This window comes from Lolium perenne, chromosome 5, assembly GCF_019359855.2.
Source record: "Lolium perenne isolate Kyuss_39 chromosome 5, Kyuss_2.0, whole genome shotgun sequence".
Taxonomy (NCBI): Eukaryota; Viridiplantae; Streptophyta; class Magnoliopsida; order Poales; family Poaceae; genus Lolium; species Lolium perenne.
In genome coordinates, this window is record NC_067248.2 from 267,247,929 (window position 1) to 267,318,620 (window position 70,692).

Here is a 70,692-nt window from a genome sequence, read left to right on the forward strand (position 1 = left end):
TTGGAATCGGAAAATGATACATGCTGCAATTGCTAAAATGTCTTGGATAATGTGATACTTGGCAATTGTTGTGCTCATGTTTAAGCTCTTGCATCATATACTTTGCACCTATTAATGAAGAAATACATAGAGCTTGCTAAAATTTGGTTTGCATAATTGGTCTCTCTAAGGTCTAGATAATTTCTAGTATTGAGTTTGAACAACAAGGAGGACGGTGTAAAGTCTTATAATGTTTACAATATGTCTTTTATGTGAGTTTTGCTGTACCGGTTCATCCTTGTGTTTGTTTCAAATAACCTTGCTAGCCTAAACCTTGTATCGAGAGGGAATACTTCTCATGCATCCAAAATCCTTGAGCCAACCACTATGCCATTTGTGTTCACCATACCTACCTACTACATGGTATTTTCTGCCATTCCAAGTAAATACTTCATGTACTACCTTTAAACCTTCAAAATGCTTCTCAATTTGTGTTAATGTTTTATAGCTCATGAGGAAGTATGTGGTGTTTTATCTTTCGATCTTGTCATTTACTTTTGACAGACTTTCACAATGGACTAGTGGATTCATCCGCTTATCCAATAATTTTGCAAAAAGAGCTGGCAATGGGGTTCCCAGCCCCAATTAATTACAACTTGCATTAATAATTCTCTTCACATGTTTTGCTCTGATTCATCAGTAAGCAACTTAATTTTGCAAATAGACACTCCTTCATGGTATGTGAATGTTGGAAGGCACCCGAGAATTCGGTTAGCCATGGCTTGTGTAAGCAAAAGGTTGGGAGGAGTGTCATCAATAATGAAGCTAAAATACATGTGTAAACAAAAGAGAAGAGGGATGATCTACCTTGCTGGTAGAGATAACGTCCTTCATGGGAGCCGCTCTTGAAAGTCTGGTTGATAAGGTAGTTAGAGTACCCATTACCATTCGTTGACAACAACAAACACCTCTCAAAATTTTACTTTTATGCTCTCTATATGATTTCAAAACTTGAAAAGTTCTAGCACATGATTTATCCCTGCTTCCCTCTGCGAAGGGCCTTTCTTTTACTTTTATGTTGAGTCAGTTCACCTATTTCTCTCCACCTCAAGAAGCAAACACTTGTGTGAACTGTGCATTGATTCCTACATACTTGCATATTGCACTTGTTATATTACTTTGCATTGACAACTATCCGTGAGATATACATGTTACAAGTTGAAAGCAACCGCTGAAACTTCATCTTCCTTTATGTTGCTTCAATGCCTTTACTTTGAATTATTGCTTTATGAGTTAACTCTTATGCAAGACTTATTGATGCTTGTCTTGAAGTACTATTCATGAAAAGTCTTTGTTTTATGATTCAGTTGTTTACTCATGTCATTACCATTGTTTTGATCGCTGCATTCATTACATATGCTTACAATAGTATGATCAAGGTTATGATGGCATGTCACTCCAGAAATTATCTTTGTTATCGTTTACCTGCTCGGGACGAGCAGGAACTAAGCTTGGGGATGCTGATACGTCTCCGACGTATCGATAATTTCTTATGTTCCATGCCGCATTATTGATGATATCTACATGTTTTATGCATACTTTATGTCATATTTATGTGTTTTCCGGAACTAACCTATTGACGAGATGCCGAAGGGCCAGTTGCTGTTTTCTGCTGTTTTTGGTTTCAGAAATCCTAGTAAGGAAATATTCTCGGAATCGGACGAAATCAACGCCCAGCATCTTAGAATCTCCGGAAGCATCCAGAACACCCGAGAGTCGCCAGAGTGGACCCACATGGGGCCCACACATGGTGGCGGCGCGGCCAAGAAGCTAGGCGCGCCGCCCTATGGTGTGGTGGCCCCAGGCCCCCTCCGAGGCTGCCCTTCCGCCTATTTAAAGCCTCCGTCGCGAAAACCCTATAACGATCGACGAAACCCGCAAAAACCTTCCAGAGCCGCCGCCATCGCGAAGCCAAGATCTGGGGGACAGGAGTCTCTGTTCCGGCACGCCGCCAGGACGGGGAAGTGCCCCCGGAAGGCTTCTCCATCGACACCACCGCCATCTTCATCAACGCTGCCGTCTCCCATGAGGAGGGAGTAGTTCTCCATCGAGGCTCGGGGCTGTACCGGTAGCTATGTGGTTAATCTCTCTCCTATGTACTTCAATACAATAATCTCATGAGTTGCCTTACATGATTGAGATTCATATGATGATGCTTGTAATCTAGATGTCATTATGCTAGTCAAGTGGATTTTACTTATGTGATCTCCGGAGACTCCTTGTCCCACGTGTGTAAAGGTGACAGTGTGTGCACCATGTGGGTCTCTTAGGCTATATTTCACAGAATACTTATTCACTGTTATGAATGGCATAGTGAAGTGCTTATTTATATCTCTTTATGACTGCAATGTGTTTTGTATCACAATTTATCTGTGTGCTACTCTAGTGATGTTATTAAAGTAGTTTATTCCTCCTGCACGGTGTAATGGTGACAGTGTGTGCATCGTGTAGTACTTGGCGTAGGCTATGATTGTGATCTCTTGTAGATTATGAAGTTAACTATTGCTATGATGGTATTGATGTGATCTGATACGTCCAATTTGCATCACTATTTTATATCATAATTTGCTGTTATTCATTGATATATTTCATATTGGGGCACAATACTTATGTTATTTCATCTATTTTGCATGTTTCATCATTATTGGAGGATCAAGCACCGGAGCCGTGGATTCCCGCTGGAAAAAGCACCGTCAGAATGCAATATTTCGGAAGATCAACTGTGGGAGGAAATTATACCAAAAATCCTATTTTTCAAGATGACGGAGGAAGCCAGAAGGAGGGACCAGGTGGACCCAGGGTGGGCCCACACCCTAGGGCGGCGCGGCCCATGCCCTGGCCGCGCCGCCATGTGGTCTGGGGGGCCCACGACCCCTTTCGCCTCCTTTTCTTCGCGAAACCCTTCGTCCCGAAGACCTAAGCCACAGAGGGTTCCTCACGAAGAGTTACAGCCGCCTCTGCGGGGCGGAGAACACCAGAGAGAAAAGAGCTCTCCGGCGGGCAGGAATCCGCCGGGGAAATTCCCTCCGGGAGGGGGAAATCGAAGCCATCGTCACCGTGATCGAGCTGGACATCATCGCCATCACCATCATCATCATCTCCACCATCATCACCGACATCTCCTCCGCAGCACCTCGTCACCGCCGTAGCAATTTGGGTTTGATCTTGATTGTTTGATAGGGGAAACTCTCCCGGTATCGATTTCTACTTGTTGTTGATGCTATTGAGTGAAACCATTGAACCAAGTTTATGTTCAGATTGTTATTCATCATCATATCACCTCTGATCATGTTCCGTATGATGTCTCGTGAGTAGTTCGTTTAGTTCTTGAGGACATGGGTGAAGTCTAAATGTTAGTAGTGAACTATGGATGAGTAATATTCAATGGTGTGATATTTAAGTTGTGGTGTTATTCTTCTAGTGGTGTCATGTGAACGTCGACTACATGACACTTCACCATTTATGGGCCTAGGGGAATGCATCTTGTATTCGTTTGCTAATTGCGGGGTTGCCGGAGTGACAGAAACCTGAACCCCCGTTGGTATATCGATGCAGGAGGGATAGCAGGATCTCAGAGTTTAAGGCTGTGGTTAGATTTATTCTTAATTACTTTCTTGTAGTTGCGGATGCTTGCAAGGGGTATAATCACAAGTATGTATTAGTCCTAGGAAGGGCGGTACATTAGCATAGGTTCACCCACACAACACTTATCATAACAATGAAGATTATTTAGCCGTATGTAGCGAAAGCACTAGACTAAAATCCCGTGTGTCCTCGAGAACGCTTGGTCATTATAAGTAAACAAACCGGCTTGTCCTTTGAGCTAAAAAGGATTGGGCCACTCGCTGCAATTATTACTCTCGCACTTTACTTACTTGTACTTTATTCAACTGTTACATCAAAACCCCCTGAATACTTGTCTGTGAGCATTTACAGTGAATCCTTCATCGAAACTGCTTATCAACACCTTCTGCTCCTCGTTGGGATCGACATTCTTACTTATCGAAGATACTACGATACACCCCCTATACTTGTGGGTCATCAAGACTATTTTCTGGCGCCGTTGCCGGGGAGTGAAGCGCTATTGGTAAGTGGAATTGGTAAGGAAAACCTTTACTGTTGTGCTGATTTTATTTCTGCCTGCTGCTATAAGTCATTATGGAGAGATCTTCTCTTCAATTTTTATTTGGGAAATCTACTACTACTGCAACGGTAGTGGATGAGGCGCCAGGTGAGGAAGTGATACCATATAAAATACCTACGAAAATTATTGAACGTGTTATGGATAACCGCTATGAAGGGGATGGAACTGTCCATCCCGGTGATCATTTACTGTTTTTGCATGAATTATGTGGGTTATTCAAATGTGCAGGTATTGCTATGGATGAAGTGAGGAAGAAACTATTCTCTTTATCGCTGTCCGGTAAGGCGGCGCATTGGTATAGATTACTGGATAATGGGGATTCTCTTGAATGGAATGATATTGTGCCCCGGTTTTATTCTAAGTTCTATCCTCCAAGTGAAATTCACAAGGATCGGAATCGCATATATAATTTTTGGCCTCATGATGGAGAGAGTATTGCCCAAGCTTGGGGGAGATTGAAGTCTTTAATGCTCGAATGCCCCATTCATGAGCTTCCTGGTAATGTTATTATTGATAATTTCTATGCAAGACTTTCTTTTCAAGACAAGACCTTGCTGGATACTTCTTGTTCTGGATCATTTACACGCAACAAAGAAGAGTTTAAAAGGGACCTTCTTGATCGGATCCAAGAAAATACTGAAGGATGGGAGAACGACAAGGATAGAGAATCAGGTATAATTTATGATTATAAATGCATTGAAGCTTTTATGGATACTGATAAATTTCGTGATATGAGTGCTACATATGGTCTTGATTCTCAAGTTGCTGCAAATCTTTATAAAGCTTTTGCCTCTCATTATGAATTGCCAAAGAGGAATTTTGATAAGTATCATGAACCGTATAAAGATAAAATTGATTCATCTATTAATAAATGTGTTGTAGTTGAAACTGCTGATCATGTTATTCCTGAAGCTTATATTGAAAAAACTCCTTTCCCTGCTAAAATGAAGGAGTACTCTGTTATAAATAGTGCGGTTCATAAAAGTGAAAAGAAACCTGTAGAACCTGAAGAACAAATAAAAGTTGAACCTGCTGTTGCAATAATTAAAGATCTTGTGACTGAAAATGTGGAGGATGGTCATATTATTTTTTGTGAAGATGCTTCTAATATTGTTTCACATCCTAATAAACCCAAACAAGCTAGTGTTCCTATGCTATCTGTTAGAATTGGTGATCATTGCTATTATGGATTATGTGATATTGGTGCAAGTGTTAGTGCTATTCCGTATGAGCTTTACACGGAGATTATGCACGAAATTGATTCTTGTGAACTTGAAGATATTGATGTGGTTATTCAGCTGGCTAATAGAGAAACTATTTCTCCAATTGGTATTGTTCGAGATGTGGAAGTTTTATGCGGTAAGATTAAATATCCTGCTGACTTTTTGGTACTTGGTTCTGCTGCTAGTGATTATTGTCCTATTATTTTCGGTAGACCTTTTCTAAATACTTGTGGAGCTATTATAGATTGCAAGAAAGAGAAAATTTTGACTAAATTTGCTGGTGAATCTTATGAGTTTAACTTCTCTAAATTTACTAAAACTCCTTATAAAGCTGACTTGCCTAGTAATGACCTTAAAATGGAGCAATGTGCATCTATTGTTCTTGTTCCTAATAATCCTTTGCAGCAACATTTGGAGGATAGCGAGAGTGAAGTTTTTAGGAAAGAAAGAGATGAGCTTGAGGAAATTTTTCTTCGCCAACCTATTCTCAAGCATGATTTACCGGTGGAAGATTTGGGTACAACACCTCCACCAAAGGAAGATCCTGTTTTTGATTTAAAGCCTTTGCCTGATAATCTTAAATATGCTCATATTGATGATAAGAAAATATATCCTGTTATTATTAGTTCTAAGCTTTCAGAGATTGAGGAAGAAAGGTTATTGGAAATATTGAAGAAGCACCGAGGAACTATTGGCTACACTCTTGATGATTTGAAGGGGATTTCTCCTTCTATTTGCCAACATGCTATTAATATGGAAGATGATGCAAAGCCTATTTTTGAACATCAGCGTCGTCTAATTCCGAAGATGAAGGAAGTGGTAAGAAATGAGGTATTACGACTTCTTGAAGCTGGTATTATATATCCTATTGCTGATAGTAGATGGGTTAGTCCTGTACATTGCGTTCCCAAGAAAGGAGGAATGACTGTTGTGCCTAATGATAATGATGAGCTCATCCCTCAAAGAGTAGGTGTAGGGTATAGAATGTGCATTGATTTTCGAAAAGTTACTAAGAAAGATCATTACCCTTTACCATTTATTGATCAAATGTTAGAAAGATTGTCTAAAAATACTCATTTTTGTTTTCTTGATGGTTATTCTGGGTTTTCACAAATTGCTGTTAAAGCTAAAGATCAAGAGAAAACCACTTTTACTTGTCCCTATGGAACTTATGCTTATAGACGCATGCCTTTTGGTTTATGTAATGCTCCTGCTACTTTTCAAAGATGCATGTCTGCTATTTTTCATGGTTTTTGTGAAAGTATTGTAGAGGTATTCATGGATGATTTTTCCGTCTATGGGAATTCATTTGATAGTTGCTTGCGAAACCTTGATAAAGTTTTGCAGAGATGTGAAGAAACTAACCTTGTTCTTAATTGGGAGAAATGCCACTTTATGGTTAATGAAGGAATTGTATTGGGACATAAAATTTCTGAGAGAGGTATTGAAGTTGATAGAGCTAAAGTTGAAGCAATTGAGAAGATGCCCTATCCGAGGGATGTTAAAGGTATTCGTAGTGTTCTTGGTCATGCTGGGTTTTATAGGAGATTTATTAAAGATTTCTCCAAGATTTCAAAGCCTCTTACTAATCTTCTTCAAAAAGATGTACCATTTGTTTTTGATGATGATTGTAAGGAAGCTTTTGAAACTCTTAAGAAAGCCTTAACAACTGCTCCTATAGTTGAACCTCCTGATTGGAACTTACCCTTTGAAATTATGTGTGATGCTAGTGATTTTGCTGTAGGCGCTGTTCTTGGACAGCGAGTAGATAAAAAGCTGAATGTTATTCATTATGCTAGTAAAACTCTTGATGCTGCTCAAAGAAATTATGCTACGACTGAAAAAGAATTATTAGCTGTAGTCTTTGCTTGTGATAAATTTAGATCTTATATTGTTGATTCAAAAGTTACTATTCATACTGATCATGCTGCAATTAGATACCTAATGACAAAGAAAGATGCTAAGCCGAGGCTTATTAGATGGGTACTTCTTTTGCAAGAATTTGATTTACATATTGTAGATAGGAAAGGTGCTGATAATCCTGTTGCTGATAATTTGTCTAGATTGGAAAATATTGCTTATGATCCTGTTCCTGTTAATGATAGTTTTCCAAATGAACAATTGGCTGTAATAAAGGTGAGCTCGCGAGACAGTCCTTGGTATGCTGATTATGCTAACTTTATTGTTTCCAAGTACTTGCCTCCAACCTTTTCAGCTCAAAGAAAGGAGGAAGTTCTTTTATGACTTGAGGCATTATTTCTGGGATGACCCACACTTATATAAAGAAGGAGTGGATGGTATTATGCGAAGATGTGTTCCCGAATATGAACAACAGGAGATATTGAGTAAATGTCATGGTAGTGCTTATGGAGGACATCACGCCGGAGAAAGAACCGCGCAAAAGGTTCTACAATCAGGTTTTTATTGGCCAACTCTCTTCAAAGATGCGAGAAAGTTTATTTTATCTTGTGATGAATGCCAAAGGGTTGGTAATATCTCCAGACGTAATGAAATGCCAATGAATTATACTCTTGTTATTGAACCGTTTGATTGTTGGGGATTTGACTTCATGGGACCTTTTCCGTCTTCAGAAGGTAACACTCATATACTTGTTGCTGTTGATTATGTTACTAAATGGGTGGAAGCCATACCTACAAAAAGTGCTGATGGTGAGACCTCTTTAAGAATGCTTTTAGATATTATTTTTCCTAGATTTGGAGTGCCTAGATATATTATGACTGATGGAGGTTCTCATTTTATTCATGGAGGTTTTAGAAAAACTCTTGCTAAGTATGGTATTAATCATAGAATTGCTTCCGCTTATCATCCTCAAACTAGTGGTCAAGTAGAACTATCAAATAGAGAGATTAAATCTATTTTGGGAAAGACCGTTAATAAAACTAGAAAGAATTGGGCTAGTAAATTGAAGGATGCACTTTGGGCTTATAGAACTGCTTACAAAAATCCCATGGGAATGTCACCTTATAAAATGGTTTATGGGAAAGCTTGTCATTTACCTTTAGAACTAGAGCACAAAGCTTATTGGGCTGTTAGAGAATTAAATAAAGATCCTAAACTTGCCGGTGATAAGAGGTTGTTGCAATTAAGTTCTCTAGATGAATGGAGAAGCAAAGCTTATGAAAATGCTAAACTCTTTAAAGATAAAGTTAAAAAATGGCATGATAGAAGGATTATCAAAAGAGAATTTAATATTGGGGATAAAGTCCTATTGTATCGGTCTCGTCTCAGATTCTTTGCAGGGAAATTACTCTCGAAATGGGAAGGACCATATATTGTCGAGGAGGTGTATCGTTCAGGAGCAATCAAAATTAGCTCTCTCCAAGGCAATGCCACGCAAGTGGTGAATGGACAAAGACTCAAGCATTATATCTCAGGTGATTCTTATAATGTTGATGTTGATATTATTCAAGTGGAAACACCGGAAGCCTTCATTAAAGGGCAAGTTAACAGTCCACCAGAACTCGACTTTGAATAGGTAACAGTACTGGTAATGAAAAGTTCGCAATTTACTTTCCGAACAATATTTTCGCTGTTTTTGGAAAATATGAAAAATTACGAGTTCGAAACGGAGTGGAAAGGACGCACGAGGGTGTGACACCACAGGCCGGCGCGGCCTGACCTGGGCCCGCGCCGCCCTATGGTGGCACCGCCTCGTCACCCCTTTCCGACTCTGGTTCGATCTGGTACTTTCCATTTGTTGTAAAAATTTATTCTATATAATCCCCCGGGCCCCTGGAGGTCCGTATATCGTGTTCTCGACGTGTTTTGTTTCGAGTTGTTTCTGCCAGGATCTGTTTTCAGTCTAGAAGCACCATGGCCACCAACAACAAGGGCAAGGGGCTTTCGGAGGAAGAAGTGAAGAAGATGCCATCAAGACAAGAGCAGCAAGCCGGAGGGAGCAAGCAAATCTTGGTGGGATCTGTTGATACTCGACGTTCTTTTTCTCATAACCTGCAGGGACCTATACCACCCGCTCTTAGCCTCGACTCCTTCCCCATGATGGAAGAAGTGCTACGGATTACCGATGAGTTTTGTGATCAATATCGGGCTCTAAGAAGAGAAGTAGAGATACTCCAGGAGGAGAATTGCCGTCTCAGAAGGATGATTGAATACCACTCGATTCGCATCACAAGGTCGTCGTCGCCAACTTCAGATAACAATGAATCTCTCCGAATCTTAGTGCAGAATTGTCAAGCTGAGAAACTGAAGATGAAGGAGCTTATTAAGAAGCGCGGGAGGAGTTCATCACCACCATCGCCGCAGGAGTAATTCATCATCGGTATTGGCATCCCCTTGGTCTGTTCCAAGCTTGGGGGAGTGCCGCGGTATCACATTATCACTACCTTTTACTTTTAATTGTCAAGTAGTGTCATATCATGAGTAGGGAAGTTATCATATAAGATGGGTTGCAGTTTGGAAGTATCTCTTCTTTAGTTGGTTGTCTATGTATCCTTTGGTGTGAGTTATCGTTATGAAATATTAATGAGAAGTCTTATCATTTACATATTGCACATCTTATTTTAGTTTGCAATCTCTACTATATGATTTACCTTGTTGTTAGTATTGGTATCACTTTGGGAGCATTGAATAAATCTATTTGGTTTTGGCAAACTTAGCATTGGTCAATAGCAACAACACTTTGAGGTTTAGTTAGAAAAGAGAAATACATATAGATGTTTCATTGTCTTTCTTTCTTGTTAGCTCATAGCTTATTATTCTGAAGTTAAGATTGTTTGTGCTTACAAGGAAGATGCATGATTGTTTCTATCATATGTATATTTGTTTGTTTCCCTCGACTCTTATGCTTGCTGATTAACCTTGCTAGCCAAAGACCTGTACTGAGAGGGATTACTTCTCGTGCATCCAAACCTTAACCCAAACCTATGTCATTTGTGTCCACCATACCTACCTACTACATGGTATTTTCTGCCATTCCAAGTAAATACTTCATGTGCTACCTTTAAATAATTCAAAACTTAGTATCTCTTATTTGTGTCAATGTTTCATAGCTCATGAGGAAGTATGTGGTGTTTTATCTTTCAATCTTGTTGGGCAACTTTCACCCATGGACTAGTGGCTTCATCCGCTTATCCAATAATTTTTGCAAAAAGAGCTGGCAATGGGATTCCCAGTCCCAAATTAATTAAACTAAATAGACACTCCTCCATGGTATGTGATTGATGGACTATGACCCGAAGGATTCGGTTAGCCATGGCTTGTGTAAGCAAAGGTTGGGGGGAGTGTCATCATCATCATAAAGCTAAAATAAAAAGGCACTCCTTCATGGTATGAGATTGTTGGCAGGCACCCGAGGATTCGGTTAGCCATGGTTTGTGAAAGAAAGGTTGGAAGGAGTGCCACACAAAATGAAAATAATATGGGAGCCGCTCTTTGAAGGTTTGTCTGGCAAGGGGGTTAGAGTACCCGCTACCAGTCGTTGACAACAACAAACACCCCTCAAAATGTTACTTTTATTCTCTTTATATGATTGCAAAACTGAAAAAGCTCTAGCACATGATTTAATCCCTGCTTCCTCTCTGCGAAGGGCCTGTCTTTTACTTTATGTTGAGTCGCAAACCTATTTCCCTCCATCTTGAGCAAGCATTTGAGTTGTTGTGATCAAACCATTATATTGTGATTCACTTCATCATGTCTTTTATTCTTCCTTGTTTAGTACAAGTTTTATCTGAATGAATATAGCTTTGCAAGTTATCAATAATCATGAAAGGACCGTTATGATTGAGTATGCAAGTGTGCCTTATAAACTTTAACATGAGAGTGCTGCTCAATGAGATAAATATAATCTGTTAATTGTTCTCTGACCAGGAACGAAGTTTGCCATCACCAATTATGATTTCTTATGCACTTTTACTTGTGATTACCTTATACTTGTCTCAAGTTGAGTTATGAGAGGTTGTTTACTATAATGTTTTGTGTGAATGAATATGATGCTTCTTGTCCGTATTTTATTTATCGACTCTTCACTCCATAAACATGTGGTCCTCGTCTATCGAGCTCGCTCGCTTGGGGACAAGCGAAGTCTAAGCTTGGGGGGAGTTGATACGTCCAATTTGCATCACTATTTTATATCATAATTTGCTGTTATTCATTGATATATTTCATATTGGGGCACAATACTTATGTTATTTCATCTATTTTGCATGTTTCATCATTATTGGAGGATCAAGCACCGGAGCCAGTGGATTCTCACTGGAAAAAGCACCGTCAGAATGCAATATTTCGGAAGATCAACTGTGGGAGGAAATTATACCAAAAATCCTATTTTTCAAGATGACGGAGGAAGCCAGAAGGAGGGACCAGGTGGACCCAGGGTGGGCCCACACCCTAGGGCGGCGCGGCCCATGCCCTGGCCGCGCCGCCATGTGGTCTGGGGGGCCCACGACCCCTTTCGCCTCCTTTTCTTCGCGAAACCCTTCGTCCCGAAGACCTAAGCCACAGAGGGTTCCTCACGAAGAGTTACAGCCGCCTCTGCGGGGCGGAGAACACCAGAGAGAAAAGAGCTCTCCGGCGGCAGAATCCGCCGGGGAAATTCCCCTCCGGGAGGGGAAATCGAAGCCATCGTCACCGTGATCGAGCTGGACATCATCGCCATCACCATCATCATCATCTCCACCATCATCACCGCCATCTCCTCCGCAGCACCTCGTCACCGCCGTAGCAATTTGGGTTTGATCTTGATTGTTTGATAGGGGAAACTCTCCCGGTATCGATTTCTACTTGTTGTTGATGCTATTGAGTGAAACCATTGAACCAAGTTTATGTTCAGATTGTTATTCATCATCATATCACCTCTGATCATGTTCCGTATGATGTCTCGTGAGTAGTTCGTTTAGTTCTTGAGGACATGGGTGAAGTCTAAATGTTAGTAGTGAACTATGGATGAGTAATATTCAATGGTGTGATATTTAAGTTGTGGTGTTATTCTTCTAGTGGTGTCATGTGAACGTCGACTACATGACACTTCACCATTTATGGGCCTAGGGGAATGCATCTTGTATTCGTTTGCTAATTGCGGGGTTGCCGGAGTGACAGAAACCTGAACCCCCGTTGGTATATCGATGCAGGAGGGATAGCAGGATCTCAGAGTTTAAGGCTGTGGTTAGATTTATTCTTAATTACTTTCTTGTAGTTGCGGATGCTTGCAAGGGGTATAATCACAAGTATGTATTAGTCCTAGGAAGGGCGGTACATTAGCATAGGTTCACCCACACAACACTTATCATAACAATGAAGATTATTTAGCCGTATGTAGCGAAAGCACTAGACTAAAATCCCGTGTGTCCTCGAGAACGCTTGGTCATTATAAGTAAACAAACCGGCTTGTCCTTTGAGCTAAAAAGGATTGGGCCACTCGCTGCAATTATTACTCTCGCACTTTACTTACTTGTACTTTATTCAACTGTTACATCAAAACCCCCTGAATACTTGTCTGTGAGCATTTACAGTGAATCCTTCATCGAAACTGCTTATCAACACCTTCTGCTCCTCGTTGGGATCGACATTCTTACTTATCGAAGATACTACGATACACCCCCTATACTTGTGGGTCATCATGATCTATGCCTCCTTTCGTAGTGTGATGGTGACAGTGTGCATGCTATGTTAGTACTTGGTTTGGTTATGTTGATCTGTCATGCACTCTAAGGTTATTTAAATATGAACATCGAATATTGTGGAGCTTGTTAACTCCGGCATTGAGGGTTCGTGTAATCCTACACAGTTAGTGGTGTTCATCATCCAACAAGAGGGTGTAGAGTCTAGCATCTATCTATTTATTCTGTTATGTGATCAATGTTGAGAGTGTCCACTAGTGAAAGTATGATCCCTAGGCCTTGTTCCTAAATACTGCTATCGCTGCTTGTTTACTGTTTTACTGCGTTACTACTGCTTGTTTACTGTCCTGGGCAAAGCACTTTTCTGGTGCCGTTGCTACTGCTTATTTACACCACCTGTATTTCACTATCTCTTCGCCGAACTAGTGCACCTATTAGGTGTGTTGGGGACACAAGAGACTTCTTGCTTTGTGGTTGCAGGGTTGCATGAGAGGGATATCTTTGACCTCTTCCTCCCTGAGTTCGATAAACCTTGGGTGATCCACTTAAGGGAAAACTTGCTGCTGTTCTACAAACCTCTGCTCTTGGAGGCCCAACACTGTCTACAGGAAAAGGAGGGGGCGTAGACATCATGTTGCCGCGATGTCAGTAAGATTGCAATGGAAAACATGTAATGAAGCGTAGAGGATCGACGAAGAACTTACCCGTAACTTCTCGACAGCTAGATCCGAAGTCCGTGGGCGGGTCTCTACCCGAGGCTGCTCGCTCGTACGCCCACGACGGATCTGGCGTAGAGATGGAATGGTCCTTGGGTCGACTAACCCGTCAGCAATCCATAGGCGGCCACCCTTCTTGCCTTGTCCCGCAAGCACCGCAACCTCAACGTCAAAGTCTTCGGTAGTTGGGTCGGCGTCTTCGTCGTGCTTCTCCTTGAACTTCGAGCGGTACGCGCCACACTGGGCCTCCGCTAGCTCGTTGACCCACCAGGACCCCGTTTCAGGATGCTGCTCCCTCCTGGTCTTCGTCTTTTGGAAAAGGCCAAATAAGTTTGGTGTCGCGCCTATCTTCACTTCCTGCAAAAGAGTACATGCAATTAAGTGAAGAGGGACACCCTTGCGGGGCTAACAATAACATGAAATGAAAGAATGAAGAAACCATTTGCTCACCTCTTCCTGCAAGGTAAGTGCCAAGTTCTTGCTGCCCTGGACATGTGATCCACCTCCCATCTCTAAACGCTTCTGCTTGCCCTCCTCGTGCTTCCGGGCGTACTCAGGGGGAATGACCGCTAGAGCACCGGAATGCCACCAAAACTTGCATGTGGACCTAGGATATGTGTGGAAGTGTGGTGGAAGGTATGATTCACCAAATGGTGCAAGGCATAGCTCCCATGTGTGAGTTCCCTCTCTTTCGGGCGATAACACTTGGAAGATTCCTCGACTTGTAGGTTGAACTGTCCCGCTGCGAGAATAACCGGAGGCTATAATGTGCCAAATGGTGCCAAGCCTGGATTTCCATGTGTATATGGCCTAAACAAAACTAAACCTATCAAAAATTATGTTGTTGGAACCTCGCGCGATGAAATCTATGGGGATAGACCCCCCGAGGCACGCAGACCGCCATTTTTGGGGGGAATGACCGTCGGAGCACCGGAATGCCACCAAAACTTGCATGTGGACCTAGGATATGTGTGGAATTGTGGTGGAAGGTGTGATTCACCAAATGGTGCAAGGCATAGCTCCCATGTGTGACTTCCCTCTCTTTCGGGCGATAACACTAGGAAGATTCCTCGACTTGTAGGCTGAAGTGTCCCGCTGCGGGTATACCGGAGGCTATAATGTGCCAAATGGTGCCAAGCCTGGCTTTCCATGTGTATATGGCCTAAAAAACTAAACCTATAAAAAAGTATGTTGGTGGAACCTCGCGCGGTGAAATTTATGGGGGTAGACCCCCCGAGGCACGCAGACCGCCGTTTTTTTGGGGGTGGAATGACCGCCGGAGCACCGGAATGGCACCAAAACTTGCATGTGGACCTAGGATACGTGTGGAAGTGTAGTGTAAGGTGTGATTCCCCAAATGGTGCAAGGCATAGCTCCCATGTGTGACCTTCCTCTCTTTCGGGCGATAACACTTGGAAGATTCCTCGACTTGTAGGCTAAACTGTCCCGCTGCGGGTATACCGGAGGCTATAATATGCCAAATAGTGCCAAACCTGGTTTTGCATGTGTCCATGGACTAAACAAACCTAAACCTATGAAAAAAATACATTGGTGGAACCTTGCACAGAGAAATCTAAGGGCGTAGACCCCCCGAGGCACGCAGACCGCCGTTTTGGGGGGGGGGGGGGGGGGGGTTGACCACCGGAGCACCGGAATGCCACCAAAACTTGCATGTGGACCTAGGGTATGTGTGGAAGTGTGGTGTAAGGTGTGATTCACCAAATGGTGCAAGGAAAAGGTCTCATGTGTGACTTTCCTCTCTTTCGGGCGATAACACTCAAATGATTCGTGGACGTGTAGGGTGAAGTGTCCCGCTGCGGCTATACCGGAGGCTAGAATGTGCCAAAGAGTGCCAAAACTGGTTTTCCATGTGTCCATAGACTAAAAAAACCTAAACCTATCAAAAAGTATATTGGTGGAACCTCGCATGGAGAAATCTAGGGGTAGACCGCCGGGGCTCATAGACCGATGTTTTCGGGGGGAAAAACCTCCGGAGCACTTGAATCCTAGCCAAACTGCATGTGGATCTAGAATATGTTTGAAAGTGTGGTGTAAGGTGTAAGGCTGCAAGAAATTGCACCAAATATGTGGGGGCGATAACACTTAGCAGATTCACCGAACCCCGTTTTGCTTCGAAATCCTGATATATGTTGGGGGGGGGGTCGATGAAGATGTAGATTACTTGTTTTATCGGTATACAAATTGTATTAAGTAACACTGACAAATAGTCTACAAAAAGTAAAAACTAGTTTTAAAACAAATATAAGTATTAATATAAATATAAATACAATAGAAGGAAAAGAAATAAAATTTTCCTCTGTGCCGTGCAAAAAACGCACGGCAAAGGGTTGGCCCGCACGGCAAAGATATCGTTGCCGTGCCCACATCTTTGCCCTGCGCCTTTATCGCCCTTTGTCGTGCGGCATTACTTTGCCGTGCGTCTTGTGGTTACTTTACCGTGAGAAGTTGCCTTTGCCGAGCACCGGACTGGATCTTTGCCGTGAGTCTGTTGTTTGCCGTGCATCGTCCCGCAGCTGCACGGCAAAGAATTCATTGCCGTGCACGAGACACACGGCAAAGGGTGATGACGCGGCACGGCAAAGAGGGCTGGCGGTGAGACTTTTTCCCGTAGTGGATGCAGCTATTACCACGGCACGACGCTCGATCTGTACATAAACCAAGGACTGTCCCGTTAAAAAGTGGTTTGCCTAACATGATTGGAATGGACCAGTAGGACAAAACATAAGACTTTCCAATTTTGTGCTTATAATCATGCATCATATGAAGTTAACAACGACCCCGTCTAATGTTATGCAGGAATGATGCCTAATATTCATGGCCAACCGTATTCGGTTGAACAAGAACGTGTCCGGTCCATCCTCTCTTGTGGTACCGCACGGGCACCGGATGGAGATTCAAAACATACTTTAAATTTGTAAGAAATCCAAAGATATTTTCTGAAGTAGACGTACTATATATGTATCATGTCACGGATTTTAAAATCTAAAATAATAACCATGGCTTGGGAAATAAATAAAAAATTAATTAGGGGGTTCATTGGTTTGCATAATTTTTGAAAAACATGGATAAACGAAACGATTGGAATGCATGATACAAACATAACTAATTCTGAACACACAAAACAAAACATTGGGCCTATATGTTTGAAAATTAATACACCCAAATGGCTAGTTGATTGCTTTTTTGCACGTACAAACTACTTTTTTTGTACCCATCTCAACCAAAATAATGGGCGTTGTATTGTTTAGATCCTTAGTTAACCTTGACACTGCAAAAAAAACTTTACTCTTGAACTTGCCACGCTGTTGTGTCCTTATTTTTTACCGTGGGCGTGGGATCGTATGATATCTTATTTGTATCGAGATAGTAAAGATACCATGATACATATCAAAATATGACAAAGACACTGCTAGATTAAGATACATCACAATACGTATATTGCCGCACGCGGTAGTATCGTAAAATCGTAAGGTACTACGATATATATAAGGAAATGGGAGAGTTCTGGTGGTGGTAGTTTTTTTTTTTGCACAACGAAGGGGTCTAGAAGACCCCTGAAGAACCTCAATTACCACGAGTGACAGGTACAATTTTATAGACATACCCTTTTACAACACTCCTCCTAAAGAACCAGTAATTTGAGGATAAGGCCCGCCTTCTTACAAAAAACACCCTAGAACTTAAGATAGGAACACAATCAAGTCCCTAGGTGCCTCCACCACAAGCCGCCGGTGTCCTCCAGGCGTTGCCGCCGAGGAATAGGGTGCAGATGCTCGAACACCCACTTCTGACGAAGATCCGTCGCTGCTAGACGCCTTGAAGCCACCGGGGATGCACCACTTGGTAGCAGCAACACGCCGAGCTCCAGCAGGAAGGATGATGCAGGGCCTCCGATCTGGAGGTTGACAAAGCAAGGCCGCCATGCCAGCCATAGATAGCAGAGGCAGAGATACCTCTAGCTTTGATGCTCAAGTCGAAGCAAAACCATCGCCACCGGTGAAGACGCCGCCAGAAGAAGCGGGGAACCCCTCTCTGCCATCTCCCTCGCCACCATCAGGGCCGGGCCAGGAAAAACCGGGGCCCTGTGCCAAATTTCAATATGGGCCCCAATATTCCTAGAAAAAAACTAATCAATAATTATATGGTGTGTATATGCCTTTCATGGATGTTATAAATTGAAAAGCCTAATATCTAGATTCTAAACTTATGGTGAGTTCATCTTAATATCTATTTTAAGAGGAACATGTAGTTTCCAAAGCCAGCCAGGACGATGGTCCGACCGAAAATAATACATTTAAACTGTTTTAAATTTGGTTCTAAAAATAGGAAAAAGAAACTTTTAGATTCTCAAAAGCTTATAGCACGTAAGGCGTTTCATTAAGTACATGTACATAGGTAAATATCCCCATAAAATCAGTGAAATAACACTATATATCAAATTTACCTCAATCTCTATAGATTGATGGAAGTTAATATTACTTAATGTGAATATAAGAAATTAAGATATTTCGAAGTGCATTTTTTAGATCACATGCATCAGTCGGAATTAGCAAAAAACTGACGAAAGTAAAAAAAAAAAAACAAGACCAACCCAGGCACTAGCACCCGTTGGCATTTTTTATAGAAGAAAAATACATGAGCCCCCGATTAAACTCAAGACTCGAATCCGGGTGACCGGCGTGCGCTCCCACACACCTAACCAACAGATCGACGATCTGTTCTCCAAACTAACGAAAGTAGAGTACACTACATGCAGCTAGTACAAGTAAGGAATCGAACATGGGACCTCCCAATGAGCTTTCTTTAGGTGGGAACCAACTGGGATGTAATACTTCTGTGTTTAGCTTCCATATTTACACTAATATATAAAGAGAAACTCCAAAATTTGGGGCCCCAAAATTTTTTGGGCCCTGTGCGGCCGCACGGGCCGCACTCCCATGGGCCCGGGCCTGGCCACCACAGCAGGACAGGGACAGCAAGAGATCAGAGCCACCGGAGGAGAGGAGGAGGAGCACCGGGGCGACGAGAAGTGCTCTCAGACGAGAGGGGTGGAGAGAGAGAGGAGGGGGGAATGAGAGCGCCTCATGGTGTTGGTAGTGACATTGTATCATACTCCCTCCATTCCTATGCATATAGCGTCATCATTTTTCATGTTTCTTTTCTTTAAAAAAAGTAATCTAAATATATAAATATAAAAGTAGCATTATTAAAAATTTGTTTTAATATAAATCAATACTAATTACATACTATATAATCAAGATTTTGTTGATCAATTGTTTTGATCAAATTGTGTATTCGAATACGCGTGTACCTTATTCATTAAAACGGGGGTAGCAAGATTCTATATAAGACAACCACTCCCCTATCCAGAATGTACATGATACTAGTTTATGATACCACCTGCACAATACATAGTATCATAAGATAGTATCATAGTTTCTTCATATTTAATAGAATATCAATAAATTTGTGTACATGATGTATTTGTCATTAAATTTTCTAGTTTTACGTGCTATGATACGGTACCATATTGTGATATCACTCTCACCTATCACCTCATTAATTGGTGTGCCATATCAGATTTTTGCCGACATGGCATACATTATATCACTTATAATACTTCCATTCTTGCTAGTCTACTAGAAAAATCCCTTTTTTGAACAAAGGAGTGGTCTAGAGGACCCCGGTGGCACATACATTCATAAACACGTGGCTGGTACAAAGTTATAAGAAGGCCCAAAACAACACTCGCCCTGAAGAACCTAAATTTTGAAGATAAGGCCTCCAGAATTACACAACACACCCTGGAACAAAAGATGAAATGCAATCTGGTCCCTTGGTGCCTCTGCCACCGCTCACCAACGTCCTCAAGGCATCACTGCGGAGGATCAAGTGCAGATTGCTTGATTTCCCCCTTCTGAAGAAGATCCACCGCCACTGGACACCTTCAAGCCACCGGGGACGCACCACGTAGTGACGAAGAAGCGTCGAGCTCCAACATAGAAAATAGAGAACAACCTCCGACATGGAGGTTGAAGAAGCGCCGCATGCCCGCCGAAGATAGCAGAGGCGATGATACCTCTACCTTGGTTGAGCTCATCGAAATAGTACCACCATTGCAAAGGTTGGCGCCATATGGAGAAGACCATAGCTCCACTGCCTCCACTCCCCTCTCCACCACGGCAAGACGGAGAAGAAATCGAATTGGAGTTCCACATCTCCAGATCACACCCATCACCGAACCTGGAGAATTTTATTGATGAGGAGAGGGAGGCGTCACCGGAGGATGCCATCGACTCCAACCTCTAGAGCACTGCATCCGACCGCCACACCACCCGCCACCACCAGAAGCCTCTCTCGAGCTCTGGCGATGTTCTCCTCCATGGCATCACGCTAGACTCCACAAAGGTCAAACCAACAAACTTAGATCTAATCCTAAACCTATCCCTATCATTAGTAGAGGAAAGAACCCAGCTTCCTAATCTATCTCTGCACCAACCAGCGCGAGCACCAGCGGCAAGAGGGGCCGGAGCCAGGGACCGTCGGCCGACTCTCAAAAGGGGAGGAGCTTTCGAGAGGGAAAGAAAGGAGAGGGGAGAGAGGAAAGAGGAGGCCCTCCCAGCTTGCTTAGAGCATCCCCAGCCATCTCCCCGGGAAGCCCCTCACGACCCCCTTTTTTTATCCGGACGGCGAAAAACGGCCCAGTCATGCCCCCGGTTCCTTATTTTTTTTCCGGATTTAGGCCTAAATCCGTTCGGACTCCCCAGGCCATCCTCGGTTTCCGGGGGTGCTGCCGGGGACTCCGGATGGAGCAAATTCTGCGCTCTGGCCCGCGTGTCAGTGAAGATTCTGCGCTCTGGTCCGCGCAAATTCCCCGGGACGGCTGGAAAATTGTTGCTCCCCATGTCAAAAATAGGTCCAATTCAGACGAATTTTTATCCGGATTGTGCCGCGGGGGCCTCCAACGGCTGGAGATGCTCCGGGAGCCTCCACTAGCAAAATCTATGGGATCGATGCAATCCTTGATATGAAGCCTACTTTTTCTCGTTGATTGAGGCAGTTAATTAAGATAGGTTTGCATGTGTATTGCTCAATAACCACGTAATAAATCTGCATGCATTGGTCAAGAATGGAGAAAATGATTCTACTTAAACGAGTAATCAATGCAAAAACAGAATATAGATGATATACTTCATACATACTACTCCCTATCTTAATTAAACTTTGACCATTTTCTTCGTGTTTTAGGTTTAATTTAAGTTTCAATTTCTAAACTTCGATCAAATATTTACGAAAAAAATAGTGACATTGATAATATAAAATTTATTGTATTAGAAGTGTGATAAAATATATTTCCATATTATATGTATTTGGTTTTTTGACTACTGATTTTGTATCGCTCAAACTTTAGAAAATCTGACTTGATTAAATCTAGAATGCGAAGTACGTCGGCATCGACTTGCGGCCCCGCCTGACTTTAGCTGCGGAGGCGGAGCTCTCCATCGCTCTCTGGCTCGCTCATAGCATCACGCTTCGTGACGGCCCGGACTTGCGTCGCATGGATTCTCCCATGGCATCGCGCTTCTGCTCCCGCCAAGCATATCGTATGCTCTCGCCGGTGCACCCGCTGCATTCTTCGTCCAGTATCTCCTGGGCTCTGCGTCTTTCGTCGAAGGTGAAGCTATTCACCTACCTCGCCGACATCGATCACCTGAGTTCTCGCGCCAACCTCTTTACAAAAAATTGTGCGTCTGATGTGTGTGCGGCTTGCCTTTCGGTGGAGACTGCTAGACACTTGTTCTTCGACTGCCAGGTCTCAGCGAGGATTTGGAACCGCTTGATGTCCCAACCCCCTCTAGTTGGATATGTGGCGCGCCGGCGTTGCGGTGATCCTCTGGAGCATATGGAAAGCTTGCAATGACCTGGTTTTCAACGCCAAAACCTCCACCTTGAGCTTTGTGCTTAGACGAGCTTGCGACGACCTCTCCCTATGGCATTGGCGGTACAAGGCGGTGGACCGAGCTCCGCTTGACTTGCTCCGGTCCTTCATCCTCTCCTTGTGCACATACAGACCGGCTCCTTGGCCTTTTCGGGTAATGAAATAACAAACGGTGAGGTTTTCCCCCGTCATCCTCGAAAAAAAAAAGTGAAGTAAATAAAAACTGAGTAAGTAGTATATATAATATTAATCACTATGACCAGACTTAAAATAAAGAAAATTTCGCAACATATGTACGTGTTTCAAGAAATAGGTGCATGTCATAGTTGTCATTAAAAAAGAATAGGTGCATGTCAGATTTATCATTAATGAAAAAGAATACGTAGTAGGTGCATGTCATAGTTGTGACTAAAGCAACGAAAGTTTCAGTCGGATGCACAACAAACGATCTAGTCCAATAATCTTGCACGTTGCAGGTCGGAGCTTAACCTTGGAAACGCCGAGACTCGCAGAATCAATTCACTCCCCTCGTACTCCCCCGCTGCATATATCTTCAATGCATTGCCGGCCACTCGGTAATAACTTGTCTGTATTTTGCACATGTTCAGCACTTGTTCGTTGACCTACTGGACGACTCGCTGTGAGCTCTGAACTGTGCGAAATTACAGTAGCAAATTCTCCTTGTTTATATACGGGGTACTTCTTCACCCATTTGGTAATACTCATACTCCAGTATTACTTCTTCACCCATTTGGTAATACTCCAGTATTTTTTTTATCTGAACAAACGTTTCCCATCAGAGAGAGCATGCTTCTTAGGTACTCCTGACTAACGGTGCATGCAGGGGTAGGAAAGGAAGCCTCCCTATTTTTTCTCTCCTGACTAACGGTGCCTCAAGCCTCCTTAATAAGCGTGCAAAAAAATATACGCCCTATGCCCTGGTAAGGAGGGAGTAGTATTCTACACTTTGCAATTTCTCTGTCACAAAAGAAATGCTAATACTCCAGTGTTTAGAGCACGTGGCAAGTAGGGCACAAATATCCAGATAGGCTCGTGATAATTTATTATCATAAATATATTAGCTTTAGGTAAGGTCTACTCCTGCGTGCCGCCTTATTAATTTTGACCCTCTCTGACGATGGTATCACCGCGTCGTTGTGGTTGGAAAGCACACAGATATGAATGTTGCCGTTGCTAATTTCGTGCACTCAAGTCGCTCGGAGACTTGTGCAGCAGCCCCCTTGATTTGCCTCGGCCAGTTGGCCCTGTGTATAAATATTGGGTGCAGGAGCCTCTCTTGAGTCACACAAACCTCACCACACCAAGCACCTCTGCCTTCCTTCGTTTCTCCCTGCTCTCTCGTCTCCCACTCACTGCCTGCACCTCCAACACATACACACGCAAAGCCAGACAGACTCAAGATCAGAGCAAGATGGTCGGCTCATTGGACGAAGGCAAGATCAAGGAGTACTTCAGGAACAAGAGCGTGCTCATCACCGGATCCACCGGCTTCCTCGGAAAGAGTATGAACACCTCTTGTTTCTGAACATCACGCACCACATTCTTGTTTCTGAAGAACAGGTCGCCCTAGCTGCATTGCGTTCTCATCTGTGTTTTTCTTGATTACAGTACTGGTGGAGAAGATACTCAGGGTGCAGCCGGACGTGAAGAAGATCTACCTCCCGGTGCGGGCGGCCGATGCGGCGGCGGCCAAGCGGAGGGTGGAGACCGAGGTGTGTATCTTTCTGTCCATTCTCTCGCCAGTTAAGCATGCACGCCGGCCGGCAGCATGGTTCTTGGTGGGATCATGCTGCAAGGAACCTGCAAGTTTTTCTCCCCCTTGCTTTTGAGACAGAGAAACCTCCAAGTTGCTCTCATTGCTGTGTCTGTTCCTTCAGTTTCATACTCAATATACTATTTTCCCCAAAACTAATTCACTACTTGTTTATGTGAGGTCACACCCGTAGTATCATACTATCAACTGTGAGGACTAAACAAGGATGTTCAGACTGAACATCTTGCAATTTTGAGGTAAATTTATGTGCTGCGAAAACACAGAGTGCTACTACAGGCATTCCTGATGGCAACAGCCGAACATTCAGATCACTCACATGCCATACATGCGTGTACCCGTGAAAGGCATGGCCGTAAATAAATAAGCAAACAAATAATCCCAACTGGTGTATCCACCGCTCGATCTATTAACTCAGGGTAATACCAGTATATTCTTCCACCAGCTTTTGGTGCAGCCAGATATTGCACGGATCAAAGCAATAAGCTACTAGTAGATCAGTACAAACTTGAAACTATGCATAGACCAAAGTTTCTACCAGTAGACACTGTACGGTAATATTAATTTCCATGCATGTTCATTTCCTGAAAACCACCATGGAAAATAAACCAGCCAGAGATGAAACAGGGGGCAAAGTTCTGTGGTACTACCAATACCCATGACTTTCCACTTGTTTCATGGGGTAGAGACTCAGAATGTCAGAGCCAATTGGACCTCTGTGCTACCACGTTACTAGGTGTTAGGGCAATGAGGTATCTGAAGTTATTGTGTGAGTAGCTCGGTAGGTTTGGTCAGGTCGACTATGCTCACTGGGGAGTAAATGGCCTCTGCATGGATGCAGTGCACACTAGCCTCCTATGATATGTTGGGAAATGATGAGGACATCATTTGGTACAAGTTCATGGACATCAGATTTATTTATTTTTTCAAGGGATAGACTTCAAAATCCAGAACTAACTAGGTTTAATGACATTTGTAAAGTCTTTGAGTTGCTTGTTAAATTAGTGGTATCATGGAATCTGAAGCTTATGAGTGTTCACTGGGATGAAAGTTAATTTTCTTTGGTGCTTCTTTCAGACTACAAGTTTTTTCCTTGGTTACATGGCTGCATAAGTGTGCTAAACCCTGCCGATCAATCAACATAATTGCATAGTACTAGTGTGCAAGAAAACAGTGTGCTCTAGGTGGTGTAGTTATTTGTACCAGAAGAAACACAGCAAAGTCGCAGGCAGTTCAATGGGCCACCGTACCCTAGCGAGCAGGAAAAAAATCCATGCCAGTAGTACGTACACATGGCCCCTCCTCTTCATTGTAGCTTGGCATGGCCAATTTACACTTGCGCAGAATGTCCTGCCCATGCTGAACCAATTTATAGTTTTTGCCAAAAGTTGCCGAGGCACCCTGTGGATCCAGAACGCATCGTGGATCCTTGCACATGAACCACATTAAACTGTCTTGCATCCAACTCCATCCAAGATTAATGAAAAGAAGACAACAATAAAACACAAGTGGCATATCTTCTAATGAATTCTTGGACCAGTATGCACATTAATGGTAGATAAAAGAAGAATTGCATAGGAGTATCTCGGCCTGTGTGTATACAGTTGTTGTGTGAATTATTCTTTGTTATTAAACACTTGTGGTCAATTGGTATGATGCAGGTGGTGGGGAAGGAGCTGTTCGGGCTCCTCAGGGAGAAGCATGGTGATGGGTTCGACTTGTTCATTGAGGAGAAGGTCGTCCCATTGGCGGGCGACGTGATGCGTGAGGGCTTCGGCGTCGACCGCGAGACCCTCAGGGAGCTCCGGGTCGTGGAGGAGCTCAACATCATCGTGAACGGCGCCGCCACCACTAACTTCTACGAGCGGTACGACGTGGCCTTGGACGTGAACGTGGCGGGCGTGAGGCACATGTGCGACTTCGCCCGGCGGTGCCCCAACCTCGAGGTGCTCCTCCACGTGTCCACCGGTACGTGCGTCACCATCGATTAGCCGCAAAACCCATTTCGTCTTTTCGAAGCAAACCTATAATAATTCCCAATTGATTTTGCAGATTATTTTTTAAAGTGACATTGTGATCTTTTTGCAGCCTATGTGGCGGGGGAGAAGCAGGGGCTGGTGCAGGAGAGGCCGTTCAGGCACGGCGAGACGCTGAAGGAGGGGACCCACCTGGACATCGACGTGGAGCTGCGGCTGGCCAAGGACCTGAAGAAGCAGATGCAGGCCGACGGCGTCGACGATGCCAAGGCAGAGAGGAAGGCCTTGAAGGAACTGGGCCTCTCCCGGGCCCGGCACTTTGGGTGGCCCAACACGTACGTGTTCACCAAGTCCATGGGCGAGATGATGCTGGGCCAGATGATGCAAGGTGGGGAGGTGCCGGTCGTCATCGTCCGGCCCAGTATCATCACCAGCGTGCAGAACGACCCTCTCCCCGGCTGGATCGAAGGCACCAGGTACAGCTTGTTCTGTCTCTGCGTTTCAGTTCAGATATCCAAATTCAGAATGCAAAATTCACATTGCCTGTTAACCTAAAATACTTACAATTTTGATGCTCGAAACTATTGCAGGACGATCGACGCGATCCTGATTGGGTATGCGAAGCAGAACCTGTCGTGCTTCCTGGCGGACCTGGACCTCACCATGGACGTGGTAACAGCTCATTCATGGCCTTGATGGTTTTTTGTTGAATGTATCGTGCAACGTAGGAGAATGCTGCAGTAGTAAGTTGCATTTGAGAGAGTTGAAGGCACCACATACATCTAAGTCTCTGACAGCAAGGCCAAGGGTCGCTGCGGTAGTACTGCAGGTGTAATGTAGGCAGGCCAGACCATGGTTTAGTGTATATAGTACGTGCTTGGCTGCATGTATAATGATACAATGCCATGTTGGTGGCAGGAATGTAGTTTACATACTGATACTGTCCATGAATCTTACCTGCTACAGCAAGATCATGTTGCTAATTACAGCCCTGAATTATAAAATGCCAATTTAAATAACTAATCTTTGACACATTTTGGCAGATGCCCGGCGACATGGTGGTGAACGCGATGATGGCGGCGACGGTAGCACACGCCTCCTCCTCCCCGTCAGCAACGGTGAAGAAGACGAAGCCGCAATATGAGGAGCCGCCCGAGACACCGCCATCGGTGTACCACGTGAGCTCGTCGCTGCGGCACCCGGCTCCATACGCGGTGCTGTACCGGACGGGGATCCGGTACTTTGAGGAGAACCCCCGGGTTGGCGCCGACGGCCGCCCCGTGCGCACGCGCAAGGTCCGGTTCCTGAGCACCATCGCGTCGTTCCACCTCTTCATGGTGCTCAAGTACCGCCTACCCCTCGAGCTCCTCCATCTGCTCTCCATCCTCTGCTGCGGCCTCTTCGGCCTCGCCGCCCTTTACCATGATCTCGCCCGCAAGTACAGGTTAGCGCGTTAAACCCTTGTGCTTTTTGTTGTATCACCTTGATGCGACAACCACCAAGATGACACTGACTTTTACTGTTCTTGTTGCTCTTGTTGGTGTACAAAGATTTGTGATGCAGCTGGTGGACCTGTACGGGCCATTCTCACTGTTCAAGGGCTGCTTTGACGACGTCAACCTCAACAAGCTCAGGCTCGCCATGGCCGAGGAAGGTGCTGCCGGGGATGCGCTGTTCAACTTCGACCCCAGGACCATCGACTGGGACGAGTACTTCTATAGGGTGCACATCCCCGGGGTCATGAAGTACGTGCTCAAGTGAACAATGCAGCTATCTATGTCACTCTGGTTACGGAGAAGGAAAATTCTATGTATCTGTCGATCAGGAAGAAAGCAAACATCGTTTGCATCTATGTCCCCCCCCCCCCAAAAAAAAAAAACGCTATGCTATGTAATCTAAGTTTTTGGCTCTGGTGTTATTATCGATTGATTGATTGATTGATTGGACTTTGGAGGGTACTTCACGGCAAAATCGGCCGGTGACTAGCTAGTCTATATATTGCTCTTCTCTGTCTCTGTGAAAGATTACAATGACAGTTCGATTAGAGCATCTCACTCGTCCTCCCAAAGAGCCTCTATATGCTTATGGGGAGTGCCGGCGCCAAAAATCGTCTCCAGCCACGGCCCTTAAAATAGATATTCAGCCGGCGTGGCCCAACTATCCATCCGACGCTCTCAGCCTGAACCCAGTAGAAAGTGAGGCTAGCGGGGACGTCGCGTGTTGACGGGGACGCCGCGTGAAGAAGGTGCGGGAAACGCCTGCTAGCTGATGTGGACCCTCCCCGTCAGTGTCGGTGGAGTCGTCCTCCTCCACGCCTTCCGCGTCTGTCAAAAGCTACTCGCCTTCAGCGCTGCTTACCTTCCGTGTCGCGTCGACGTTAATGGTGCTCGTCTTCAGCGGCGGCGTTAATGCTCGACAATGCACCCTCGACGCCATATAAACCCCCGTGCGCTCCCTCGCCGCACATTCCAGCCAGCGCCCTCGCCATCTCCTCCAAACCTTTTCCAACGCCCTAGCCCTAGCCGTGGACCGCCAAGAGAGAGAAGGCGCCGCCGCCAACAGCTTCAAGTCGCTGAGGTGCGCGCCCTCTAGAACGCGCGCTACCCCGTTCCGCCGGACATGCGCTGTCCGGGGGGGGGGGGGGGGGGGAGGGGGGGGCGTTCAGCCATGGCGGCCTGCCGGTCCCGCCGGTGCCAACGGGGACGGAGCGCGCCGTGGCAATCTACGATCATTTTTGGCAGCGCCTAACGCCGGAGGAGCGGAACGACCCGCAGTGGTCGTCGGGCAACGACTAAGCATGAACGACATTCTTCCAACGCGAAGACCACCTCGCTTCCTACGACGGCATCGGCGATCCACCAGCGGACGGCGGCGGTGGTGGAACGACCCGCCGGTGCAGATGCCGCCATGGCAGCTGCAGCTGGCGGCCCCGTGCGGCAACGGCCAGTGGGCGGCGCTAGGCGTCCTCCTCGCGCTCCTCCTCATCCTCGTCGCGTGGGTCCTCGGCCAGGTACTCCCCCTACAACACGTCGTGGCCGCGCTTTTTGGAGACGGTGAAGGACGAGCCGGAGTTCAAGGCGTTGTCATCTGCGAGCGGCACCAGCCATCTCCGCCACGCCAGCGCAAGTGGACGCCGCTTGAGTACAAGGCGGCAGCCTCCATCGTTAGGGAGGAGGACGACCCGGAGGAATTCCCTGGGCTGCGCAAAGCCCAGCTCGAGTCCTTCGCGGCGACGGACGAGTTCGCCGAGGCGTGGAGCGCGGCCGATCACCGCCGCGTGTAGGAGGAGCGCCGCGTAGCATCGGCCTCGTCATCAACCTGCACAGCGACGACCCGCTGGCTAGTCCAGCAGGCTGCGCGGGAGGCGCGGGGATGTCAGCCAAGGCTGCAGCTACCTGCCGCAGCCGAAGAAGGAGGAGCCCAACAACGAGGAGGACTACACGGCGGCCATGTACCGCCGCCTAGGGCAAGGTCGTGGCAGCAACGGCGGCGGTTATTAGTTTTTAAAGATTTTTTATGCCTATGTTTTAAAATTTGTATAAATATTGACCAAGTATGGCCGAACTATATATGAATCTACTATTTCTACGAATTTTGTTATATTTTGAAAATTTAAATTTTTTAGTATATGAGCCCATATGGTTCTTGAGCATCAGTGGAGACACTCTTAGGTTCCGGTATCGCTTCAGTGGTCAAGTTCTTGTGAAATCTATAAAAAAAAAATTCGTTTGCTTTTTCAAATTTCTTGAGCATCATTTTAGCCTCGGAATGTGCAAGTGCAAGATTGACTGAAGATTCCGAATTTCAGACGCTCTATTTGTTACAGAGGAAAAATGTAGGATGGTGTGGTGGATTGGTCCCAGCAAGCCCATGCGTCGCTCATAGATGGGCCAGCCCAGAAATCAAACCATGCAAAATTTAGCCGCGAACACCGTAACAGGCCTGGCCCAGTGGGCCCTCTCGCTAACCTTTGAAAGCCGAGTGAGGAAGGAATCGGAGCTGGCTGTTCGCGTCTTCCGAGGAATCCACTCTTGTTGCCTCGTTTTGGAACAAAATTTAAACATGAATTTGAGCTCTTTGTATGTGTTCCCAAATTGTATTATCTTAGATTGGAAAAAACACCGCAGTTTGAATCAATTTACTTCACAACCGCACTACGCTGATAAACAAGACAAGCAATAGACTTGGTGAATCTCAAACAATCAACTATGCTAGGATATTGATTTTTTTTTGAAATATAGAGTTGTGTTTGTGTTTTGTATTTCACAAATGTGAAATCAATGATTTAAGTTTCACTAGTTTATATCAAAATTTTCAGGACCGCCAAAAGAAAACAAGACTCAGACGAAACGTGTTAATGTTTTGAACAAATGATTATCCCTAGCTTAGATAACTCATTTTAAAACTACCCCTTTTGCAACTTGAATCATGTATAACTCATGCTTATGACAATTCTCCGATAATTTATCCAATATATGCAAACATTGATGATGACTGCGAGGAGGAAGCTTTTAAGTTGTGAATGCATCCATATATCTCCCTGTCAAATTTTGACAATGCTCTAGAACCTTCCAAGCCACAATGTACACATCCACAACCACCAATGCACCTTGCACATCGATTGGATGCTTGCAAATAAATGAATGAAAAACCTAAAGGAACCATCACCAATCTCAAAGCACCCTCTGCCTTCCATCGCACGGATGGAAAATCTGCCGCTCAAGTCGCTCTGCTTTTTGGCCTCTCGAGTTTCCAAATTTAAATTCGATTCAGATTTGGTTTCTGTTTTTTTCAATTCAATTTTTTCTCCTCTCACGACGAACACGAGAGCGGTTCGTTCCGCCGCCGTGTTCTTCGCTCCGCCGCCGCGCCGCCCTCCGCCTCGCCGCCGTTCCCGATTCCGGCCGCCTCCCAAGCCCAAATCCCACGGCGCGGATCTTCTGGAACCTTGCCCCTCCTCCCCTTCGCCGGCTGCCTGGTTCTCCCACCTAGGAGCCGAGTTAGGGTTTTCGTCGCGGATTTCTAGGGTTTGGGATCGCGTTCGGTGGCGGGTGGGAACGCATGGGCGTCTCGGCTTGACGTGCGGGAGGTAGAAGAGGGGAGCGGAGATGCTGACGGAGAAGCCGAGCTGGGTTCGCCATGAGGGGCTGCAGATCTTCTCCATCGACATCCAGCCCAGCGGCCTCCGCTTCGCCACGGGCGGCGGCGACCAGAAAGTTGGTTTTTTTTCTTATGCTCGATTTTTTTTACAGTGCCATTTGAGTTCCAGCCACTACAGTTTCAGGTTTGGTGTGCCAAGATTATGTATTTTTTTCAACACTAAATCGGCGTCAGGGTTCGGTGTCGTGGTTCGAGTGTGGATGGAACCATAGTGTGTGCTGTAGCGGTAGCCATTGCTCGTCATTTGTGTCGTCGTCTGCGTGAGCTTGCGAGTTTCAGTGTTGTCGTTTCCGGCGTAGGGGAACCTGCATTCCCATGCGTGGTTGTGCCGTCTCGAGTGGCGCTGCTTCATTGTTGTCGTCGACTGGAGTTTGTTTTGTAAGTTTGGGAAATTGTTGTTATTCCGCGTCCGAGCTTGAAAAATGTTAGGCTGAAGTCTACCATCTGTATGGTGAATGTAGCCATTTTTCTTACTAGTGGGAGATAGTTAAGAGAAGTGTATGGTGCATGATTTGGTTTCTGAAATAGTAGAGTAATAATAGTCAAAATTTTCAGTACAAAGTTTGTCCATCGTTGGTGATACATTTGTTGGATTATGCAGTGTGGATGTTGGTGACTTGTTGTCCAGTCACGTCTGAAGAATTTTGTATCAGTTCTTGTACATTTTTTGTGTTTTAACTGATTTGTGCTATACTAGTTGCTAATCTCCATTTGCGTGCTTTTGTTAAAATAGGTTCGCATATGGAACATGAAGTCAGTAAGTAAAGACGGTCAAAACGACGATGCCAACCAGAGATTGCTGGCAACAGTACGAGACCATTTTGGATCGGTAAACTGTGTGAGATGGGCCAAGCATGGCCGGTTTCTTGCTTCAGGATCCGACGATCAAGCTATCCTAATTCATGAAAGGAAAGCTGGTTCTGGTACATCTGAGTTTGGAAGCGGAGAACCTGCAGATATAGAAAATTGGAAGGTTGTAATGACATTAAGAGGGCATACTGCGGATGTGGTAATTATCTGCTAAAATTTCACTCTCGCCATTTTTCTTTCCTATATTTTAAAGCAGTATCATATTCTCAACATTTACCTACGATCCTTAGCTTTCCACTATTAAACATGTTTCTGTTTCTTATGCTTAAATAGGTAGATTTGAATTGGTCCCCTGATGACTCGACGCTGGCTAGCGGCAGCTTGGACAACACAGTTCACATCTGGAGCATGACCAATGGTATTTGTACTGCTGTCCTGCGAGGGCATTCCAGCTTAGTTAAAGGAGTTACTTGGGATCCTATTGGATCTTTTATTGCAAGCCAGTCAGATGACAAGACGGTTATCATATGGCGTACAAGTGACTGGAGTCTTGCTCACAAGACTGAAGGCCATTGGTCAAAATCTGTATGTTATGTTTCATATCATTTTTATTAATTTACTGTTTCTGCATCAGACATCTCTTTGCAGAAAAGCCTTTCTTACTGAATAGTATTCCTTCTCTGTGTTTCCCAGCTTGGTTCGACATTTTTTAGGCGGCTTGCTTGGTCACCCTGTGGCCACTTCATAACCACGACTCATGGTTTCCAGAAACCTAGGCACTCAGCCCCGGTGCTTGAACGGGGCGAATGGTCTGCAACATTTGACTTTCTTGGACATAACGCTCCTGTGGTTGTGGTGAAGTTTAATCATTCGATGTTCCGTAAGCATTTAGCTACTGGTCAAGATGCAAAGGCTGCACCAGCTGGGTGGGCCAATGGAGCATCAAAAACATCAGCAAAAGAACAGCAACCATACAATATTATTGCTATCGGAAGTCAAGACCGGACAATTACTGTTTGGACGACAGCAGGTGCCCGGCCATTGTTTGTTGCTAAACATTTCTTCTCTCAAAGTGTGGTTGATTTATCTTGGTAAGTCACTTAAAGCGTGTATATATAACCACTGTCGACATGTATTTGGCTCACGGTGGAACCTTCTTTATTGCTGACAGGAGTCCGGATGGTTATTCACTTTTTGCCTGCTCTCTGGATGGATCAGTTGCCACCTTTCACTTCGAAGCAAAGGAGCTCGGGTACAGGCTAAGTGATTCTGAACTGGATGAACTGAAGAGGAGTAGATATGGTGATGTTAGAGGGAGGCAATCAAATCTAGCTGAAAGCCCTGCACAACTGCTGCTAGAAGAAGCATCGGTGAAGCAATTGGCTGGCAAGAAGGGAACACCCGCCGCTGTCCAGCAATTTCAAATGCCCCCAAAAGTTCCTGCAGACGTACCCAAACCACCAACTCCAGCTGTGCAAATTCAGAAAGCTCCTGAACCTCTACCTGAAGAAGAGAAGAAAACAGCGGCTGAGGACACCACCAAAGTTACCCGAATATCTAGTCCAGTGAAACAAAGGGAGTACCGGCGTCCTGATGGTCGGAAAAGAATAATACCTGAGGCAGTTGGGTTTCCTTCTGGCCAGGAAAACATTTCCAACCGTTCTCAGAATCAGGCTGTTGATTTCTCACCCCTAGATCAGCGGATGCGCCCTGGAGAGAACGGAATAAGATCATCCTACAGTACTGCTGGTAATAATTGTAATAACTACGGACGCTCTGGCATCACAGCGAGAGCCAACATTAGCGAGAGTCTTGTCATTCAAAAGGCTTCCGCCAATGCTGGTAGTGATGGAAGGTTGAGTGTTGAACAAACCGGATCTGTAGTACCAGGCTCACTGGCCTCCTCTTCTGTCCTTTCTATTACTGTACACAATAAGAAGGAAAATGAGGGTTCGTTGCCTGTCTGCCTTGAAGCAAAGCCAGTAGAACGCTCTGCAGGTGACATGGTTGGAGTTGGTGGGTCATTCTCAACAAAAGAAACTGAGATTAAATGTTCAAGAGAAAAGGAAACTCTTTGGTCGGACCGCATCGCTGGAAAAGTTACTGTCTTGGCTGGTAATGCAAACTTCTGGGCAGTTGGCTGCGAAGACGGTTGCCTGCAGGTAAAATAATACTATCCTCTAATCTTGTTTCTGATGTACCTTTTGTTGGTTTCATCCATCTGCATGCTTTCGTTTTCCTGACAACAGAGTAGTCCTAAACTATCCTTTCGATTTTTTCCCGGTTTCATTAGGTTTACACAAGATGTGGAATGAGAGCGATGCCAGCGATGATGATGGGCTCATCTGCCATTTTCATAGATTGTGATGACTGCTGGAAACTGCTTCTTGTAACAAGAAGAGGGTTGATGTACATATGGGACCTCTATAACAGGACGTGCATTCTGCAAGATTCTTTGGCATCTCTGGTCGCCTCTCCAGACGACACATCATCAGCAAAAGATGCCGGTAAATAAATATTAACACCAAGTCATCGTTTCACTTTTGTTAGCTGCATCTCATTTATTAGTGGTTTCTGCACATTGGCTCTTTGAATGAATTCGTTCTTGCTTCTGTTACATGATGACAGGTACAGTAAAGATTATATCTGCCTCATTCTCAAGATGTGGTTCACCCTTGGTTGTCCTTGTCAACCGACATGCTTTCCTCTATGACATGAGCATGAAGTGCTGGCTGAGGATCGCCGATGATTGCTTTCCGGGATCGAATTTTTCTAGCTCGTTTAGTTCGACTCAAGGTGGAGAGCTAGGGAAGTTGCAGATCGACATAGGAAAGTTCATGGCTAGAAAGCCTATGTGGAGCAGGTATGGAAACTCCTTTGGGTTGTGAGTCTTGTAGTTGTTTGGAATTAATTTCGATGACAAGCCAGTGCCTATTTCACTACATGATACCAGAGTTTGCCCTAAATAGTGTCACTGTTTCCACCTCAGGGTTACTGATGATGGGGTGCAGACACGAGCCCATCTCGAGACCCAGCTAGCGGCTTCGTTGGCTTTGAAGTCTTCACAAGAATATCGCCAACACCTCCTATCCTACATAAGGTTTTTGGCAAGGTTAGCTCATTACATTATGATCAGCGTCTACTCTAAAGAATCTGCTTCTTATACTTTTCTTAGTGTCTTCTGCAAGCATGCACTTTATCGGCTCAAATTGACTGAGATTTCTGAAGTATGCTTTATTTATGGTTTGCTGAAATGCTTCTTGCACCTGCAGAGAAGCAGACGAATCTCGTCTACGTGAAGTCTGTGAGAGCTTTCTTGGTCCTCCCATTGGCATGGTTGATGCTGCATCTACTGATGCTAAGAATCCATCATGGGATCCTGATGTGCTTGTAAGGCTCTTTGTCTGTTAAATGCTATTGCATAACTATCTTTGCTAAGTTATATCTTAGACGGGTAGTTTACATTAATTGCGATTAGTTCATCCACAGATAAATGAGATCCACAGAAAGCAGATTATTTAACCTTCGCGATTTGATTCATTCTGTCCATAACCCGAAGAGTTAGAAAACCTTGAATTTACGACATAATGGCTATGGTATTCTTTTTAATAATGGTGTTGGTTGCCCACTTCAGTCTGTAAACTTGCTGAATGCCATTCTGCAGGGAATGAAGAAACACAAGCTTCTTAGGGAAGATATACTTCCTTCGATGGCGACGAACCGCAAGGTCCAGCGGCTGCTCAACGAGTTCATGGACCTCCTGTCGGAGTACGAAGGGGCTGATGCAAACGTTGACAAGATGGACGTGACACCTCCAGCAACCGAAGCCAAAGACACTGCTGGCAAGATGGACGTGACACCTCCAGCAACAGAAACCAAGGACGCCGCAGATGTTGACAAGATGGACGTGATACCTCCAGAAGCCAAGGACGCCGCTGCCACATAGCAAAGCCCTTCCTAGTGCGTCTACCATTCTCCGGTCCGGTCGCTGGAGATTTATTTACTGACCCTTGGTAAGCATAGGAGTGAAGCGCATACAGCATGTCTATTTTGAGAACTTCCCGCCCATGGTTGTTTTGATTTTCTGCTTGTAGTTGGTAGTATCCTGCCTTGTTCATCGAGGTGGCCTCGGCGGCACACCGTAACTGGTTCGCTGTAAGCCTGTAACGCGAGTGTAATAGTAGAGAGAAAGCGAGGTCGCCTGATGATCATGTAACCGTACATCTGTAGATGGTCTGATGAACTTAAGCTCATTTTGGTCCTTTCGTGGTGCATTTCCATCGTTTTCGATGCATTCACTAGTGTGTTGGTGGATTGCTAGAACTCAAGAATTCGATGCTGGCTCTGCCTATGCCCATCCATTGCCAGGAAAGAAATGAAAAGTTGCAGGTTTATGCAGCATACCACACGATGGAAAAAAAGAGGAGAAGGTACAAACGTTGCTGGTAAATTGCAAATGAAACAAATCTTGTATTTTGCCAAGATGCTGTTTCAGGTGAAGCAGAGACTACTGGAGAGAAAAGGACATGGGTGTTGGTTAGTTCTAGTGCGTAGCTTTTGTCGTCCAAAACCATGGCCGTGTCAGGTGGACATGAAGCTCTTGACGGTGGCCCTGAAGGTGGCGGCGACGGTGGCCCAGGCGGCCTGCGTCGGGTGAACATCGTCCCAGTAGAAGTAGCGCCGGGGATCGTCGCACAGCGTGTACTGCCGCGTGCCGTTCTCGTCCTGCTCGCCGCAGTAGCCGTCTGGGCTGAAGCTCTCGCAGCACGGCCGCAGCGTGCTCACGAACCCACCGCTGGTGTCCTTCTTGTCATCGCCGTCGAGGAGGATGGCGGCGAAGGGAGTGTGGACGTCGAGGAGGAGGAAGGTGGCGTTGGCGGGGTCGAGAGCGGCGAGCACGAAGGCGAGCGCCGCGTTGTGCTGGGCGGCGCCGGCGTTGGCCAGCGGGTCGCAGCCGCTGTAGTTGAGCGGGCGGGTGAAGACCGGCGTGCACCCCATCGGGTGCAGGTTGGTGACGACGACCCGACGCATCCCGGCCTCGTCGCGCAGCCGCCGGAGCTGGTACCCGAGCTCGCGCACCACCGTCGGGATGTACGCGATCGCAGCCTGCATACACGGAGCACATAGGTGTCATGAATGCAGAAAAGTTTCAGACGTTGAGAGTAGCTAGGATTATTCGTTGGATGCGCGCGTACGCTGGTGCCGTTGTCCTTGTCGGCGGCGTAGGCGTAGTCGTTGCCGGAGACGACCACGAGCGCCGTCCCGGTGTTGTTGTTGTTGCCGGCGACGCGGGCGCAGCCTCGCCGCCGTTGCTTCTGCATGGCCTGGAAGAGGTCGATCTGGGCGCTGATGTTTCGCTGGAAGTTGCCCGTGTCGAGCACGCCGGCGCCGCCCACGGCGAAGTTCATGCCGCGCGCGAGTTTGTCGCGTGACGCCCGACGCCGCCCCTTGTACGCCACCGGGGTTGGCATCCCCAGCGCCGAGGCTGCAACCAGTGCACCAAACAAGCAAAACAAAACGGAACAGAACAAAGTTAGCCTGTAGAAATATACTTATGGTACCTAGTGTCGGTATGAAATATTAACAAACTGTATAATGTGTATTATATGATGTAGTACTGGCTGATCTAGCTTTGCTCCTTGATGTCTGACTGACATGGAAAAAATGTCAAAGGGTAGGTAGAATATCGATCCGACATACATTCCTCTGTCGGATGTACTTATATTACTAGGAGTAGTTAACAGATTCAGATTTGCCAGCCTTTTGACACTTTCGGTTAATTATAATATGTGGCACACATGCTACCACGATCAGTCAGTACGAGAAAGATCTAGGTCCATGCACATTATTTTCCCAAGGTGGAATAGACGTTTTAGATCACAAATTTCATCAATGTTCATGAAATCGTTTATCGCTAACTGCTTTGTCGGTCTCAGATTTGAGATATATTGCATATCGTCCGATTAAACAATTTTATCGATCGACTAGTTTTTTGTAAATCCCAAGTTTCTGGCACTATTAAAAGTTCTTAAATATGCTATGCAAAAAAAACAGCACTGGATTGTTGGACAGAAGTGTTACCTTGATTCATTGCCTTTGAATCAACAAAAGTGGTAAAATTCAAGCAAATGTACACTTCTACAAGACTATTGGCCGATTTTTTTTGTAAGACCGATAAATTGGCTAGACCGATAGGTGGAGAAATAATCTCGGCTGAAATATCAGCTATCACGTCGGTATATCGGTCTAGGCGAGAAATCAAGCCGATATGTCGTAATCTTCCCTCTCACGTCACGATTCACGACTAATCAGCCCAACTTTTGAACATTGAATTTCATCAATGAATTAACTTGGCACTATGCCATGAATGGACTAACTTGGCACTAGGTGCAAGTCGTTCGAGCAATATGAGATACCAAATGCGAGATTTGATCGATCTGAGATGCATGCGTGCTAGCTAGTGTTTCTGTTTGCAGGAGAGTACCCTGACACTGTCTAGTAGTATCAGATAATTTGCAAGGGATAGTGACTGATTGGAACGCACACCCACCCTAGTCTACTTGGTGTGTTTGCAACAAAAACGTCGGTCTAATTGTGAAAGGCCCTGCCGGCGCCTCAGACAAGTTCTAGCTCATCTGATTGGACTACTACTAGTGTTCAAGGTTCAAGGAGAAAGTAGTAATTTTATTCAATAATTTGTGCCAATGTATTATATACATGTTGGGTCAAGGAGAAGAAAAGTACTAGGTGAAATACACATGTAGAATTAGGCATGCATATGCATGTGTGCCATGTTGGTTTCGCTCGGTACACATGAAAAAGGGCTACATGTGATGTGAGCAGGCCATTTTGCTGGTCTCGGCAATGCGGCATAGGATGAGGTGATCCCGTCGTACTGTCCTGACCAAGCTAGAAACTGTGAAAATAATTGGTTACCGGTCGGCCAATCTTGTTCTTTTTCTTCTACGACATAGTTATAGAAATGCAGTGGTACACTCATTGCGCTTGCTCATCCAGAGAAAGTATCCCATGATAAAACAAAGTTACAATGAAAATCCTGTGAAAACCATAGCGGTTTCGAAATTTGCAGAATTGTTGGCCGAATAAGAGAGAGCTTAAAAGTAAAAAAAAAACATATAGAGAGACGATGTTGTATATAAATGCGAAATTTTGGAGTTCAAACTGCATTCCAATGAATAAGCCTTGCCCGTTTTACAAAGTTTGTCTTTAACCAAAAAATTAAACCATGTATATAAAACATATTTGATATAGAATGAGTACAATTATAAATTGGTTTTCAATAATATCATATATGTGTACCATATAATTGAGATATTGGTGCTCCCTTCTTTCGGTCAAAATTCATCTTCAAACACGTGTACGTCTTAACAAGTCATCCATGAATAGTGATGTTGACACTATCCATTGCTGAATTTGGGGTTTTTCTTGTCTCTTAAACGAATTTGCCACTGAAGTTGAAATTCCACATGGTTAGCTCCGCAACACCATCTCTCCAAAGTAGTTGCATTTAAAAAAAAATATTTTAGAAACTTGAAACTGTAGTCTTTCCTTGGGATATTTTCTGGTGCATCGATCGATGCATGGGTTAACTAACTACATGAGGCAGGCTGCCCCAGTCGGATCGGCTCGCGTATGCACCCAGCGAACTGAATCGGGCAGCCATGAATTAATGCGACCCGTTGCCGTCCCCATCGACCGCTTCAATTCGGCCATTGATCTAGCTGTATGTCGGACTCGCTTGGACGAAGCAACGACCAACTAACACGCTGTACACGAATTTAATCCTACCACCATCGTCAACATCTCCGGCGAGCACCATGTGCCATATGGACGTGTGCCAGTAATATTACCAGCAAAGTAAAGATTTCAGGAGTAAGGCTTATAGTAAAGATTATATGGAGGTAGCAGCTAGCTTACCGACGAAGTCGGTGAGGACGCGGCCGTCGGAGAAGCGGCCGGCGGGGCGGCGCGGGAAGGTCTCGCCGTAGGGGCTGTACCAGGAGTGGGTGAGCTCCCTGCCCAGGTCCCCCAGGTTGCCCGTGTCCGCGTACGAGTCGCCGAACACCCATAGCGGCTCATGCTTCCTCCTCTTCTCGCCGCTGCTCCCCCGCTCGCTCTTGCAGCCATCCGCCGGCGAGGCCGACGCCGACGCCGCAGACGGCAACGCCACCAGTAGCGCAAGACCTTGATGAGTGCACCAGAGCAGAGTTAATGAATGTGTTGCAGAGAGAGACCACAGAGAGGCAGAGTTGAAGAGAGAGCGCGCGTGGTTAGCTGAGCAATAAATGGTAGGTGTGTCCATTGGCTAGCTTACAGAGAAACGCTGCGGCGGCGGCCATGGATGGAAGGCGGTGGCTCCGGCGCCGATGGTTCATGCTGCGCGCGCGCGCACGCTCGAGGTGTGGCCGGCGTCGCTTCGCCTGTCTGTCTCTGCTGCTGCGGGTTTGTGGTGGTGTGACGGGACGGGGAAGCTAGCTCTGTTATTTATATACACGTACGCACCATGTATACCAAAGAAATACTTCAACACAGTTTCGCTAAGTCTCTACCGCCGAATTAAATTAATGCTCAGTCCACCGTGTAGCTATGAGTTACAGGTTAGAGATTTTTTCAGCTGCAACTAGAGTTGTAATTAAAAATATGCGTCAAACCACTAGATTTGCTTTATGATTCGTGCTGTATTTTTTTGCAATTAAATTTTGATTATGTCATTTTAACTAAGAACTATGGATGTGTTCGGTTCCAGAATGATGATGCATGGAACGGAATGGTTCCATTCCAATGTCACGGAATGGTTTCGTACCCATGTTCGATTCGGGGAAAAACGAGGAACGGAATGGTTCCGTGTCCGTGTTCGGTTCGGAGAAAAACGCGGAACATAATGGCATGATTTTGCTTCAGCTACCTCTTTCATGCTTATGGTTAACATACCTCCCCCATGTAACAATATAGTAATAAAAAAAAATGGGAAGCACTTTGTTTGTATTTTCAGCCGTTTGCAATAAAAATATATTCATATAAGCCAAACACATATATAGCAACAAATATAGTACACAATTAGATCCAAACGACCATAATAGACATCGAAACAGTCCAAATTCAACCATGTCAAGTTTAATGTCATAGTAGTGATCCAAAAGCAACTACATAGAGTTCATTACAGTTCATATTACATATTTTGGTCCATGCAACTAAATAGAGTTCATTACGGTCCATATTACATCAACGCACTTGAAGTGAATATCATCACTTCAAATTATAGGGCACTCCAAAGGTCTTGTGCACATACCTACCCAACCAAACCAACTTGTTTTCAAGTTTAAGCGTCATGAACGCTTTTGCAGTCTTTGGATTGTCAACAAGATGAGCATAGTAGTGAGCAATATGATCCTCATCAAATCCCTTGAGTGCAGCCAAAGCATCCCACAAGTTATCAGGTACGACATCATCATGTCGGTCCTCCAAGTTGTCACCTACAACTCCTGTGTCACTCCTAGGGTGGCACCCGACCAACTCTAGCACCGCCACAGAAGCCTTTTCCAGAGGAGTTCCTCGCCACCGCTGCCGCATCTATTATCCATGGCGGCAGGCGCCAACGTCGAAGGTGTTGGGTTTGCAGGTGGCAGCAACGAAGCACAAGCACTGGTTGGCAGCGCTAGTGTCTCTCGTTCACGTGCGACAGCCAGGGCGAAGCTCCCTAGTCGAAGTGCAGCATCGATGTGCTCCCTCGATGATGTACGACTTTTGAGGTGGTGGTGTTGTGGATCTGGGGTCCCACCCACACCCGTCGTCTATGCGGTTTGGGTAGCCCGGTGGAGCATGGCAGAGGTTGTGCCACTACGGCTTGGAGGTGGGTACGGTGCAGGCTCATCTAGTCGTAGCTCCGCAGTTCTGTGTGACTTTCTAGCTCGTGTGGGTTGTGGCCAGAGTGGCGGTGGCTACCTTCTGAATAAAGATGGTTTGGCATTGTTGATCTTCGAGTGCCAAGTCATTGATATGCTTCATGTTGGCCTTCTTGATCTGAATGCCGACGAGTTTCGGTCTTTCTCTCGGAGATTTCCGCCGATTGGCACATGGCGATCTGTATGTGCCTCACCCTTATCTTCATCAAATAAGGCTTCATGAGGGCATGTCATCAAGCTTCGCTTTCTTGTCGGTGCCATGGGACATACGTATTTAAGTATAGATTTTCATGATATTGATAGGGGTGGAGAAAGTCATGGCATAGAGGTATTTTGGATGCGTTGAAGATTTGCTCCATAGGTTCTTCCTATGTGTACGGTGTTCGGTGACTTGCAAACATCGGCCTTGATAAAAGGGGTGGTGGTGCTCCTCGAGTACCGAGTCAAACTTTTCAGGGTGAAAACACAAGGTCTGAACTACATTGGTTGTAGCTGGTAACGGCCTTGTCGAATGCATTGTTTTGTGAACTCGGACTTTTCAGAGTGAAAACTCAAGATCTTCGATCAAGCAATGGCAATTTTTGTGCATCGTTTCTTTTTTGGAGGTGTTGCTTTGGAAAATTTTCTTTTGTAGTCCGGGTGTCGTCTTCGGTGATGGTGTTGTTGTTGTGAGCGTTTCACCACTGCGAGGGGGTCTTTATTTTCTACTTATGTTTATTCGTTATTTTTTCTTGATTGTGTGTATTCTTGGTGTTTTTGGATATTTTGTTGACGCACAGGATATGTATAACTGTTATCTTATATTATAATATAGGAAAGCTGAGAACTAAGTTAATTTCGTGAGTATTAGCCTCACACCCATACGTCAATATACACAAAGGCGTGTGCTCCTGTGCTTTCCGGAAGTTTTTTTGCACGACTTGTAAAGCAAAGTGCAAAGGCTGTGATTAGAAGAACTGATGCACCTGCTTTCGTTAAGAATGGGCCATCCGGTCACTGGACATCCAGGATTGCAGTTACTACTCGTAATTAATATCCTGTGAGAGCGAGACATGAACTGCACCGTGTGCAACTACCCAGGACGCATGATCCACGCACTCGTTCTTATGGTCTGCGGAACAAAGCTTCACGGCCGTTGCCGGCGGCCGGATGCGGTGCTGGTGGAGATGAAGTTTCACGGCTGTTGCCGACCACCGCCTCGGACCAACATTGACATGGCTTCTCCCGCACGACGTATTCCTGTATGTATGAAGACTGCGAATGAATGCTGATCAGCCATCTGCCCATCTTCTCTATGTCCGGCCGCGGCGGGCAACAGCCTTGACTTAATACGGCAGCCATGAGAACAGAACGAGTACGTGGGTCATGGGGTAGTTGCGCACGCTGCAGTTTCAGTCCCGCTGTTAACTAATAGTAGTAATTAAGCGCAGTGACTAAATTGCCCTTTTCCTTAATGAAAGCAGGTTGATTAGCTCTTCTAATCACAGCCTTTGGTTTGCTTTAGAAGTTGTGCAAAAAAATTCTGGAAAGCACAGAAGCACCGTTCTGTTCTCTCGAACTCAAACTCGAACCAGTAGACCCTTCATGCCAGTATAGACACGTACGTGCACATGATGTATATCCGGAGAATATGCATACAAGGTCAATACTCTACGCCATGTCGTTCGATTCCTTTTGCTTTTATTGAATTCGTGTGTATCTACATGGAATGGGCAGGACTCGGAAGCCAGGAGCGTATATACGTACGCTAGTCAGGTCTTTTTTGGCTGTATTTTCGTGTAACAGAGAGGGCCACCTGTCACCTGTGGTATGGTTACGGTATCAATGGCATCCTCTGGACGGCCAACCGCTACCGAAACGGCCGGCCCACTCCCCGTCTCGTCAGCCATCCATGGATGGCCGGCCCACCATATGCATGCCTCGTACATGGGTGGCTGCCGGGTGGGCCACATGCTGCACTGCATTAACTCGACTCCCGCCTCCATACCTTGGCAGGCAGGATCGCACGACTGTTCGTTCGCACTTTCCTATTCTGGTTGCGTGAGGTTTTTTTCTTAAAACAAAACAAACAAAGACAAAATATGAATATACTCCATATAATCTTTTGTGTCAAGTTAAAATTTAGGTTGTTTGACCTAATATGCTGGTAAAATACCAAGATCCATACCAAAATGACGGTACTACTAGAATTACCACGAAACATATTTTCTTATTACATGCATTTGGTATTCCAGAGGTTCACAATTTTTCTACATATTTGGTTAAGTTTTACAAAGTTTAACTTTGACCCAAATCTATACGTAACATATTTTTACGCAAGAGAAGTACGATAGGCTAGTCGGCATGCATATTAGGCCGCGATATGCTCGCTGCGATAGCAATTTGTGTCGGCGCAGGAGTTTGAAAATTTGGGCGGCAGCCCTGGACTTTCAATGGTGGCGGCCTCCATGGTCGTGTGGACAATGCGGGAATGAGTCTCGAGATGGTGATGGCCTTTCGAGGCGAGCTGCAGTATGAGACGTCCCCCTTCGCCTCCGGGTGGGGTTCGATCCGGCTCATCAAGTGCTACGCACCACGACTAGCGCGGATACAGTAATCTGTGCATGCTATCAGTAGGTACTGCGCATGGTGGTCTGTATGGAGGCAAGAGGTCATGCTTGGAGCTGCTGGATCGAAGGTGGAGCAATACTGACGGGAGCCGAGGTGGTAATGGTGGAATCCCGTCTTCCGGTTACTCCTCCAGTGGTATCCGATTTTCAAGGTGTTGATAGCCAGATAAAAGATGATGGTAGATCCGGATTAAATGAAGAGTATGCTTTCCTCGGTGGTAACATAAAATCTTAAGATGTGAGGCCAACTCACTTGGTTAGGAAAGTGAATACACAACCCATCCACCTAGATTCAGGTCCCCATCAATGCAGACTTGGGTTTTTATTATTTAAGAAACTACTTTAGAGGTTTCCCATACCGTATTCCTTTAAAAATACATAAAATCTTTGACCAGTCTTTTTTGACACGCATGGGTTTTGTGTTCTTGCTAAAGGTGGTGGATCTAAGTTCAGTTTTGGGGATGGAAATTCCGTGGTCGAATTATGGTTTGACACGCCAACACGGGCGCACATCCGGCATTTTGTCCTTGAAGGCTTAGCCTACGAAGCTGTGTAATTTACATTTGTTTATATTTTTTACTATAGGGTTAGTGGTTGTGAGTTATTATCGAGAGGCACATGACATCGGGTTTGTTTTCCGGAACAAAATTGTTTGGTTGCTGAATTTTGCAACTTAAATAATAAAATAAATTATATGCATCATTCCATGTAGATGTTGGGGCTCCGTTCCCCTTTTCGAATAAAATGTGCCATCTTGTAATTGGAAAAATATCACCTTATGACAAGTATAAAAAAGGCCTAGTGCCAGATAGACTATTTTTTCTATTAGATATTCGGATATATCACGAGATTAGTGCTCGTTTATATTCGTGTAAACCATAATTCCTGTGCAGCAGAAGCGACCGAGTAGCAGAAACTTCCAAGGGTATGTTCTCCTGACAGCCTGACACGGCGTTTTTCTTCTCTAGGCGGGCTGAACGGAATAAATGTCGGCGGCCGCATAAGCAGGTGTGCCGCAGAATCTTAGCTTTAGGGGACGCATGCTCGGCGTATGCATTTTGCTCATCCCAGTCATCCACAAACCTAATAAAGCTGCTTTCAGTAATCTAAGCTTAATTTAGTACTAGCGCTGTCAGGCGCATGCTTAAGCGGTAGCAGTAGCGTGCCTAAGCATAGCAACGTGCGTGTGCTTCCAAGATTAAGTATGTGATCGTTGTAGAATCCACGTGTCCTGTTTTCAAAGAATTAATAAAAAGATATATTAAAGTCATAAAGATATCATTATACTCAGTCTATGCATCAACAAAATAACCGAAAAATGAGGATCTACACAGCTAAAAATAAAAAAGAAGGGAAACAGATCCTAGGTTTTTATTCTGAAGAAAGTTCGAGGTCCAAAACAATGTCTTCAACAAGGCATTTTCATGTAGAACCAATAAAAATCAGATCTTCGATTTTTACACTAGAAATTCTAGAAGAATCGTTACTCGAATAGCACCACCAAAAATAAATTCCTCGAGTGATGCCACCCCCGCTTTGCTAATGCCGCTACCGCAAATCACCAAATAAGAACATGTGTCCGATATGGATGAGAACTCCAAAAGCCATGGTCGTATAATAGTTTCTGAAGCAACGACTTCATTGCACCCAAGACACCGTTACTTGTAGTCTAAAACTCAATATGAGCAATGAAAACCTTTTGGCCCTCCAATCGCAATCACCATGACATTCTTCTCAAGTACCAACATCATAAAAATCGAGGTGTAGATAGGTCCCATGATGTATGAAGAAAAGAAGAGCGTCATACAACCACCTCTTGAAGCCACACGGGTTGATGGTATGGATGTGCACAATCGAATCCCAAAGATCCAAAGATCATCCGTGAATATGTCCAGAACAAAAATCTGAAACTCATCAGCGGCCAGATCAAGGAGAACCGACATTAGGCGGAGAACCACTTGGTGCGAGAAAGAGCGCTAGGGCCGCCACCATTATTTAATCCAGACTCTGCTCCCACACCGCCAACAGCACGTGCGTCGAGCGCGACGTCATCCGGAGCAAGCAGCCTAGCCTAATTCTGGCGCCGCTCTAGCGGCTAGGGTTTTTCTCCTGTGTCGCTCAAAAGGAGGCGACACGAGGGTCGCGTGCCTGGTCTCCTCTTGTTCTACTAGCTCTTTCTATAAAAGGATGTATTAGATTTATCTAAATTCGGATGAATATATAAATGGGAGTCGTGTATCTGATGTCCTCTTGTTCTACTACCTCTATCCATAATATGATGTCGAAGATTCTTTTGTGGAGAGAGGGAGTACAAAAATAGTGAAGCATTTCTGAACAATATATTCTATTGTCGTCACGATTCACAACCAGTAAATGGAGTGTCACGAGACAATGTGCCTTCGTGTATGCTTGCAGTGCGTCGAATAGAGTACATATGGATCGATCAGTTTTTACATTTCGAATTATCTGAGTTTTCAAATATCAGCGAATCAGATCAGTGCTGAGATCATTTGGTCATTGCTGTTTAGACTGTGAGGAGGTCCTTGACGAAGGCGACGACCTTGGCCTTGTCGACCGTCCAGGCCACCGAGATCGGCGTGTACCCCGACCACGCGTTCTCCGTATTGAACCTGCATATACGCAGACATCGAAGTGTTCAGTACTAACCTCTGAATACCTTAAACAAGCAGATTGCAAAATAGTCAGACAGATGGATTACTTCTTGAGGCCCATGTCCATGGAGGTGTGCCCCCGGCAGATGCCCTGAGTCTCCACCCGCACCACGCCCTTCCGGAACGTGAACAGCTCCGGCCGCACCAGCGCCGCGAAGCTCACCGGGTCGTGCAGGAACACGGCCGGGTCGCCGTACGACTTGAAGTGCCAGTCGCTGTAGAACTTGCAGATGTCGCACAGGAACTGTGCGTGCTTCCCCTTCGAGTTCCTCAGCTCTGCAAGATCATCCACAGTGAAGCTCACCTGGGTGGTGATGTTGAGGCCGACCACGACAATGTCGGACCCGGAGGTGAACACGATGTCCGCCGCTTCCGGGTCGCTGTGGATCTGCAGGCGATAGATACATGTCGTGCACATACTGGTCATTTTCTCGTTCCGAATTTCTTCTAGCAGACTAGCTAGTGACATGTTTAGCACCAGATCAATCTGACAATGCGGTTTTAGCAAGATATGGTTTTTCTTGTGCTGCTCTGTCTATAAGAGTGATCTACGAGCATGGTTATTATGGACGTATGTAAAGATGATCATAAACCACCAAGCATGGTGACTGAAACAGAATTGAATGCAAAATGTAGTGCACTGGATTATGATGTGATTGGGCAAAATTTGAGTGCAGAAATGAGTAAGTTGTGAGTAGTGGCATTAACATTACATTTGCTTCGGCTGAAGGGGTGGCATTCCCTGCGGCGAAGAAAGCTCCACCTAGTACAACGATCTTCTTCACCTTGCTCACGAAGGAGGGGTCCATCTTGATGGCCTAGCCAAGAACCAGAGAATGTCGAATTGTCAATCACCAGCACAACTCACACAACCTGAAGCTGAATTTTGTTAAGAGGTGTTCAGGAGGAAACAAAGAACAGTTGGATACCAAGGCAACATTCGTAAGAGGGCCCAAGGCGAGCACTGAGACCTCTCCTGGGAACCGCGACACCTTGTCGACCAGGAACTCCGCGGCGGTTTGCTCTGCTTTCTTGGTGGTGGGATCAGGGACAGGTATGTTTCCAATGCCGTCAGACCCGTGAACAAAGTCGGCAACTTGCGGTTTCCCTCCCTGATATTCAGATAAATATATGAGCATTTCCAGTTTCCATCTCGAATACATACCTCAAGAGATTATCTATATCTTCAAGTTCAGATCATGATGCACTCTGAAGACTGAAGAGTGAAGATAAAGAGTACATGTAGAATAAGCATGTATTGCATGTTTACATTATGCACACCAAAGTTTCAGGCTTGACAGTCAGTCGTGGTGACATATACTACCCTTAGAAAAAGTTTGCGTCCTAAATAATTGAGGTGCTACAACATTGTCTGGTCTCTCTGAAATACTTCCTGCGGAATGTTCTGCAAGTGTTACCTTGAGAGGCTCAGCGCTGCCCTCTGCTACCGGCACATCAGAACGTCCTGCCTTCTCACACTGCCAAACAGGTCAATTTTCAGCAGAGTTTTTTCAGTAAAGACCAGAGATGAAGAGCAGCATGCAATTTGACAATAAATAAACGGCATGAAGGACTGATGGTACTTGCCAGTATCAAGGCGTTGCGGGTGGCGTAGGCAGTGGTGCAGTTGCCGAAGATGGTGGTGAGACCTATGACCTCGACGCCCGGTGCCTGGAATGCCATCATGATCGCCACGCTGTCGTCTGGAAACGGTGGTCAGGTCATCAACCAGGTGCAAGTTAACTAGGACAAGGAGATGAAGAAAAATACTAGCAGTTATTCGTTTTCCCCTTCTGAAGATGAAGATACAGAGTCCCCCACAAGCAGTACAGAACAAGAAAAGAAAAGAAATAAGTGGATCATAAGCACCATATCTATGTTTTTTCCCCGCTGGTTGATATTTATGTACACTCTTATGTGATTTTTGAGACGTAAAACTACTGAATTCTGAAACTTTGCAATAAAACGGCTGTGTGCATCAACTGATGCGGAGACCAGGGCCAAGGTCCACATTTTTTAAAAAATAAAAGTGGATTCTGCAACACTGGTAAGCGAGTGTTGATCAGATGCAGCATTCGCCAGCTTAAGCAAAGGCCCCAGGAATCAAGTATCTTCTTGTGCTACTTTTTTCGTTTCAAACTTTTGACGAGAGGAGGATCGTCAGACTGACTAACAGAAGCAGAGTGTATGTCACAAGGTACAGCCACATGAAAAAGGAAATGGGGATCATCTCGGATCGTGGAATGCCCAGCAGGATCCAATGCCCACGCGTAAGTAAAATCGTACTAGTGGCGTTTGCAGCAAGCAAGTAAGGTTAGGATTGGATCATCAATGGAGGATCGAGGGAACAGTCGGTGGACAAGTTAGGTACCTATGCCCGGATCGGTGTCGATAATGACCTTCTCCTTCTCCGCCGCCGTGGGCTGGATCTGATGCCGGTTCGCCTCCACCGATCGCTGCCCCATCGATCGGCGATCTAAACCTCCCTCTCTATCTTCTTCCTCGGTTGCTCCTGCCGTCCCTAGAAGTCTTCTTTTCGGACAAGTAAACTGGAGGGGGAATCTGCTCATGCTCAGCGTCAGCGTCAGCGTGTGCTGTTTTTAGCTGCTCAGCGCCGTCCGATCGGGAGAACTAACGACGGATCGGGAATGAACAGAACAAGACGCACGCCTCGTCTCTCGAGGGCTACTCCGGTGCTCTCCCCTAAACTAAGTTGAAGGATCACAGCTGACATTTTTTCCTATATTGGATCCACCGAAATTCATATCTAGCCCATGTATACCTATCTATATTGATACGGTATGTATACGTCGCATAAAGAAAAAGAAGAGGTCACATAAGTAAGATCTTTATAGCATTTTTCTATTTTGGCACACGCATGTGACCGTCGATACGTATAAAACGAGAAACAACACAACACGGACCATACGGGCCTGTACATGGCTGTACGGACGGTGGACCTACACTCAGAATTACAATCGTGAGCCCTCTTACGAACATCTATAGGAAGATCTCCACCATTATTGTATTTTACGCGCCCATATTTTACCTTGCGCTAAGCCGCTAACGATACGCAAATCCTGACCTAACATGACCTGTCTGTCGTTGTCCTAGTTTGTTATTTGCCGGTCCATGATTTGCTTCGCATGGCCACTAGCACGAAAATAAGGCCAGGAAATGGCGAGACGACAAGGAACTTTTCTAGAGCCATGATCTGCTACCGTTCCAGAATAAAGATGCAGTTTTGTCTATATACATATATTCGCACTTAGATAAAGTTGGCTCCGTTCCAGAATACACATATATCCATACACATCTTAATGTGTAGATAGTAGATACATCCATATTTAAATAAAATTATATCATTTACTTCAAAATAAAGGGACTCCTGCTAGTAGTAGTTTATTGAAATGTTTATCTCAAAGCATCTTCACTGGTATGTCCCAAATTGTACAGACAGTAGGGCCGGCAAGATACTGTTAGGGACGGATGCACCCACCGACGTCCCCAACATAAACCCCCCAAAAATATAAATTCAAAACAAGCTTAAATAGACAGCAATTTACATTCAAATTTAGAACAAATTTTTCAGAATTTAACTAATTTAACTCAAACATAGAAAATAAGCATGTTCTATTGGTAGAAGGCCTTGTAGTCGATGTTGTCCATGGCGTTGATGTTGCAATAGTTGTCACCTCACACCTGTCGAAGCTGTCCTCCTCTAACGGATCCTCTATCGTGGGTGGCGCTGACGCCTCTGGATCAACGAGCTTGATGATATTGCCGATGTCCGACGCGGACCACAATTGTGCAAACTTGTCGGTGGCTAGTTGGATCTTGTTGAACGAGCTCGCTAAGAGCTTCACGTGTCCTTACGTGTCTTCGGGGTCATTCGGGTAGCAAACCACCGCCTAGACAGGAGCCTAGCTGTCGCCGTGTCGCTCGACGCTTTCATTAAACCACGACAACCAACCTGCCTAGTCATAAAAAAAGGCTAACTAGTGACTGTGTCGCTTCTAGGCTGATCCCAGCAGAAAATACTACATGGTGCGGAGTGTCAGCACCCCTGCCTCGGCCCTTGTTGGTACGGGTCAATGTGAGATTGTCGGCTATTATATTGGGTTTGAAATTATGCCGACAATTTATGGGGGATGTCAATGGGACCCCATTTTATGGCCGGGACCCCAATAGGCATATTGGGGCATATTGGACCACCGATGGAGATGGTCTTAAGTACATATCGGTTGACACATATGGCTATATAATAACAATTATTTACTTATCAATGCCAACCAAAAGCAAGCATCATTTCCCAACAAAGAAAACCGAAATAATCAAAATGGATTCATCCCGCAATAGTGTGACATGTCACCGATGTATAAAATAATAGCAATATTTTATTGAGATAAACAACTAGATTTACGAAGTTCATGTCAAGCATCTTCCAAAAATAATAACATATATTCTCTTAGGTTTCTATCAATATTCAAGGTCTAGAATAATTTTGTTTTCCTTGGTTTTGAAGATCTATAGGCATATCCAACGGCCCAACACAAAAGGATAGCAGCTCCACGTTTTGGTTCGCAGGACCAGAGGAAACACAAACCCCATCCCAGCGAAAATGACACAAATGGACCGAGCCCCATTGACCTATTCCGAGCTTAAATTTGGATTGGAAATGCATCGGCATGGATAGCAACCGCGTCTGTGCGCGTCTCCCTCTTCTTCTCATAGGGCCCGTCCGCAGTGGCACACAAGCAACTTCCTTTCCAGCCAATTGTACTCGAATTTCGTCGGCGTCAAGCCCTAACCTGCGATGTAGGCCGCCGCTGCCATAGACCTCGCCCTTGCCCTGACCCCCACCCATGCCGCCGTTGGCCACAAGATCAAGACAATCCCGAAGAAACAACCGACGCTGGCGGAGCGGGTGCTTGAGACCAAGAAGCATGGTGCCTCGCGCGATACCGCGAAGGAAAGAAGGCCCAGGTAGAAGCGGTAGAAGCTGACGTTGCAACCAAGGCCAGTCTTAGCCATTCAGGCCAACGACAACGCCCAACTCTTCACCTCTCAAGCCACTGCCCACTCCGTCATGATATCAAGGGCTTAGTATTGTCCCCCCGAAAAAAATATAGTATAGTACATCGAAAAAAGGTTTTGGTTGATACTATGTTTTTTTTTTTGATAAAGGATGCTTTATTACTTTGGGTAAGCAATTACATTGGTTGATACTATGTTAGCGCAAATCCCTCTTAATATTACTTTTTGGAGGACTTTAAACGATTATAAGTGGAATCAATGGCTTCATATTTGTCAACGCCTCATGGGAGTGCTGTTGTCAAACAACCCGGATAAGTTCGTGTAGAAACTTAACGGTTCAGGTATTTTTACGGCCAAATCAATGTATCTTAACTTAATGCGGGGACATACCATTTTTCTGCGCAAATATTTGTGGAAGTTAAAATTTCCACTCAAAATCAAAATCTTCATGTGGTTTCTTAACAACAAAGTGTTACTCACCAAAGATAACCTAGTCAAACGAAATTTGAAAGGGTGCCAAAAGTGTTGCTTCTGTAATGAATCAGAGACTGCACAACACTTATTCTTAGTATGTCCTTTCGCTAAGATTATGTGGCGTATGGTTTCACTGGTGGAAAAAGGGCCTTTGGTCGCGGTTCGCAACTGCCATTAGTCGCGGTTGCGCAACCGCGACCAAATAAGCGCGACTAAAGCCCCCCCCCCCCCCCCTTTAGTCGCGGTTGCTTTAGAACCGCGACTAAAGGCCCATCCACGTGGGCGCCAGGCGACCGTCGGGGCGGAGGACCTTTAGTCGCAGTTCTTCTGGCCAACCGCGACTAAAGGCCGCCGCAGGTTTTGGGTTTTAGCCCCCCCTAAACCTGCCCCCCCCCCCCCCCCTAAACCTGTTTTCTGTTTAATTTGTATTGTTTTATTTCTTTTGTGCTTTATTTTAATTTTGAAGGAGTTTCACATATTCTACGGTACTACATACATGCATATGAATGTACAATTTCAAACAAATTTGAAATTAGAACCAAAAAGAATTCAAGAGGAATATACAATATATATTCAATATCATCGGATGACCATATACAATTTTGAACAAGTTTCCATACATAATTTAATGCATATGAAGTTCTACGTCATCGTAATAGTGTTCTCCTTTAGGATGGAGGACTTCCCTCCTGAACCATCCAGCTAGTTCCTCTTGAAGTGGTCGGAAGCGAGCTTCTGGACTAAGCATCTTCCGGAGGTTATTCCTCTGAACATTGGTATCACTCGGAACCCGCTCAGAGGTGTATCTCCGGATCATCTCACAGACATAGTATCCACATAGATTGGTCCCCACTGGCTGAATATCGCCACCATTCTTAGCCATTGACCGCATGAAATGTAGCTCTTTTTTGAAATCACCGACCCTTTCATCTGAGAACCGTCTCCAAACCCTACGAGGCAAAGAAAATTAAATGAACAAGAGAGTTATTAGTTACTTGATATTAGGAAATGAACGAAATAGGCCGATCGATATAGAGCGCAAATGAATGAAAATAATTACTTCTGCAGCATTCTTCTCATGTCGCCTCAAAGATTTGAATCCAGAGTCAGAGAGTCGTGGACGAGACATGTGGAGGTGTCAAATTTAATTACTAGCAGAATCCAGTGGAACCTGCGGACACGATACATGCATAGTACGTCATGCATAACTCATCGATTAGCCGGCCACATACCATGCATGGAGTAAACAAAAGAGAATGTGCTCAAGACAGAAACACTCACCCAAAATGGTAAGGAAATAGAATATCACTTTTGAGTTCCTGCTTTGTAAGAAACTGCCACAGGTCTGCCTCCACGTCGGCGGGGTGATGCTCTAACACATATCCATTAACGATGTGTGGGTCAATGAACCCAACATCATGGATGTTCCTTACTCTGCATTCCTTAATCTTCATTCTGCATGTATAATAGCGTACACAATAATATAGTTAGGACATATATATAGTGCAGGCAATATGAACGAGATGGGGTAGAAATAAATCACTTACAGAACGTAGCAACTGATGATAGATTTGTCGAGCTCGCGCAGATTGAAAAGATGGAACAATTCACTCAGATGAATTTGTACATAGTAATGTTTGAAGTGATGCTCATATCTAACTTCCGCATCAATATATTCTTTGGCATTTTTATTTTTTATGTAACCCTTGTACCATTTCAGCAGACTTGTCATTTGTGGAGGTAGATCCTCTTCCTGCGCAGGCTCGACGAGAGGCCCATTCGGCACATATGTAATTACTACCTCCTTCACTGGCGCCTCATCAAGGCCTAACAGTTCACGAAGAGTCATACCTAAGTTGGCCGCTTGTTCTCTGGCACTCGTTACAGTCAATCCCTGTGCTGCCGCAGCTTCTATGATATCGGGGGCATCCGGACCGGCGGCTTTCACTATAAGCGGGGCAATCGATTGTTTACTTTGTTCCCCGAGCTGGGCAACTCGTTTCCCGCTTTTTTTACTTTCTAATTCTTTCTCGGCCTCCTCCAAGGCTTTCTTCTCCTGCTTCTCCGCCCGCTCTTTCTTCTCCTTGAACATGAGTGCCTGCTTACGAAGTTCACGTGCATAGTCGTCAGGCAGATTCTTCGCGGCTTGGGACGGTGTGTTCAAAAATGACTTAGCCCACTTCTTTTGCTCATCAGAAAATACTGGCTTGGGCTCGGGCTCTCTTTTCTTCTTGCAGTCCGCCTTCCATTTCTCATAATCAGCAGTCGCGGCCGCGTCGACTTCCTCGGCACTACGTTCCCAAGGCCTCGTGGGGAGAGGCTTCAGTGATGGCTCCGGTACCTTTGTTATCTTAGGTACATAAGGGTCCGGGTTAATACTCCAGGACTGCTTCTGCTTCTTTGCCGGAGGTGGATTGGGGGGCGGCGTCTGCTTACCCGCCCGGGGCGGACTAGGGGGCGGCGGCTGCTTACCTGCCGGAGGTGAATTGGGGGGCGGGGGCGGCTGACGTGAAGGAGGTCTAGGTGAAGCACCACCACCACCACCACCGCCACCGCCACCACCACCGTAGGGGGGTGGACTTGTTGTCCTTGGCACCTCGCCTGGAAACTTGATAAACTTCTTTTGCCATAGAATGATATGGCGCTTGACATCTCCAAGTCTTCTCGCCCCTTCAGGTGTAGCAATGTCAATGTCCAGGTCCTCAAACCCTTGGACTATGTCCTCCACCGTGACACGAGCATAGCCATCTTGAATGGGGTTGTTGTGGTGGAGTGCTCCAGGTAAACATGGTAAAGCACTACCGATGGCTACCTTCATGGACATGTTCCCGATAGGATAATATAGATGACATTCTTTCATCTCCTTTACATCGTCCATGGGGTAGAGAGGAGGCGCCGGTGCAGTAATTTCGATCGCCGGAGGCTCCGGTGCAGTAATTTCGATCGTCGGTGCATGTGCACCAGCCGGTGGGGCCTCCGTGGAAGCCACGCTGCTTCTCCGATGCTGGCTTCCGAGATCCACTGGATGATCTTCATGCTGCGCCCGAGCTGCATCTCTTTCTTGTACTAGTACACTCACGGTTTTCTTCATCTCATCCATTTCCGATGCCAACCGCGCCACAACATCTGCATCCCGATCCATCTTTCTCTTACGGCTTCTGTAACCGTACGGGGCATCGTTCTGGGAGAACCCTATTTTCCACGGAATGTGCCCCATGCCTCGTACACGTCCTCCGTGTTCAGGATTCCCGAGGGCTTTTGTCAGCGCGTCATTCTCTCTGTTGAACTTGATCTTCCCCTCTTGAGCATCCCTCATTGCGTTAATAAGGGCTTGGGTGGGTTTAATAATTTTGCCCGGGTAAACACACTCCCCTGTCTCCGGGTGTAGCGTTCCCCCATGCCCGTACCACCAGCTTTTGGCCCTTGGGTCCCATCCCTCCGTACCTGGACGGATTCCTCGCGCCCTCAGCTCGTTCTCCATCTTCTCCCACCTAGGCTCCCAAAGGCGATACCCTCCTGGCCCCATAATATGAGTGTGCTCCTTCTTAGCCGCATTTTCCTTATTTTTTCGATATTTGAATGAACTGCTCCGATTTCTTTTGCTTCACAAATTCTGGCCAATCATGTTTCAGTTTCTCATATTGTCCTTTGAAATCCGGAGTCTTGTTCTCGTTGACATAGTCACGGGCTAGATTTTGCTTGAATTTCCGGAATGCGTCGGCCATCTTATGAAGAGCGAACTGTTTGACTAGCCTCCTCCTCTCCTTGTTTTCCTCAATCTTGTTACCCTCCTCATCGAATTTGTTGTATTCCGGAGGTAGAACGAAATGTTCCATAAGCTTTTTGAAGCAATCTTTTTTTGTTCTCTTATCGACAAAAGTGAAACCAATTCGTGCCTTCTTTGGCTCATTCCACTCCTGGACGGTGATCGAGACGTTGTCTCTAACAACGGCTCCACATTGGTTGATAAACTTGGTGGCGTTCTTGCGGGGCTCCAGCGGCCTGCCGGTTGCACTGTCGACAACCTCGATGGTACATGTTTCTCCTTGTTTCATCGTCTTGGTTGCGCCATGCTTTGACGACGTACTCGATTGTTTCGACGATCCGGCCGAGGGCTAAAATAAGAAAGAGAGTCGCGCGCGTTAGTACACACATATTTATTCAAATCAGTTAGTTTGTATCACCAGAGGCTCAATGTATATATATACCTCGGCGCCGGAGGTGGTTGCTACTTCCAATTGAAGATCGTCGTTTATCGACGTTTGTTCGGCATCATCTTGCTGACGGCCTTCATCTTGACCGTCAAGGTTCAGATAAGAAGAGACGATATCATCTTCTTCTTGTTCGGTCGGCACATATAGAATATCGCCGTTTATGATGCCGAACATATGGTCTTCAGCGTCCGGATCATAGTTGTCCATAATCGGGCCAGCTCTATCGTCTGCCATATGTCAGTCCTGAAAACATGTAGTAAAAACAAATTAATTGTGTATATGCATTATCACATCTCTTCTACATATAAAGAGAGAGGGCGACGAGGGAGGCGAGAGGGGGGACGCAGTGACCGCTTGACCGAGAGACCGGTGGCGGTGGCGAAAGGGCGGTGGCGAAAGGGCGGTGGCGGTGCCAAGGACACATAACCCTCGCCGCCCCCTCTCGATCCAAAAAAAAACACCGCGCGTATACGGAGGGGGCGACGAGCGCTGCCCCCTTCGTATACGCGCGGTGGTTAAGTTATTTTTGTTATTTTAAAAGTGACAAACTTTTGTTAAGTTATTTTAAAAGTGACAAATTTTTAAGTAAAATTTTGAGTTCTTTTAAAAGTGACAAACTTTTGTTAAGTTATTTTGACAAACTTTTGTTAAGTTATTTTTGTTATTTCGAAAATTTAGTTCATTTAATTGACAAAAAAATGGGAGAGATCGATCGGGCCGGGGCGCCACCGGGCGCCGCCCTAGTGCGTGTGTGTGGCGCGCTCCCCCGGCCGGCAGTTGGATTTGCTTACGGGTGCGCGCGGCGAGACGAGACGAGGGAGGAGACAGCGATGGCGGCGACGGCGCGGAGACGACGATGGCGGCGACGGCGTGGAGACGACGAGGGCGGCGACGGCGGGCGCGACGTTGACGCGGCTGCAGGCGATCGGTTTGGCGGAGAAGAAGAAGTGGTGCGGCGCGCGTATGCCATAGGGTGGCTAATCGAAGGTGGTTCCTGAGAGATCTCACGGCGGTATCCGGATGCGGGTATGGGGACGAGCGACACGGCGACGTACCCAGGTTTGAGGCCCTCCGATGGAGGTAACACCTCTACTCCTGCTAGAGTGTATATGATGATCACACAATACAAGGTTGCTCCTTGAGCTGTGTCCGGCTGCTCCTGGGAGGCTAAGGAAGACTAGAGTCTCTCTCACAGGGCAGCGCTAGGGGTGGAAGTGAAGTGAGAATGATCCATCCCCTGCACGAGAGGGGGTAGTGCGGCTTATATAGGCACCGGCACTTTACATATAAGACCCTATAGTCTACTGGCCGGCTTGGCCGGCTCCGGCTTTCGCTCCTTCCCGAGGCAGTGACGTCAGGAGCCGTTGAGGCCTCATGGCCTGTCCCATCCGGCTGCCAAGGTCAGCGGTATGGAGAGGAGGTGTCCCTGTCGCCATCAGCCACTGTAGCCAGTACGGATCGACGTAGACCATGATGGCCTGTCCGGCGCGTGGCACTATTGCTCCACAGTGCCCCGCGCTTTACGGAAGATGAAGTCAGCGTGGACTTTGGGAACCCGGATCACCAACCCGGTTCCTTCTAGCGCAAGACTCGCCAGCCTAGAGTCGGTCTAAGGTACAAACCCCCAGTCGGATATGGCTTGTAGAAGCCGGCCCAGCTACAGCATTGGCGGCCGTAGCCAGGCCGACTAGGACCTAGAGCCAGCCGGCTTCCGGACCAGCCGGCCACGGCGCCAGCCGGCTGCTCCTCAGCCGGCCTTTGCCGCGAGCCGGCCAGTGGCCAGCCGGCTGCTCCGCGTCCATTGCCCTACCCGGGGTCTTCCCCCGACATTAGCCCCCGAAGCTGGCAAGGTCCTGCGTTTAGAAGGACCTAGGCAGGTTTTCCTGGCTTCTTGAACATACTTGACGGCACTTGGAGGGGCCGACCGAGAATTTCCATTCAGCCGGTTGCGCCCTCATCCGGCTCGTTCCGGCTGGCTGCTCCTAGCCGGCCACTATTTACACTTATGCAGCTTTTGCTTTCTCGCAAGCTCTGGTGGTGTCTCCGCCTTGCTGGATGAATTTTGGACCGAGTTGAACTTAGTGTCCGGCTCCGGCTTGCGGCGCGCCGGAGTCTCCGCCGCCTCGGGCCCCGCACCCGACTTGACCGGTCTGACGTCTGGGCTCTGCCGCCGGTTCGTCTGGTCACATCAATGTCTCCTCCGGATCCGGTGCGGTCGTGGGCGACGTGGTGTGGCGCTTTCCAGAATCGCAGCGGTCGTGGGGGGAGTTAATGCGCAGAAGATCCAGGCGACGTGGCCACGATCGCCACTTGGAGGCTAACCGTCCGCCGCGGGCGGCTATAAATGCCGCGGGGGAGGGTACCGAGGCGGCCACTGCCTCACTTCGTCTTCCTCGCGCTTCCGCTCCTCTCGCTCTCTCCTTCGCGCTCGAGCCTCTTGCTGCTCCGGCGAGCGTTTCTCACTGGCGAACTCCGGCCAGCGCACCTCCGCCGATCCGCCGCCGCTACTCCGACGAGCCGGCGCCACGGGGCCCCGCGTTTCAACGGAGCGTCCTCCGTCGCCGCCGTCGCCGCCGCCGTCGCGAGGTTCTTCTTCACCTTTCTGTCTTTCGTGGTCCTCTTCTTCTTCTTCCTCGACGATGGCCTCCGCCAGCGGATCGTGGAGGGGGTCGTACATTAGGGAAGACGACATCGAGCGGCTGGTGCGCCTTCGCCGGATCCCATCGTCGGTGGTCACGAGGGCGCCCGGCGCGGAGATGGAGCCCGAGCCGAGGGCCGGCGAGCGCGTCGTCTTCGGCGCGCACCTCGATCGCGGGTTGGGCCTGCCGGCGTCCAACTTCTTCTGCCAGTTCCTCGACAACTTCGGCTTGCAGCCGCACCACCTGCCGGCCAACGCCTGCATCCTCCTCAGCTGCTATGTGGCCTTCATGGAGGCTTACGCCGGCTTGTGGCCGGACATAGACTTCTGGAGCCGGCTCTTCTACCTCAAGGCGCAGACCACTGACGGCCGCCTGCGGGCCTGCGGCGCTGCCTCGATCTACACCCGGCCGGGTACGCCCTTCCCCAAAATTCCAACCGTTGACTCGGTGAAGAATTGGCAGATGTCATTCTTCTACGTGCGCAACGAGGGCCAGCTCGTCGACCGGATCAACCTGCCGGAGTTCAATCCGGCTCCTCCAGTCGGCCGGATCAACTGGAGCTACAATGCCCGCACGGCGGACCCGGACGCTGAGGTGAATTAGCTCTGGGACTTCCTGGGGGCGGCCGTCGGGAACGGGCTGACCGCCGAGGACCTCCTCTGCACCATCGCCGAGCGCCGGGTGCTGCCGCTCCAAATGCGCTCCCACAAGATCGGGCACATGTCCGGCCGGTTCGACCCGAACCGGACGTCCAAGGCGCTGCTCTCCAAGGCCCAGGTGGCCCGCCGGGTGAACAACATCACCAAGGCGAACGTGCCGGACGAGTGGAACTACGGGCTGGCGCCCCACGACAGGGACCACCAACCCGAGCTGGTAAGCTTTATGTTCTCGCCGACTTCCGGCTTGCGGCTACGAGGCCGACTTCCCTTTCTTTCTGCCGACTTCCGGCTTGCTGTTTGCTCATGTCTTCTGTTTTTCTAGCTCTTCGACCGCCAGAACGTCGAGGACGGCGACCTGGCGACGAGGAGGTGGACGCCGGATCACGCTGATCCGGCTGACCAAGCCGGCGACCAGGCCGGTGATGACGACCTGCTGCAGGCACCTGACCTAGGCGGCCAGGGGGAGCACAATCCGCCCCCTTCACCGGAGCAGCAGGAGGACGAGGAGCCGGCGACGTCCGCCACGGGGCCAATCCCCGCCGTGCCCCTGCGCGCGAGGCCGCCAAGCACCACAGCGACTTCGGCGCCCAAGGGGAAGAAGCGGGTCGGCGACCCCCGCTCCACCGCCGCCTTGGAGACGAAGGCGAAGAAGCTCCGTCGGCAGCAGCCGAAGAAGGTTCCGGAGCAGGCCGGGTGAGTTCTCTTTTTCTCTTGTTTGATTCCTTTTCTTTCCTTACTCTTTATGCTTATCTTTTCCTTCTTTGTCCGGCAAACCCCGCGCGTCGTGTCGCCGCTTCCGCGCCAAAGGAGGGAGCCGACGTCACAGCCTCCATCGCGCGCACCTACGCCGCCGCCGCCTGCGGGTACTCCGCCTCCCGCAGGGGCGCCTTCCTTCGCTGTGCCGCTGGCCTCAGCGCCTGATCGCGGCACGCGGGCCGAGCCGACGCGCCAGCCGACGCCGGACGACATGTTCTGCGCCGGACTCGTCTTACGGACCCGGCCCGCTGGGGCCGGCCGGGGCATGCCGCTTTCGACCGGAGCCGGAGCGCGAGGGCTGCGCCGCTGCGGCCGGAGCTGGAGCCGGCCAAGCGTGGTGGTGTCGGTGGAGAGCCCGGAGGGGCATCTCAGGCGCCGGAGACGGCTGCGCCGATCGGGCCAACCGCTTCGCCCGGAGCGCCGCCACCGCCGGAGCCGACGACGGAGGAGCCGGCCAGGCAGGAGCCGGCAAGGGATGAGCCGGCGCGTATGGAGGGCGCCGACTCGCGCGCGCTGGTGAGGACGGGAGCCCCATCGGCGCCGCAGCAGGGCCTGCACGTGGCCAAGGGCGCTCGGCTTCTGCATGTGCCGTCCGCCTCCGACTCCAGCCTTGGCTCGGCTGGCACTATGGAGCAGGCGTGGCTCCGCGCCGACTCCTACGAGGTGACCAGCCGGGAGGGGAACCCAGGCCAAGCGTCGGTGGAGATGTTCTTCTCCAGCTTGCAGGCCAACCTCAAGGCCAGGGCTGCCGAGGCCGCGGCCAACGTCGCCAAGGTGGAGGAAGCCAGCAAGGTAAGCGCTTCATCTGTTTTTCAATTTGGTTATTATCCTGGTAGCCCTCCGAGGCATGGGCCGGCTGCTCGGAGCCGGTCCAGGTTTCGTTTAGTTGACTGATTTTATTTTTCCTTAGGCTTAAGGATGGCAATTTTACCCATGGGTACGGGTACCCGCGGGTACCGTACCCGCATGGGAAGGGTATGGGTACACTTTTATGCCCATGGGTAGTACCCATACCCTGCCCGTTAAGTCATGGGCAGGGCACGGGTATAGCCTCGTACCCGCGGGTATACCCATACCCTGCCCGTTTATTGTTAAATTCTTACGTGACACGTCTACTTTGTTGACTTATGAGTTAGAATATGAGAATGTGATGTTTATATTATGTTAATTGTTATGTACTCAACTACCTATTATTGAGTTGAGATAATTAATTTTTTTAATCGAAATTGTTATCGATAAATGTAAAATTTTGATTGACTTGTGTACAATTTAACTTACCCACCGGGGTACCCAATGGGTACGGGTACCCGTCGGGTATGGGTATGGGTAAAGTTTTATACCCATGGGTACGGGTATGGGTAGAAGTTTATACCCATTGACTATACGGGTATGGGTATGGTATTGCTCTACCCTGCCCATACCCTGCCCATTGCCATCCTTACTTAGGCTGTGGCGGATCGGCGCACCAACTTATACAACCGCGCCGTGACCCACTACCACAAGGCCAAGCTGGACCGGGCCGACTTGGCTCGCGAGTTGGAGGCCGTCAAGGGTAAGATCTTTTTCTTTCTGACCCGATGTCTTCTTTCTTTTTAGTCTTGGTTGGCTGACATTTCTTTCCGGCTGCCTTGCAGCTGAAGCCGCCAAGGTCCCGCGGCTGGAGGCAGATCTCCGGGCTGCTCGCGCCCAGTGTGCCAAGAGCGAGGAGGCGGGCCGATCTGCAGCCGCCAAGCCCAAGGTGGCTGAGCTGGAGCTAACGCGGCTGCGCCGGCTTGAGGAGAACCACCTCAAGGAGCTTGCCCTCCTCAGGACGACTGAGAAGGAGAAGGTGGAGGATCTGAGCCTGCGGCTGACCGAGGTGGAGAAGCAGCGGCTTGCGCTTCAGGAGGAGGTCACCGCCAAGACCACGGAGCTGTCGGCCACTGCCAAGCGCTGGGTGGACGAGATTGGCGCGCTCGACCGCGGCTTGTCGGGTGAGTGCATTTTTCTGTTCCTTTCCCTTTGCCGGCTTTCGGCTGTCGGCTGCCGGCTTAGGTTGGCAGCCGGCGGCAGAAACTCTGATTTTTTCGCTATCTCCATCTTCGGGCTGGGGGCAGTCGGTTCTTGCCGGCTGCCGCCAGGCTTTTCCTTTTGTCCATCGGAATTTCCCTCTTCGGACTGGGGGCAGTCGGCTCTTGCCGGCTGCCGCCTGGCCTACTTTAGGACTTCGAAAATTTGCATTTTTCAGCTTATTTTGGCTTTGACGATTTCTGACGTGCTTCTTCTTGCAGCGGCCTTCCCTGAAACGCAGGATGCGGCATTGGCAGCCGTTGGCGTTGCGCGCGAGACTAGGAGGCGGCGACTGGCGAGGGCAGCTCGGAGTACTTCACCATGGAGGACTATATGGCGTCCATGGCTGCCCGCGTCGAGCCCATCACCAAGCTTGGCTGGGAGCTCCGGAAGGCGGCTGAGGAGCTGGTCCCGATGCTGTGGCCCGCGGAGGCGGTGCCGCAAGATATCTCCAACCTCATCTCCTTGATGGAGCGGGCGCCGGATCGCTTCCTCGACTGGAAGGAGTCTGCCACGCGCGCTGGAGCCGACATGGCGCTGTCCTTTGTCCTCTCCTGATACAACGAGGTGGACCTGGGGCAGCTCGAGTACCGGCGAGCCGGCGTGGAGGACAAGCTCCCGGCCGAACACAAGACCGCCCGGCTTGCCCGAGCCAGCGCCATCGCCGACTTCGTCGACAAGGGCCTCTTCATCGCGGACCCGAACCCTCAGTCTGATGATGATACGAGACGGAGGATGAGGAGGCGGAAGACACGCCTGAAGACGACCCGGCAGCCGGCTCCGCAGACGCTCCTCCGGCTGGTCCTTCTCCAGCCGCTGCTTAGTTTACCTGTCTCTGTTGTTGCTTTTGCCAAGACAATTTGTTAAATCCCCGGGATGCCGGGTGCATATGTATGAATATTATCATCCTTCCATTATGTCACACTTTAATGTGTTTGTTAATCATTTACGTGCCGAGTTGCTTTCCTTCGACTTGTTCGCTTTTTTCCATCCGCCCCACTCTTTGGCTGTGCTCTTGCCGGTCGTACGTCCGACTTGCGATCCGTCGCCGGATCAAGAGCGGGCCGCTGGGTGAGGCCGACAGTATTTCAGTCGAACGAGCTGAATTCGGCAATCCGGCACTTTTATGAAAAGTTGCAAGTCAATTCGCTTTTACTCTTTCCCTTAGTCGTCTTTCGCGTGCCGGCTCCCTAGGCCTTACTCCCGCCAGCCGGACGGCCGGGTTGCGGTCTGTAGCTGGATCGGAAGCCGGCTGTCGGAAACCGGATCACGTTACTGAGCCGGCCGCGTGAGAGGGTTCAAGCCAATTGGCGAAACAAAGTAGAGTACGCGAAAAACTTGTCGGAAACGGCGCTCTTGGCACGTGCTTTTTCATAGCTCACAAAAGGGATACAAGGGATACATACATTCCTGCTCTCATGTGTAAAATGGGCGGAGCAAGTTGACATTCCAGGGACGTTTAGTCTCCTCGTCAGCCTTGTCCGGCTTGTTTTCTCTAGCCTCTTGGGCATCTATGAGATAGTAGGAATCATTGCCTACTGCCTTGCTCACGATGAAGGGACCCTCCCATGGGGATGACAGTTTATGCTGACCGGCTGTCCGCTGGATCAGCCGGAGCACTATGTCTCCTTCTCGGAATGCTAAGGGCTGGACCTTCCGGCTGTGATAGCGTCGGAGGCTCTGCTGGTAGATAGTAGATCTGGACGCGGCCAGCAGCCGGGCCTCTTCGACAAGGTCGACTCCATCTTCGCGAGCTTCTTTGGCTTCAGCTTCAGTGTACAGCTTGATCCTTGGCGCGTCGTGCTCGATATCAGTCGGCAAGACGGCTTTGGCCCCGTATACGAGGAAGAACGGTGTGAAGCCGACTGAGCGGTTTGTCGTTGTGCGCAGGCTCCACAGCACATTGGGCAACTCTTCAATCCAGCAGACGGCTGCTTGCTCGAGCGGCTCCACCAGCCGGGGCCAGATGCCGGCTAGGACCAAGCCGTTAGCCTTCTCCACTTGTCCGTTGGACTCTGGGTGCGCCACAGAGGCTAGGGCCATCCGGATCCCCATTTCCCCGCAATAGCGAGAGAAGATGCCTTGGGAGAAGTTGCTGCCGTTGTCGGTGATGATGCTGTGAGGGTAGCCGAACCTCACGATGATTTCCTTGAGGAATGTGACGGCTGTGGAGCCGTCCAGCTTCTTGATTGGCTTGGCTTCGATCCACTTGGTGAATTTGTCAATCATCACCAAGAGATGTGTCATGCCGCCTCGCGCTGTTCTGAACGGACCCACCATATCCAAGCCCCATACGGCAAACGGCCATGTGATGGGGATGGTTTTCAAGGCGGAAGCCGGCTGGTGTCTCTTCTTTGCGAAGCGCTGACAGCCGTTGCACTTCTTCACCAACTCTTCTGCGTCTCTGAGCGCAGTCGGCCAGTAAAAACCGTGCCGAAAAGCTTTGGCCACTATGGCTCTGGATGAGGCGTGATGTCCGCACTCTCCTTGATGGATTTCCCGTAGGAGTTCAATCCCTTCAGCCGGCTCGACGCACCGCTGGAACACCCCACTTACGCTGCGTTTGTACAGCTGGTGGTTGATGATTGTATAGGCCTTGGCCCTTCTCTCAATCTGCCTGGCCTGGACTCTATCATCAGGCAGCACACCGTCGGTGAGGTAGGAGAGGAATTCTTGTGCCCATGAAGGTACGCATCTTATCTCGAATACGCTGACCAACAGGGCCTCCTGCGTGGGAGCTTCCAGATTCGACTGCATGGTCGCCGGGTTCGGCTTGCTAGCCGGCGGGTTCAGCTTGCTAGCCCCCGAGTTTGGCGATGAAGCCCCCGGGTTGGACTGAGAAGTCCCCGGGTTCGGCATGGTAGCCGGCGGTTTCGGCTTGTTATCCCCCGACTTGGGCGATGAAGCCCCCGGGTTCAGCTGAGTAGCCCCCGGGTCAGCCGGCACGAATATTGAATCCGAGTCCGGTGACGGTATGATGGACGGCTTCTTGAGAACCGCCAAGGAGATGCCCGGCGGGATGGCCTGCCGGGTTGAGCCAATCTTGGACAAGGCGTCAGCCGCCTCGTTGTTTGCTCGCGGCACATGGTGGAATTCGCAGCCGTCGAAGAAGCCGGATAGCTGCTGGACATGGAAGCGGTATGAGGCCATGTTGGCGTCCTTCGCGTCCCAGTCGCCAGATGCTTGTTGTATGACCAAGTCGGAGTCGCCGAAGCAGAGTATGCGACGCACGCCAATCTCCTTGGCCAGCTTCAGCCCATGAATGAGCGCTTCATACTCCGCCACATTGTTTGATGCGGCGAAGTGGATCTGCAGGACGTAGTCCAGTCGGTCTCCCTTGGGAGAGGTGAGGACGATGCCGGCTCCCAAGCCGTTGCGCATCTTCGAGCCGTCAAAGTGCATCTTCCAATGTGTGGAATCCGGCACAGGCGGCAGATATTGCATCTCAGCCCAGTCGACGAAGAAGTCCGCGAGGATCTGCGACTTGATGGCTGTGCGTGGCTCGTAGAGGATGGTGTGGGCGGCTAGCTCCAGAGCCCACTTGGCAACCCGGCCGTTGGCGTCTTTGCTGCCAATGATTTCCGCCAAGGGCGCTGTGGCAACCACCTTGATGGGGTGCTCTTGGAAGTAGTGCTTGAGCTTCTTGGCCGCCATGTAAACGCCGTAGGTGACCTTCTGGTAGTGGGGGTAGTTTTGCTTCGACTGGGAAAGCACTTCGCTGAGGTAGTAGACTGGGCGCTGAACCAGCTGCTCCCTGCCGGCTTCTTTGCGCTCCACCACCAGGACAACGCTAACTACTCGGTTGGTGGCTGCGATGTACAACAGCATCGGCTCCATTGAGAGCACGCGCTTCAGGTCGCGGAAGGCTTCATCCGCCTGCGGTGACCAGACGAACTTGTCCGCCTTCTTCATTAATTGATACAGGGGCAGTGCCTTCTCCCCAGCCGGCTGACGAAGCGGCTCAAGGAGGCCAGGTAGCCAGCGAACTTCTGGACGTCCTTGAGGCACTGCGGCAGTTCCATTTTCTCCAGGGCACTGATCTTCTCCGGGTTGGCTTCGATCCCTCGCTGAGAGACGAGGTAGCCAAGGAGCTGGCCAGACGGCACGCCGAATGTGCACTTGGCCGGGTTGAGCTTCATCCGAAATCTTCTCAGATTGGTGAAGGTTTCTCTCAGGTCATCAAGGAGGGTAGTCGTCTCCTTGGTCTTTACAACGACATCATCCACATATGCGTGAACGTTTCTGCCGATTTGATCCTGCAAGCATTTTTGCATGCACCTTTGGTAGGTGGCGCCTGCATTTTTCAAGCCGAACGGCATAGTCGTGTAGCAATAAGCCCCGTACGGGGTAATGAACGAAGTCTTTATTTGATCATCCGGATTCAAAGGAATCTGGTGGTAGCCTGAATAGGCATCTAGAAAAGACAACAGGTTCACGGCCGGCGATCGAGTCTATGACTTGATCTATGCGCGGCAGGGGGAAGGGATCCTTCGGGCACGCCTTGTTCAGGCTGGTGTAGTCGATACACATGCGCCAGGAGCCGTTCTTCTTCAAAACCAGGACCGGGTTCGCCAACCAGTCCGGGTGCAGCACTTCCATGATGAAGCTGGCTGCCAACAGTCGGGCGATTTCTTCACCGATGGCCTTCCTTCTTTCTTCGGCGAAGCGCCTGAGAGGCTGCTTCACCGGCTTGGCTTCAGGCCGGACGTGGAGGTGGTGCTCAGCCAACTCCCTCGGCACACCCGGCATGTCTCTTGGAATCCATGCAAAGATGTCCCGATTCTCACGGAGGAAGCTGGTGAGCTCGTGCGGTGACCCAGCGTACCACAGCATGGTGTAGTACACAAGTCGTTGACATAACACAAGTGAAACACCGTTCCACTCATATTACATCTCTCAGAGTGGTACAACAGAAACATATGCGAGTCCAAGGTATGTTTATAGAAGTACACACGAGCTGTTTACATAAGATCAACACAACCTCCTACTTTACAGTGAGGTAAAACTTCAAATAAAGCTCCAGAAGAACGACTCGTAGTCTATCTTATTGCTAACTCAAGTTCAAGAGCTACTTGGCTTGCTATAGAATTCTAGCTACTTAGGTGCTAGGATTAGGGAAAGGTTCCCTTCTATTACTAGTCTAGGTTTCCATTATAACTGATGCAGGAGTTGACTCCATTGACTTCTTTGATTGGATTCTTCATCTTGTTGCAGTTGACTCCTTTGTCTTCGAGTTCCACGGTAGTTTCTCCTTCGGTGCATTGCTCTAAGAAGGGGGTTCAAACGAGATAGAATGAGTACGAGCGTACTCAGCAAGTTCATATTAGGAAATATGTGTATCATGCACTAGCTACAGCCATAGACCAGAAAGTCATAGGCCAATGCAAGTTTTTACAAACATTTCTTCAAAAGGTTTATTTTATTCTGAAAACTATGCCCGTCAGTCTTCACAGGTTGACCAGAACTTCGTGGAGTTCCTTTCCTGCCGCGTTCGCAGTTCCCTTCCCGGAACAGGGAGTGACAGTCACAATTCAGTATCCTCTGCAGAGGTGCGTTACTTTTCCCATAAGAGACCTTATCCTTGTTGCCAACCAGGCGTTAACTTTCCCGTCCACACTTCCTTGGTGTGAGGCCAGGTGTAAGATCCAAGCCCACACCGCCTTCTCCGCGACTGCAAACCCACCCTTTTGTCCACCCGCACACCTCCAGTAGACTTTCCCCCGATAATACGGCTTTACTCATGGTGTACTTTGGACAATCCTTCATAGATCGGAAGAGATTAACATCACCAATGGATGGGGATTTAAAAGGATTTCCCAACCTATTGCGGCAGTGCCTCCAGCACCCCACCGTCTCTCCGATCCGTTGGCGTGCAGAAGGGAAAAGATACAGCTGGCTTCCCCAGAGCCATTATAGATCTTATGGTCAACGCGATATGTACGGCGCTAGAATCACTGGACGGCATTGGTAATTAATCCTAGGGTGATATAAACCCATGCAATGGAACCTCCACCATATCAACACATACCATGGTTCCATTGCCCACCACATAGTCATATTCATAATTGTAAAATAATATTTGCTTTTCAATGCATGAGTGATAAGTATAGTACTTTGCATATAGTTTGATAAAAATAATCAAATGACATGAGCAAGCGATGAACTTGCCTTCCTTGACTACAAGATTATGCAGGCAAAAGCTTCGATGCGTGATAACTCCAAATGCTGAAATACCATCATCGTCCGGTAAGGACAATGTTTAAAGAACGAGCAAAAGATGCTATAATGCATAGTATGAGATGCAATCGTCCCGAGCGTAACCTAACCTCGATGGTTTAAGATGTATGAGTTGTAAAGATTTCTTTAGGGTTGGTTGCACTTTTAGAATGGTTCTCAAACAAGGTTCTTATTAGGGTTTGGTTATATTAGCATCATAACCAAGTGATATAAGACATCATAACAATCATATACATAAAGAATAGTGGTGGAATAATATGTAAAGAACAGTTGTCAATTTTAAGTTCTACAGAACATGGTTGATGATTACTTATACTATACTTCAAAAGAATAACTTTTGAAGAACATGTTGTTTAAGAAATAATGAGTATTTCAAATAAGAACTATGGCTTCTATGGTTTGATTAACATTTGTACTTCAAAAGAATAACTTTTGAAGAACAGATTAAATAAGAAGATGAACTACTATACATAGGAGCTATGGCTTTCTAGGGTTTACTATTGGATTCATTTAGTTCACTAATAGGAACTAGTTGGGTTCTTTAAGTAGAATGGGTTTATATGTAGCAAGTATTGATAGGGTTATTACCATAGTTTCTCATATACACCATATTAAAGGATGGTTATTAGGATAGTTCTATAGATTAGCTACTCGGGTTTACTATGGTTTCACAATTGCTTTATTAAGTAATCTCTAATGGTTGCCAAGCTAAGTGGTTTATCATTTACTAAGTAGGGTTGAGTGGAATAGGAACATGTGTTGTGAATTATTACACAAGGTTGATACTAGGGTTCATAATTATAGTTCTACTAAATTATGATGATTAAGGTTGATCCTAATGGTATGGTATATAGTAATAGGGATCAATGGTACTAATTCAATTAACAAGTTAGGGTTTATACCTAGGTGATACTAGTGAATCATATAGGTTTTAGTTAAGAATAGGAACATGAAATGATAATCTTATGTGAATTGGTTTTATGTTGATGGATCATGATTATGCATTCAATGGTTACTATCAAGGTTCTACAAGTAAAGTTGAAGTGGCTATGATCACATGGGTTAAATTTTTAGGGTTTTAGGTTTGCAACTACTATGGATGAACACATGAAATAATGAGATTAATGTCTTACTTAAACTAAAACTAGGGTTTCTAAATTATGGTATGACTCCTAAAATATTGATTAATAATAGAGTTGTGGTTACTAGTTACTTTGAATCAAAATTAACATTTTATTAATTTTCACAATATTTCATAATTAGGGTAACTCTTATTTTGGTTTAATTAAGAATCAGGGTTTAACAATTGTTATTAGGGTTTAAAATAATTAACTTGTTAATTAAAGATGTTTAAGTAAATAAGTTTTGGATTTACCAAAATAATATTGGCTTATAATATTTTCTTGAGTTATTACTTATTTAAAGAAAATAGAAAATAGTAATATGAAAATTAAGGTTTATGAATTATCACTAATATTTAAGTTAATGCAAATATGATAAAGAAAATTAATCCTAACATTTTACTTAGTTACTAAATAGTTAAAATTTAATTTTTGAAATTTCATTAATTATTGAATTTGAATTGTATTTTAAGTATATGAAATGGCATAATTAATAAGGTTAAAAATAAATGAAATTTTATTTTGACACACATTTTTGTTTTATATTTTATTTGAATAGAGTTTATTTTTGTGAGCATTTTTATATATTATTCATATTTTTCTGAGTTGAAATGAATTTAATCTATTTCTGTAAAGTTTCAGCTATTTTCTGGAATTTGAAATAAAGCAAAAATACTAAGTGTACCGGTTCACTTATACTCGCAGAGACTGACTAGTGGGGCCTGCGTGCCATCTCAGCAGCCACGCGGCAAGGTCCAGTCAACCTTGACCACGGGTTTGACCTCACCGGCGTTTAACCGCCGGCGGTCTGCTGAGGACGGCGCCGCCGTTTTATGGCCCCCCCCGGGACGCGCGAATAGGTTTTTCTGACTCTCCTTGACTTACTG

General features: G+C 47.1%; 4 protein-coding genes across 4 annotated transcripts; 2 read left to right on the forward strand and 2 right to left on the reverse strand.

The window, feature by feature from the left end:
* Positions 1 to 22,959: 22,959 nt before the first annotated feature.
* On the forward strand, positions 22,960 to 27,382 carry LOC127303053 (fatty acyl-CoA reductase 1). Its single transcript, XM_051333814.2, has 7 exons — positions 22,960 to 23,200; positions 23,307 to 23,410; positions 25,131 to 25,437; positions 25,558 to 25,921; positions 26,036 to 26,117; positions 26,489 to 26,889; positions 26,996 to 27,382. Exons 1-7 carry the CDS (start codon positions 23,110 to 23,112, stop codon positions 27,204 to 27,206), a joined length of 1,560 nt encoding a protein of 519 aa, XP_051189774.1. The 5' UTR covers positions 22,960 to 23,109; the 3' UTR covers positions 27,207 to 27,382.
* Positions 27,383 to 30,210: 2,828 nt separating this feature from the next.
* Positions 30,211 to 35,677, forward strand: LOC127303054 (protein HIRA). Its single transcript, XM_051333815.2, has 10 exons — positions 30,211 to 30,661; positions 31,339 to 31,614; positions 31,749 to 32,000; positions 32,109 to 32,506; positions 32,587 to 33,577; positions 33,709 to 33,922; positions 34,044 to 34,278; positions 34,405 to 34,527; positions 34,688 to 34,805; positions 35,080 to 35,677. Exons 1-10 carry the CDS (start codon positions 30,554 to 30,556, stop codon positions 35,359 to 35,361), a joined length of 2,997 nt encoding a protein of 998 aa, XP_051189775.1. The 5' UTR covers positions 30,211 to 30,553; the 3' UTR covers positions 35,362 to 35,677.
* Positions 35,678 to 35,858: 181 nt separating this feature from the next.
* On the reverse strand, positions 35,859 to 39,903 carry LOC127303055 (GDSL esterase/lipase At5g03610). Its single transcript, XM_051333816.2, has 4 exons — positions 39,751 to 39,903; positions 39,354 to 39,620; positions 36,611 to 36,900; positions 35,859 to 36,521 (listed from the first exon to the last, which is right to left on the reverse strand). The coding sequence occupies exons 1-4, from the start codon at positions 39,809 to 39,811 to the stop codon at positions 35,997 to 35,999; spliced, it is 1,143 nt and encodes a 380-aa protein (XP_051189776.1). The 5' UTR covers positions 39,812 to 39,903; the 3' UTR covers positions 35,859 to 35,996.
* Positions 39,904 to 46,267: 6,364 nt separating this feature from the next.
* LOC127303056 (probable uridine nucleosidase 2) lies at positions 46,268 to 49,251 on the reverse strand. Its single transcript, XM_051333818.2, has 7 exons — positions 48,991 to 49,251; positions 48,207 to 48,322; positions 48,038 to 48,097; positions 47,549 to 47,731; positions 47,333 to 47,437; positions 46,667 to 47,007; positions 46,268 to 46,577 (listed from the first exon to the last, which is right to left on the reverse strand). The coding sequence occupies exons 1-7, from the start codon at positions 49,187 to 49,189 to the stop codon at positions 46,472 to 46,474; spliced, it is 1,110 nt and encodes a 369-aa protein (XP_051189778.1). The 5' UTR covers positions 49,190 to 49,251; the 3' UTR covers positions 46,268 to 46,471.
* Between the last annotated feature and the right edge of the window lie 21,441 nt (positions 49,252 to 70,692).

Coding starts and splice junctions, on each gene's coding strand:
- LOC127303053 (XM_051333814.2), top strand. CDS start 23,110: ATGGTCGGCTCATTGGACGAAGGCAAGATCAAGGAGTACTTCAGGAAC. Junction 23,411..25,130: donor AGCGGAGGGTGGAGACCGAG/GTGTGTATCTTT, acceptor GGTATGATGCAG/GTGGTGGGGAAGGAGCTGTT. Junction 25,438..25,557: donor GCTCCTCCACGTGTCCACCG/GTACGTGCGTCA, acceptor ATCTTTTTGCAG/CCTATGTGGCGGGGGAGAAG.
- LOC127303054 (XM_051333815.2), top strand. CDS start 30,554: ATGCTGACGGAGAAGCCGAGCTGGGTTCGCCATGAGGGGCTGCAGATC. Junction 32,507..32,586: donor AGTGTGGTTGATTTATCTTG/GTAAGTCACTTA, acceptor TATTGCTGACAG/GAGTCCGGATGGTTATTCAC. Junction 33,923..34,043: donor ATCATCAGCAAAAGATGCCG/GTAAATAAATAT, acceptor ACATGATGACAG/GTACAGTAAAGATTATATCT.
- LOC127303055 (XM_051333816.2), bottom strand. CDS start 39,811: ATGAACCATCGGCGCCGGAGCCACCGCCTTCCATCCATGGCCGCCGCC. Junction 36,901..39,353: donor CGTCCTCACCGACTTCGTCG/GTAAGCTAGCTG, acceptor CACTGGTTGCAG/CCTCGGCGCTGGGGATGCCA. Junction 36,522..36,610: donor ACAAGGACAACGGCACCAGC/GTACGCGCGCAT, acceptor CCGTGTATGCAG/GCTGCGATCGCGTACATCCC.
- LOC127303056 (XM_051333818.2), bottom strand. CDS start 49,189: ATGAGCAGATTCCCCCTCCAGTTTACTTGTCCGAAAAGAAGACTTCTA. Junction 48,098..48,206: donor CCCGCAACGCCTTGATACTG/GCAAGTACCATC, acceptor CCTGTTTGGCAG/TGTGAGAAGGCAGGACGTTC. Junction 47,732..48,037: donor GCAGCGCTGAGCCTCTCAAG/GTAACACTTGCA, acceptor TCTGAATATCAG/GGAGGGAAACCGCAAGTTGC.